Raw genomic sequence first — 72,089 nt, 5'->3', positions numbered from 1 at the left:
TATTGGCTTTTGCGGGATACCTGATACATTGGTTTTGAGAAATAAGTTAATGATGTGGTTGTTACTGACAAGAGGCACATGGCTGAGCTCTTTAATCACCACTTCATTAAGTCAGGATTCCTATTTGACTCAACCATGCCTCCTTGCCCGTCCAACATTTCCTCATCTCCCACCCCTTCTAATGCGACTAACCCCGATGCTTCTCCTTCTTTTTCCCCTGCCCCGCTACAAAGTTTCTCCCTGCAGGCAGTCACTAAGTCCGAGGAGCTAAAGGAGCTCCTGAAACTTGACCCCAAAAACGTTCTGGGTCAGATGGTTTAGACCCTTTCTTCTTTAAGGTTGCTGCCCCTATCATCGCCAAGCCTACCTCCAACCTTTTTAACCTGTCTCTCTTTTCTGGGGAGGTTCCCATTGCTTAGAAGGCAGCCACGGTTAGTCTTTTATTTAAAGGGGGAGATCAAGCTGATCCTAACTGATAGGCCTATTTCTATTTTGCACTGTTTATCAAAAGTGTTGGAAAAACTTGTCAATACTCAACTGACTGGCTTTCTTGATGTCTATAGTATTCTCTCTGGTATGCAATCTGGTTTCCGCTCAAGTTATGGATGTGTCACTGCAACCTTAAATGTCCTCAATGATGTCACCATTGCCCTTGATTCTAAGCAATGTTGTGCTGCTATTTTTATTGACTTGGCCAAAGCTTTTGATACGGTAGACCATTCCATTCTTGTGGGCCGGCTAAGGAGTATTGGTGTCTCGGAGGGGTCTTTGGCCTGGTTTGCTAACTACCTCTCTCAAAGAGTGCAGTGTATAGCGTCAGAAAATCTGCTGCCTCAGCCACTGCCTGGCACCAAGGGAGTACCCCAAGGCTCGATCCTAGGCCCCACGATCTTCTCAATTTACATCAACAACATAGCTCAGGCAGTAGGAAGCTCTCTCATCCATTTATATGCAGATGATACAGTTTTATACTCAGCTGGCCCCTCCTCGGATTTTGTGCTACAACAAAGATTTCTTAGTATCCAACAAGCTTTCTCTACCCTTAACCTTGTTCTGAACACCTCCAAAACAAAGGTCATGTGGTTTGGTAAGAAGAATGCCCCTCTCCCCACAGGTGTGATTACTACCTCTGAGGGTTTAGAGCTTGAGGTAGTCACCTCATATAAGTACTTCGGAGTATTGCTAGACGGTACACTGTCCTTCTCTCAGCACATATCAAAGCTGCAGGCTAAATTTAAACCTAGACTTGGTTTCCTCTATCGTAATCGCTCCTCTTTCACCCCAGCTGCCAAACTAATCCTGATTCAGATGACCATCCTACCCATGCTAGATTACGGAGACATAATTTATAGATCGGCAGGTAAGGGCGCTCTCGAGCGGCTAGATGTTCTTAACCATTTGGCCATCAGATTTGCCGCCAATGCTCCTTATAGGACACATCACTGCACTATATACTCTGTAAACTGGTCATCTCTGTATACCCATCGCAAGACCCACTGGTTGATGATTATTTATAAAACCCTCTTAGGCCTCATTGCCCCCTATCTGAGATATCTACTGCAGCCCTCATCCTCCACATACATCAACCGTTCTGCCAGTGACATTCTGTTAAAGCTCCCCAAAGCACACCTCAGTGGGTCGCTCGTCTTTTCAGTTCACTGCAGCTAGCGACTGGAACGAGCTGCAACAAACACTCAAACTGGACAGTTTTATCTCAATCTCTTCATTCAAAGACTCAATCATGGACACTCTTACTGACAGTTGTGGCTGCTTTGCGTGATGTATTGCTGTCTCTACCTTCTTGCCCTTTGTGCTGTTGTCTGTGCCCAATAATGTTTGTACCATGTTTTGTGTTTCTACCATGTTGTTGTCATGTTGTGTTGCTACCATGCTGGGTTGTCATGTGTTGCTGCCTTGCTATGTTGTTGTCTTAGGTCTCTCTTTATGTAGTGTTGTGTTGTCTCTCTTGTCGTGATGCGTGTTTTGTCCTATATTTATATTTTATATTTTTATTTTTAATATCAGCCCCCATCCCCAACGGAGGCTTTTGCCTTTTGGTAGGCCGTCATTGTAATTAAGAATTTGTTCTCAACTGACTTGCCTAGTTAAATAAAAGGTTACATAAATAAAATACATTAAAGATAGGTGGGCATGGCATACAGGCTGTCGCCACTTTATTAATGCACAATTTGCCTAATGGGATAATGGAAACACTTCAACCACATCATTTCTATTCAACATTCTAGGTTTTTGCAACAACAGCAAAAATGTTTGAAGGTGTAACAGACTGATTGTTGATTAGCAACAAAACCGATGCGTGCACAACTATGGTGCAAAACATACTGGGTTGGCTTCGATTATTGACAACATGTAGGCCTAAATTAGTCTCCAATGTTTATTGCAAACATAAATAAATGTGCACAATGAGCATTTGTTCTCTCTCAAATACATATTTATAGTTGTTGGCTAGCAAATATTAGCCATATTAGCATAAACATGACATCCGTCGAAACACCTGAAAACAAGACGGGGTATCAAGAACAAGTTAAAACTACACTGAACAAAAATATAAACGCAACATTTAAAGTGTTAGTCCTATGTTTCATGAGCTGAAATAAAACATCCCAGAAATGTTCCATACACACAATAGCACAACCCTGTTAGTGGGCATTTCTCCTTTCCCAAGATAATCCATCCACCTGACAGGTATGGCATACCCTTACAAAAATGTACTACTATGGTACTTTCATTGATACCATGGTACTTTCACTTGTACCATGGTATAGTCTTCATCATGGAAATGTACCATGGTTTTAGCCTTGAAGTATTATGGTACTACCATGGTACTGCCATTGTACCTAAATATTACCATGGTATGGCATCATTTATACCATGGTATAGATCTGAATCATGGAAGTGTACCATGCTGTACCAAGGCATTATACATTCTACCATGGTAACACACAATTATGCTAAATGGTACCAAAAACTATCATATGGTACCATCTTTATTAATTGAGCTTTACCATAGTACAATGGCAGTATAATGCATTAAATAAATAAACTCCCCAAGGTCTAAAGAGGTTGGTTGGTATTATATTGATGAATTTATATATCAGTATGGGCAAGTTTCTGATCAAGTCAGAGGCAGGATACTATTGTTGGTCCTAGTTTGTCTGTAACATCAAAGAAAAAGGGAAATAGTTGCTATGAAAAAGGATAATACTTTCTCTATTAATAGTACTGTTTTTTGCTTATGTTTGGTTTCCCTGTGATGCCAACCTGAAATGTGGGAGAAAGTGAGATATAATGTAGCCTAATCTTTGGCATTTAGTAATCATTTACGGTATTTATAGTCATGGGGTGTTGTGCTTATTTCGGCCCGCAGAGGGAGCTGCTCGCTCTAGTGGTTGCATCACACACTCTCAAAGATTTTTTTCAACTAACACCATGCCCAAACCGGCTGCGCGCGTGCGCCATCATGCGCAAATTGATGTTGTCCCCCCCACACCAAGCACGATCACGACACACAGGTTGAAATATCAAAACAAACTCTGAACCAATTATATTAATTTGGGGACAGGTCGAAAGCATTAAAGATTTATGGCAATTTAGCTAGCTAGCTTGCAGTTGCTAGCTAATTTGTCCTATTTAGCTAGCTTGCTGTTGCTAGCTTATTTGTCCTGGGATATAAACGTTGAGTTGTTATTTTACCTGAAATGCACAATGACCTCTACTCCGACAATTAATCCACACATAAAATGGTCAACCAAATTGTTTTTAGTCATCTCTCCTCCTTCCAGGCTTTTTCTTCTTTGGACTTTATATGGCGATTCGCATCTAACTTTCATAGTTACCATGACGACTGACCGAACGAGTTCATCTTTTAATCACCCACGTGGGTATAACCAATGAGGCAATGACACGTGCGTATCTGCTTCTGTAATGGGAGAGGTTGGACTTGGGGAGATGGGAGCGATAGGACTTGCACCGTGTTCAGCGTCACAAATAGAACTGACTTCTATTTTAGCGTTTGGCAATGCAGATGCTCGTTGGCGCTCGCGAGCAGTGTGGGTGCAATAATTGAAGAACATGTATGTTTACATTTATTTTGCAAGCGCACGCGATGCAAGCGGTGTAGTCAGCATGTAACCCCCTGTACTCTCACTCTACAGTGGCTTTTGCTCTAGCCTTCCTAGTCATTGAGTTGTTGAATGAGAGAGCCGACTAAAAACTGAAGAGAGAAGCACCACATATTTTAAACGTTATCATTACGGTGAGCGAGTTATAAAGCATAGGATATGAAACACCATCATTGTTTATAAAAGTATAATACACCTTTTCAATGTCTATGTTCTTGAAGACGTCCTTTTTCAACATACATTTACGACGTCTTTTTGACGTCCGTATAACACGTATTTTCAAAGTCCGGAAAATAAGTATTTTCAATGTCTTCTAACCTTTCATTCAGCACATGAAATGCAAGTGATGTCAATGTCTGGAAAATACATATTTTCAATGTGATTTTGCTTACTGGGTTTCTAATAGCCAAGATATAATGGCTACTACGTAACGGCTACTATGGAAGAATTGACTGATTGCCGTTTTAATGTGCTAACAAGCTTGGGTCCAACATTTAATTTATCAATTTCTCCCCAACATTTGAGCAAATAACTTTGGTATTTTATTAGGATCCCCATTAGCTGTTGCAAAAGCAGCACCTACTCTTCCTGGGGTCCACACAAAACATGAAATAATACAGAATATTAATAGACAAGAACAGCTCAAGGACAGAACTACATAAATGTTTAAACAAATTACAAAAGGCACACGTAGCCTACACACACATACAATCTAGGTCAAATAGGGGAGAGGCATAGTGCCGTGAGGTGTTGCTTGATCTGTTTTTTTTAACCAGGTTTGCTGTTCACTTGAGCAATATGAGATGGAACAGAGTTCCATGCAATAATGGCTCTATATAATACTGTACGCTTTCTTGAATTTGTTCTGGATTTGGGGACTGTGAAAAGACCCCTGGTGGCATGTCTGGTGGGGTAAGTGTGTCAGAGCTCTGTGTAAGTTGACTATGCAAACAATTTGGGATTTTCAACACATGAATGTTTCTTATAAAAAAAAAGAAGTGATGCAGTCAGTCTTTCCTCAACTCTTAGCCAAGAGAGGCTGGCATGCATAGTATTTATATCAGCCCTCTGATTACAATGAAGAGCAAGACGTGCCGTTCTGTTCTGGGCCAGCCGCAGCTTAACTAGGTCTTTCCTTGCAGCACTCGACCACACGACTGGACAATAATCAAGATAAGACAAAACTTGCTTTTTGGAGTGTGGTATCAAAAAAATCAGTATCTCTTTATTAAGGACAGATCTCTCCCCATCTTTATAACCATTGAATCTATATGTTTTGACCATGACAGTTTACAATCTAAGGTAACATCAAGTAATTTAGTCTCCTCAACTTGTTCAGCAGCCAAACCATTCATTACCAGATTCAGCTGAGGTCTAGAACTTAAGGAATGATTTGTACCAAATACAATGCTCTTAGTTTTAGAGATGTTCAGGCCCAGTTTATTAGTGGCCACCCATTCCAAAACAGACTGCAACTCTTTGTTAAAGGTTTCAGTGGTTGCTGATGCGTATATGGTTGAATCATCAGCATCTACAACATTCGCAGAGTACGACCCTGCCTCACACAGGAAGCGACGCAGGTCCTAATCCAGGCACTTGTCATCTCCCGTCTGGATTACTGCAACTCGCTGTTGGCTGGGCTCCCTGCCTGTGCCATTAAACCCCTACAACTCATCCAGAACGCCGCAGCCCGTCTGGTGTTCAACCTTCCCAAGTTCTCTCACGTCACCCCGCTCCTCCGCTCTCTCCACTGGCTTCCAGTTGAAGCTCGCATCCGCTACAAGACCTTGGTGCTTGCCTACGGAGCTGTGAGGGGAACGGCACCTCCATACCTTCAGGCTCTGATCAGGCCCTACACCCAAACAAGGGCACTGCGTTCATCCACCTCTGGCCTGCTGGCCCCCCTACCTCTGAGGAAGCACGGTTCCGGCTCAGCCCAGTCCAAACTGTTCGCTGCTCTGGCACCCCAATGGTAGAACAAGCTCCCTCACGACGCCAGGACAGCGGAGTCAATCACCACCTTCCGGAGACACCTGAAACCCCACCTCTTTAAGGAATACCTGGGATAGGATAAAGTAATCCTTCTAACCCCCCCCCCCCCCCCTTAAAAGATTTAGATGCACTATTGTAAAGTGGTTGTTCCACTGGATATCATAAGGTGAATGCACCAATTTGTAAGTCGCTCTGGATAAGAGCGTCTGCTAAATGACTTAAATGTAAATGTAAATCAGCATACATAGACACACATGCTTTGTTTAATTCCAATGGCAGGTCATTGGTTAAAAAAATAGAAGAGTAGAGGGCCTAGAGGAGAAAAACAAATTAGAGTAGAGAAAGTGATGCATTACCTACTGAGGTAATTTTAACATTACCTCAGTAGCTATGTTTCCTTAAACTTGTCCAGGGATTTTTTTGTCAACATTTAGAAAGTTTGCAAAGATATTAGACACTACCATTGCCTGCCCCGGTGCGTTTCCATTGAACTGTCTTGTGTCGATTAAAAACAGCTGGACGTAATAGACGGGTTAGCTGACAACTTCACGAAAACGATGCACACTCTTCAATGGGGCAGAAGTCCATGTGTTGTGATTCTGGATGGTCAGATAGCTAGCAACAATGACAAGAAGCTGTCATGTGGGGAATCATAGGTGGCTCATTTAAAAACTATACTGAACAAAAATAGAAAAGCAACATTTCAAAGGTTTTTCTGAGTTACAGTTCATATAAGGAAATAAGTCAATTGAAATTAATTCATTAGGCCCTAATCTATGGATTTCACATGAATGGGAATACAGATATGCATTTGTTGGTCACAGACACCAAAAAAACAGAAGGTAGGGGCGTGGATCAGAAAACCAGTCAGTATCTGGTGTGACCACCATTTGCCTCATGCAGCGCGACATCTCCTTCGCATACAGTTGATCAGGCTGTTGATTGTGGCCTGTGGAATGTTGTCCCACTCTTCTTCAATGACTGTGTAAAGTTGCTTAATATTGGTGGGAACTGGAACACGCTGTTGGACACATCAATCCAGAGCATCCCAAACATGCTCATTGAGTATGCAGGCCATGGAAGAACTGGGACATTTTCAGCTTCCAGGAATTGTGTACAAATCCTTGCAACATGGGGCCGTGCATTATCATGCTGAAACATGAGGTGATGGCGGTGGATGAATGGCATGACAATAGGCCTAAGGATTTCGTCACAGTATGTCTGTGCATTCAAATTGCCATCGATAAAATGCAACTGTGTTCGTTGTCCATAGCTTATGCCTTCCAATACCATAACCCACCGCCACCATGCAGTCACTCTGTTCACAATGTTGACATCAGCAAACCGCTCACTGACACAACGCCATATATGCTACCTGCCAGCTGCCCGGTACAGTTGAAACCGGGATTCATCTATGAAGAGCACACTTCTCCACCGTGACAGTGACTATCGAAGGTGAGCATTTGCCCACTGAAGTTGTTTAAGATGCCGAACTGCAGTCAGGTCAAGACCCTGGGGAAGACGACAAGCAGATGAGCTTCCCTGAGACGGTTTTTGACAGTTTGTGCAGAAAGTATTTGGTTGTGCAAACCAGTCACCCGGACTGTTTCATTAGCTGTCCAGGTGGCTGGTGTCGCAGTTGAAGAAGCCGGATGTGTAGGTCCTGGGCTGGTTGGACGTACTGCCAAATTCTCTAAAACAACGTTGGAGTTGGCTTATGGTTGAGAAATGAACATTCAAGAGACCAGAGGTGGCGGAACGAAATTCTCGGGTTGTGATGTAGCATTTGAGCATAGCCTGAAGCTAAAGAGGTGCTGTTCCCCTTCTGCTCCGTTGGCAAGCACAAGGGTCGTGAAGATGATACGAGCTTCGACTGGAAGCCAGTGGAGTGTGCGGAGGAGTGGGGTGACATGTGGGCTGTGGAATTCTAGATAAGTTGCAGGGGTTTGATGGCACGAGCAGGGAGCCCAGCCAACAGAGAGTTGCAGTAGTGTTGACGGGAGATGACAAGTGCCTGGATTAGGACCTGCGCCGCTTCCTGTGTGAGGAAAGGTTGTACTCTACTGATGTTGTAGTGCATGAACCTGCAGGAGCGAGTCACTTATTTGATGTTTGCAGAGAACGACAGGGTGTTGTCCAGGGTCATGACAAGGTTCTTTGCACTCTGGGATGGGGACAATGTGGAGTTGTCAACCATGATGGAGAGGTCTTGGAGCGGGCAGGCCTTTCCCGGGAGGAAGAGCAGCTCTGTTTTGTCGAGGTTGAGCTTAAGGTGGTGGGCCGACATCCAAGCTGAGATATTTGCCAGGCACGCAGAGATCCGTGTCACCACCTGGATGTCAGAAGGAGGGAAGGAGAAGAGTAGTTGAGTGTCATCCGCATAGCAATGATAGGCGAGACCACTGTAACACTGCCCATGTTTTGAATTCTGTTGCTGTACATTTCAAACGTGCTGAACAAATAGTTATATTGACGACATCAGTCCTAGCTTGCTCATTAAAGTCTTAATCGAAATTAGGGATTGCCTCTCATCCGCTTGTGTCCCCTTATGCCATAGTTTATACACCATGTGAGGATATCACAGAGCCGAGTGACATGGAGTAAAGAGAAAAGAGGGAGGGCCTAGAACCTAGCCCTGGGGGACACCAGTAGTGACAGCATGTGGTGCAGACACAGGTCCTCTCCTCGCCACATGGTAGGAGCGACCTGCCATGTAGAATGCAATCCAGGAGTGAACCTGAGACACCCAACCCTGCTGTTCTTTTACACCTGCTACATTACTGCAGACATTGTTATCTGAGCCATCCCATTGGCCAGTGGTAAGCCTATAGTGCACTTGATTTGCTCCCCCCGGGAAGGTCAGAGTTTGTACCCTCAGACCAGTGGCGATTTTAGCATGTAAATCTTGGTGGGGCACACTCCCCAAAAACATTAATTCAGCCTCATTTACTGTCTTTTTAAAAAAAACATAGCTGATATGGCTGCTTAAACAAATGTGGTTTCTACTGACAATTGAGATGTATAAACTATGGCATAATGGGACGACAAGTGGATAAGAGGCAATCCCTAATTTCGATTAAGACATTAATGAGCAAGCTAGGACTGATGTAGTCAATAACTATTTGTTCAGCACTTTTGAAATGTACAGCAACAGAATTCAAAACATGGGCAGTATTACAGTACTCTCCCTGTACACCAAGTCAGAACTGTAGGATAAATAAAGGGGGCATATAATTAGACAATGAAAGCTCTTACAATATTCGATGATTACATTTCTCTTAAACAGGCTATAGGCTACAAGTATGATGGGAAAAGGGACCAAATTATTAGGGTGAAGCACATGGGCTACTAACAGCGTACTACACAACATAGACTTAGTATTACTTTCTTAGCTACAGTATACATATCTCCCTGGCATATTACATCATTTATGCAGCAGCATACGAGACATTTTTGGACTCACCTTGTTGTGCTGTGCTCACTTGAACAGGAAGGTGGCGCGGCGGTCCTTCGTTGGCAAATTTTGTCATTAAACTTTTTTTAATCAAAGTCTGGCATTCTCTAGATTTATCGTGCTTTCAAGACAACTGTGAACACCGAAAGAAACAAGGTTGAATAATGATGACATCAGTGATCTTCAGGTCGGAGAGCTAGAAAGCGGCCCCAGTTACCGATTTGCAATTTCGAGTTGGATGACCATTCAAAGTGTATTTTCCCAGTCGGAGCTAGTTCTTTTCCGAGTTCCCAGTTGTCTTGAACTCACTGAAGTCTGAGAATTTCAAGTTCTGAGTTTCCAGTTGTTTGAGCGTGGCAGAAGTCATGCTGGATTGACAGCATGGCCAATGTTGAATGTTTATCCTTTTAAGCTTTGAAAATAGACCCTTAAATGCAGACTTGGACCACACACCCACTCCACTGAATAGCAGGTAAGTGATTGCTTTGCAATGCTTGCAGTTAGCCACTGATTCCTTCCAAACCATTCATTGTTGTAACGTATGTGATGGGAGTCGGGAAGCAAGTTCAGGGAGTGCATCATTTAATTTAATGAACAAAATAAGAAACACAAACAACGCACAGGCAGGAAACTGAAACCATGACACCTGGGGAAGGAACTAAAGGGAGTGACATATATAGGGCAGGTAATCAAGGAGGTGATGGAGTCCAGGTGAGTCTGATGACGCGCAGGTGTGCATAACGATGGTGACAGGTGTGCACCATAACAAGCAGCCTGGTGACATGGAGGCCGGAGAGGGTGCACACATGACAATTGTTGAATTTGCGATTTTCAACTTGTGTAATGTTTATGTCCAATGGCCAATGAGCGGCGATATGTTTTATCTATAATTTCTCATAAATTATTTCTTTTCACCTGCCCTGAGTGGGTCGCCACTGCTTCAGACATAGGAAATGGTTCAAAATGGGAACTTATCACTTACCCGGCGTGCAGGGTAGCTGAATCGGGTACACATTTTTACTTATATTTATTTAACATTTATTAAACAAGGAAGGGCTCATTGTGATTTGAAATATATTTTCCAAGAGTGTCCTGGCCAAGATAGGCAGCACCAAGTCATTACACAATTACAGACAGACAACATGAAAAACTACAAGTAATCTAGTAAAAACTATTGAAATCACAGGAGTATAGCAAAATCTAAAACAGCAAATTAAAAACATTGACATGTGAAGGAATCAGCCTCAAAATCCTTCATCAATGATTTAAAAAAATATATATATTCTTCCAGTTTAAAAGTATTTTGTAAGGGGTTCCAAGCTGATGGCGCAGAGTACATAAAAGCCCTTTTACCAAATTCAGTTCGTCCTGCGAACGAAGAGAGTACCCACCACATTTTTGAAGAATAAAAATGTCAAAATAAAATGGTAATAAACCCCAAATGGCTTTGTAAATAAAAGTATACCAGTGACTGAGCCTACGAGTGACTAGAAGGCCAGACAACCATGGTATATAAAGTGCTATGGTGCGTAAGGGTTTTACAGTTTATAATAAATATAAAAGCTCCATGGTAAAGGGTGTCAACTGGTCTCAAACACTGAGCGGAAGCATTCCTATATAAAATATCACGTCTAGTATAGGCATAAATGTAGCTGAAACTAGCCTCCTTCTGGCTTCAAAATACATTTTCAACAATTTACAAAAAAATTAAAGCTGAAGTTGGGATTTTATTTTAGGAATAAGGTCTGTTTTTCTTCTCTACCGCCATAAGAGCGAGATTAATAAAACCCCTGATCTAGGAGGATGAGAACAGCCAGAGAGAGTCAGTCCACTTTGGCAGAGCGGAGAGCCTCTGTGACACAGACATTCAAGAATTCAAGCCAATTACTTTCACTTTGTTGTATGCATTTCTTGTACTCATAATGGAGGTTTGACTGTGCTGCATTGGAAAGACAAGAACACTGATGTGTTACAATATGTTCCATCACACTGATCTCTTTACTTGTTTTCAATCGTGGTAGAATGAAGACCAGCCATGGAATGTCAGTTTGGCAGAATGTATGTATCAGCGTGTGTGTGTTTGTGTGTGTGTGTGTTCATTTGTGCACACAAACGCAGGGACGTGTTTTAGTATGTTTTTAAATTCGCCAACAGGCATGTAGATGGGTTAGCTGACAACATCACAAAAATGATGCAGATGCTTCAATGGGGCAGATGTCTGTGTGTTGTTGTGATTCTGGATGGCCAGATAGCTAGCAATAATGACAAGAAACTGCCACGTGGAGAATCATAAGTGGCTCGTTTCAGCTAGTTTTATATTGTTCTTGATACAGTACCATCTCTTGTTTGAGCTTTTGGCTGATTTCATGTTAATGCTAATATGGCTAAAATTCGCTAGCTAGCTAACCAAACTGTAATGATGTATTTGAGACAACAAGTGCTCATTGTCCAAATGCATTTATGTTTTCAATAAACATTGGAGATGAAATATAGTTTACATGTAGCCAACAATCTAAGCCTACCCCGTCTGTTTGACCCCATAGTTGCACACGTGTTGGTTTTGTTGCTAGACAACCAACCCTTTCTATGGCCTAGTGATTATAAGGGTGGTACTGAATTGGTCTTCTATATGATAAAACTCCAAGACTCCAAGTTATAGCTTACACGAATCAATCCACCCACACTGCTGCTATTAAAAGTTTGACACTTCTGGAGATGGAGGGAAGGATTCGAGTTGATAAAGAAAGGGTGGTTTATGTGTATGTTGCTCTGCATTTCCATGACAACAAGCATAAGGGTCATAACCCCGGTCTCCAACTTCGTGCAATAGGCCTACCTCACACACATAGGAGCAACATTCTGCAGTTACATGTTTGAGCTAACGTGAGACACACAGTCTTGCAATAAATGAATTATGCACACACACTGTACCCTGACAGTTAATCATCATAAAGACTCAGTTATGCAAGCAAGCACACACGCACGCTCTCATGCACACACTCACTCACTCACACTCACACACACAGACACACACAGAAAGAGCTGTGAGATTCCTCAGAGCCTGCTGAGTTCGTTGGGGTAGAGTCGTTCTGGTCAATGTCAAGTACAGAGGCTAAGGCTGTTCAGTCTGTGTACTGTGTGCAAGATTGGCTACCCCACATGGTAAACAACACATTACCGCAACATTATATTCAGAATTGACAACATTTGAGACCAAGACACACTACTGTTAACCTTTTAGAAGAGCTCATGCCTTGTGGTGAAGTTGAATGTCTTCATATTATCTTTAAAGGGGTATTCAGCAGTTGCTACATCCATTTTTGGACTTGTAAATGAATGATAATTACCCATTGATTCTTGAAGAATAGAACATATTTAAATGTCCAATGAACTTAGTTCAACTGTCTTACCCCATCAGAAACATCAAATAAGCTTGTTTTACTCCAACACTTTGTAAACCAAAAAAATGTAAACAAACACAATATAGCCTTAAAACATGGTTAAAACTATAATTGTGATATCATGGATGGTCAGTCCTTGCATCCATAGCTTTGTCTATGAATCTGAGAGTTTACATTTCTCCAGCCGCATCCCTCAGCTTTTTACTGAAAAAGGGGCAGGGAAACGCCTTGTTGTTGTTTCTACTGCTGATTGCCACTTTAAAGATACTGTAAGATGATAAGATGGAAATAGTTATAACTCATTCTTTATTGTGCTGATTAATATCAGTAAGATTGACTTTCAGGTTCTCTCTACCAATGACAGAGTGCTGTCAAACGTGTTTTTCCTGTGGCCACCACCCATTGTCTTGGATGAGGGATCTGCATATTGTTAGTGTCTAGGCATGTGTTACAGTGATAAAAGTACTTACCAAACTATAACACTTTACTTGACACCCAGTGCCTTAACACATTATGACATGTTCATAACCATGTCATAATATGTCATAACAGCTGACATAACGTGTCATAACCTGTCATAATATAGTCATAACACTGTCATGACCCATATATTTACAGCTGTTGTGGCATATATTACGTTACTTTATGGTTGGTTATGACTTACATGAGTTTGAGTTAGTTTTTTTTTCCTGCCAAGAAGTTCCCTTTCGTTTGAAAGTTTGTTTCTCACATCCTTTGTCATAAAGTGTATTTTCCCACGAGGGACCAGTACGGAGAAAAAATGTATGAAATGTATGCATTCACTACTGTAAGTCGCTCTGGATAAGAGCGTCTGCTAAATGACTAAAATGTTTTAAAAAATGTACAAAAAAATGTCTACAAGTTATTTAAAATATAGTGAAAAATTACAACTACAACACTGTCATGAAGAATTATGACCATCCTGTGTCACTTTACTTGAACTAAGAAAATACACTTTATGACACTGTCATGAAGCATTATGACCATCCTGTGTCACTTTACTTAGGGTAGCCTAGTGGTTAGAGCGTTGGGCTAGTAACTGAAAGGTTGCAAGTTCGAATCCCCGCGCTGACAAGGTACAAATATGTCGTTCTGCCCCTGAACAAGGCAGTTCCTAGGCCGTCATTGAAAATAAGAATTTGTTCTTAACTGACTTGCCTAGTTAAATAAATGTAACATTTTTTTTGTTACTTGAACTAAGAAAATACACTTCATGACACTGTCAAGAAGCATTATGACCATCCTGTGTCACTTTACTTGAACTAAGAAAATACACTTCATGACAGTGTCAAGAAGCATTATGACCATCCTGTGTCACTTTACTTGAACTAAGAAAATACACTTCATGACACTGTCAAGAAGCATTATGACCATCCTGTGTCACTTTACTTGAACTAAGAAAATACACTTTATGACACTGTCAAGAAGCATTATGCCCATCATAATCATATATGCCAGATAGGCCTATTATGTACCCTTATGTCAGTCATCAGTCAAAAAGAGGGTGTCTTGTCCTGCTCCTGAAAACTGCTCCTGCATTTAACCCAGTCACCAGCAATAGAGCATTGGGGTAGGTGCATGTCTGACATCAATGTGTGCACAATTACAAGGACAATTTTTTGGTAATAATATATATATTTAAAACATAAACATACTGTTGACATGTAGGCTATGGTGTAATGGAATGTTTTGTCTTGTGTGGTAGGTTTTGTGCATTTTGACACTCTTATGTAGGTGTCATAACCAGCCATAAATAGTAGGTTGGTAGGTTTTGTGGGTTTTAACACTCTTATGTAGGTGTCATAACCAGCCATAAAATAACGCAATATATGTCACACAGGTCTAAATATGTGTCATGACAGTGTTATGGCTATATTATAACAGGTTATGTCAGTTGTTATGACAGTTATATCTGTGTCATAACATGTTATGATGCTGGGTATCAAGTAAAGTGTAACCAAACACTATTATAATGAATAATGTTATGAATGCTGTTGCAATGAATGTTGTAATGAATATCTCATTAGAGATGAACTGTCACAATTGTCTGCAACATACATAACTGTTTAAAAAAAATTACCAATATTGGATCGCCTTCGATATGTTTATTAGCCAGGGGGGCTTTCCTTTTCTGATAGTCTCTTACTCCATTAATTTCGTCAATAGTGATCTGTTGGAAAGAAACAGTAAACATTTCAGTGTCAAGACTTCTTCAGTTCGACCTTCAACAACAGACTGAAACACTGAGAGATAATTGGCCTAACCCTCCCACAGAAAACACAGGCATGTACGTGCACACACACACACACACGTTTTGTTCTTCTGTCCTCGTGGGGACATTCAAAATCTTATTTCCCTTAACTCTAACCCATAACCCAAACCCTAAACCTAACTCCTAACCCTAACCACTAACCACTTACCCTAACCCTAATGCTAACCCTAACCCTAATTGTAACCCTAACCCATACACTTAAAATATCCTTTGTATAAACTTAAAATATCCTTTGACATGGACATGTCCCCAAGAGGTAGATTTTTCCTAGTTTTACTATCCTTGTGGGGACTTTTGGGGATTTTAGGTGCCCACAAGGATAGAAGAACCAAACCAAACACACACACCACTTCTCCACCTTGGCTACGAAACGTACATATCATACTAAATGGAGGAAGACAGTTTACGTTTACTATGATACATCTACCCCTGAGTACAGGTTGAGATAGAGGAGGGCCGGGGACGTGGAAAGAAAAAAACTCTAAATTAAAAACGTTTTCTTGGCAAGTAGGTTAATGAAAGGTGTGGTCTGTTTTGTTTTGCCAAAAACGATACTTTTCCGTGTTGCAGATCAAGTCGGTGCTGCCTAGGGACGCTGCTCCGCAGACAGGTGCAAGAGGGATCAACAACCGCTTCACACAGTCCCCTCTGACGGCTTTTGCGCACTGCAGCCACGATTACAAACTCTTCATCCACCATTTTTCTCCAGCGGAGTTTTCTAACTTTTTGGATCTAGAGATGAGTCTATACGGGTCCCAGAGGGGGCTTCATGTCAGCCGCAGTATCGGGTCCAGGCCCGACCTGAGCTGCGGAACTGGACAGTATGCCCAGAGCGAAGTGCACGGTGGTAATGGATATGGACAGGAGTACATGGATGATAATACTTACAGCTACTCAAAGACTTCCATGGGAGGTGGTGGATACGGACAGGGGTAAGAATAGTTTTTTCTTCAGAAGGCCCGTATTGTGCTGAAGGGTACTGGGTTACACAATTTCTTTCACTTGCCCGTATACATTTTAACTAGGCTACAACTCCATTGCCACTGAAGATAAATACAATGGACTATATAACCGTGTCATCTAACACATTATTTCAATCTAGTTCATTATTTTTTTATGTCAAGATCTTGATTTTGTCGGTGGGATAATTATAGGCCTGTGTCGTTGTATATATATAGCCTAGGCTATGGCAGGGGCGAATATTATCTATCTGTGAGTGCCGACCCAGTTAATAATTTATTAGGCATCATTGAGAGGTAATTGTTTCCAAGTTTAACGACCTGCTGTCTCAAACCTTGTGACAACCCCCCCAAAAATACAGAAAATGAACCACACAGCAAATTCTTCAGCGTTAAATCAACACTGACATTTAGTGTTACATTTAACTATGGGCCAGTGTCTAAATGGGTCCACCCTTTTCAGTGTTAAATTAAAACTGTGCTTAAAGCTGACACTGTTACACTTTTTCAGTGTTAAGGAATGAACACTTTTAGGGTTATGCAAATACCACCTCATATAGTATTTTTAACATTAGGAAGTGTATATAGTTTACACCAATGGTGTTATGCTATTAATCATTTTTTTTACAGAAAGTAATCAACATAATACACATTACAGAACTTAATTTAAAAAAAAGAACACTAGGAAGTGTGTATAGTTTGCACCAATGGTGTTGTGCAATTACACCTCATGGTATTTTAACCATTATGCAAATGCAGTGCCTTCAGAAAGTACCCCTTGACTTTTCCCACATAAAAAAACAGACATTTAATATACCTTTGAGCATGGTGAAGTTATTAATTACACTTGGGATGGTGTATCAATACACCTAATCACTACAAAGATACAGGCGTCCTTCCTAACTCAGTTGCCGGAGAGGAAGGAAACCGCTCAGGGATTTCACCATGAGGCCAACTGCATGTAGAGACATGCAGATTTGAATGGCAGTTATAGGAGAAAACTCAGGATGGATCAACAACATTGTAGTTACTCCACAATACTAACCTAAATGACAAAATGAACAGAAGGAAGTCTGTACAGAATATATATTTTTCCAAAACATGCATCTTGTTTGCAATAAGGCACTAAAGTAAAAGTATAAAAAATGTGACAAAGAATGCATTTAAATTAACAGGTGTGCCATGTAAAATGTACATTTCTGGAATTTCTTTCCTTTTTAATGCGTTTGAGGCAATCAGTTGTGTTGTGACAAGGTAGGGGTGGTATACAGCAGATAGCCCTATTTGGTAAAAGACCAAGTCCATATTATAGCAAGAACAGCTCAAATAAGCAAAAAGAAACGACAGTCCATCATTACTTTAAGATATAAAGGTCAGTCTATGCGGAACATTTCAAGAACTTTTAAAGTTTCTTCAAGTGCAGTCGCAAAAACCATCAAGCACTATGATGAAACTGGCTCTCATGAGGGCCACCACAGGAAAGGAAGGCCCAGAGTTACCTCTGCTGCAGAGGATAAGTTCATTAGAGTTACCAGCCTCAGAATATTGCAGCCCAAATAAATGCTTCACAGAGTTCAAGTAACAGACACATCTAAACATCAACTGTTCAGAGGAGACTGCGTGAATCAGGCCTTCATGGTCGAATTGCGGCAAAGAAACCTCTACTAAAGGACACCAATAGGAAGAAGAGACTTGTTTTGGCCAAAATACACGTGCAATGGACATTAGACCCGGTGGAAATCTGTCCTTTGGTCTGATGAGTCCAAACTTGAGATTTTTGGTTCCAACCACCATGTCTTTGTGAGATGCAGTGTAGGGTTCCCACCGTGAAGCATGGAGGAGGAGATGTGATTGTGTGGGGGTGCTTTGTTGGTAACACTGTCGGTGATGTATTTAGAATTCAAGGCTCACTTGAGCAGCATGGCTACCACAACATTTTGCAGCGATACTCCAGCCCATCTAGTTTGGGCTTAGTGGGACTATCATTTGTTTTTCAACAAGACAATGACCCAACGCACCTCCAGGCTGTGTAAGGGCAGATTTACCAAGAAGGAGAGTGATGGCTGCATCAGATGACCTGGCCTCAACAATCACCTGACCACCCAATTGAGATGGTTTGGGATGAGTTGGACCACAGAGTGAAGGAAAAGCAGCCAACAAGTGCTCAGCATGTGGGAACTCCTTCAAGACTGTTGGAAATGCATTCCAGGTGAAGCTGGTTGAGAGAATGAGAACAGTGTCCAAAGCTGTCATCAAGGCAAAGCGTGGCTGCTTTGAAGAATCTCAAATATAAAACATATTTTGATTTGTTTAACACTTTTTTGGTTACTAATTGTTTCCATATGTGTTATTTCATAATTGTGATGTCTTAGTAAAAACAAAGAAAAACCCTTGAACGAGTAGGTGTGTCCAAACATTTCTTTGGTACTGTATGTAAATTAGATACCTTTGTACTTCATTTTGAATAAATGAGCAAACATTTCTAAAAACATGTTTTCACTTTGTCATCATGGGGTACTGTGTGAAAGATGGGTGAGACAAAAATACATGTAACATTTTTTTTTATTCAGGCTGTAACACAACAAAATGTGGAATAAATCACAGGGTATGAATACCTTCTGAAGACAATGTATGTCTGTATCTCTTGACAAGGTCACTTGTGTTGGATTAAGGACATTACAATAATGTTTACGAGTCTTTAGTGCCACATGCTCTTATATAAGCATGTACAAAGACTTCAGAACTAGTAGCAGACATGCTCAAACTTTAATAAACATAACCAAAGAGCACTTCAACTGGTACAACACTTCCACTCACATGTGGCCAAAAACAATTCATTCAAAGCCACATCCCCACCAAGCCACGGCTCCAATATAATTTCCCAGTGTGCCTTGCCTTTTCGAGTGAATTGTTGAGTTACCACCCATGACTGTATTTGTTAGTGACAGAGACATGCTGGTTGAAATCATACATTTTCAGTCCTATGGACTGAATATTCACCCATGAAAGAAATAAACATGTTATATAATGTTAGAACTAATGCATAAATATTGCATGTCAAATTGGCTAGCAAGCTAATAGCAGATCACGTCAATATGGCTAGTTAACGGGCTATGATCATAAACAGCATGCAGTTACTTGCTGTATAACTCTAATGACAGAGCTAAATGTGGAATAATCGGTTATGTGTTTCTGACTATACTCTTCAAGAGGTGATGATATTAAAACCAAGTAGTTGTCAATGGTTTTAGTGGACCTGGGGGTCGTCTCCTTGTTCCCCCAGCAGCAAAATTGAACGCTCTGAACCGTATTGTGACATTTTATTGATATCAACCTATACAATTCTATAGTCTACAGTATAGAGGTTATGGTTATAGTTGAATATGTCTGCGACTACACAGGCAGCCCAATTCTGATATTTTTTCCCACCAATTGGTCTTTTTGACAATCACATCAGATCTTTTCACATCAGATCTTTTTCAGAGCTGATCTGATTGGTCAAAATACCAATTAGTGGGGACAAGAAGATCAAAATTGGGCTCCCTGTGTAAATGCAGCCTCTGTGTTGTTGTGTTGCAAATGGCATAGGGAAAATGTCCCCACATTTCCCCTTTGTCTATCCCTGCACTCATGCTCAATTCACCCAGGGCATAGCGGCATCATCCTCGGATAACTAAAGACTTGCTAATTGCTACACTAAGATAATAACTCATTACAGTAAACCTTTGGGATCATTGATGTACCGGTACATAGCAGAAAGTGTAATTGATGATGGGGATATTGATGATGATGCTGATTACAATGTTGTTGTTTGATGATGAAGATGATAATGATAATGATGTTTATATTATCGATGATGTTGACATATATACCGATAACAATAACGATAATCATGAAACTACTTTAAATGCCAAGTTAAAAGTGACAGTTAACAAAGTTTTGGTTTTAAAAACACTTAAAAACTCAAGGCAGGGCAGGGGAATGCAACAGAAACGGCGATAGTTGATATGCGTCTACCTCTGACTTAAACTGCTCCAGGCTAACCCCTGTTACATGCAGGTCCTAGGCCTCAGATAGCCTGTAACGCAACGCAACCACACAACTTGTTTGCAAAATATTATTTGATAGACTGGTACCCTAACATTGACCGGTTGGATTACAGTAAGATGTTGATTATAACCCTCCCCTCCATGTCTCCTACAGACAGTTCCCCCTCAGTGGCCTCCACCAGAAGGCCTACATCCTGCAGGGCCAGTGTCAGGACTACCTGAGGGAAGCAGAACACTACCTACAGGCTGTAAGTCACTACCCACCGTAGATATATAACAACAGTGTTCTATTTAGTTCTGTACTTCATGTCCTGTCTGCTTTGAGATACTGGCTTTGGTCATGATGTTAGTCTAAGTACAGTTAGTCTCATGTCTGGCAACGGTAAATGTAATCAGACACTCTGATTAAGACATGTACTGCACCTGTAGACTGAGGTATGAAAGCTAAGATTACTATACCAATCCTGCAACCAAGCCCCCCCCTGACTTGCTTTTGTGGAATTGTGGTGTGTTAGTACAAGTAGGTCTATGCATTTAATCAGCAGAAGAACATGACTGTTAGGTTTCTTAAAGGGATACTGCGCGATTTTCAACTTAGGCGTTTACCTAGTTACCCAGAATCAGATGAACTCAATGATGCCATTTGCATGTCTCTACGTGCAGTGTGAAAGAAGTTACAGGTAGTTTTGTGAGCTAAAGCTAACGAGAGCTAGCAAAATGACTGGAAGTCTACCGGTACAGCGAGTATGACCAAAGTCTCGCACTATCCCTTTAAATGTCGGGTTTATTATATTCAAGTAATGAGATGATCCATAGCAGGTCATTAGACTGGACACACTCACTCTGATGATGAGTCTTCACAGCTGTGTGTCTGCGGTTGGCTAAGGCATTTGTGAAACATGCTCTGTCAGGTGTGACTTCGCCCTTCCGCTTCATGTGCGCAGAAGATCTTAAAACAGCTTTTAATTCCTTTCAGCCTGTCAAGCCACGTCTTATCAGAATCATGTCAGATTATATTTCGCATCTGTCTCTGCCATATTTGGCACGTTCAGCATGTTCGTGCAGGCGTCATCGACTCAGCATGTGTGCGTTCTGGTCACAGAATGTACTCTTTTAACTATTAAAGTACACTACTGTGCCAACAGTCAATTAGCCTGCAGATAGAAGCAATCCGGACAGAAAGATTATGCATTGCATCCTCATGATCTATACATTATGGTCCTATCTTTAACTGGGTCTTGAACTGAAGGATTTACCTGACTGAATATAGTCTACCGTATTCTCGTTTGAGAAACCAAGAACGGCAAGTTGAGGCTAGACTGAACATAATGTGCAAAGCCATAATGTGTGTCTGACATTTCCCTGTGTGTCCTGCAGGGCGGCGATTCTGGGCGCGGCACAGCGGAGGCAGATCACTACATGGCCATGGCCAGAGAGACCATAGGGCAGCTGAAGGCATGTGCTCTGGACCTCAGACAGATGGGACAACCCAACGACAGCGTGGTCCGAAGGTTAGACACGCTATGAGATGACCACCACTACCGCATACAGATAAACCAATATCCATTCTCCTTGTTTCTCTCTCTATTCCCCGTTCCCTCTCACTGTTTCAGGTCAGATATGCGAACAGATGACTAATATTGCTCCGCACAATATACCTCTCCTTCACTTCTCTCTCTTTCCCTTTTTCCTCTACACTGTTAGGGTTACGCAGGTGTTCACGTGTTTCTTTTATTATTTATGTCATCTTATTTTACCAGGTAAGTTGACTGAGGACAAATGATATTTTACAGCAAAGACCTGGGGAAGAGTTTCAGGAAGAGTTTAACATTGACATTCGCTCCCCCTTCTCTCCCCCCTCCCCCCTCCATAGTGTGGAGATGTGTAGGGACCAGTTGACGGGAGTCCACATGGCCATAAACGGGACCATGCAGAGGCGGCGCCGGGGGAGCCGGGGGAGCCGGGGGAGTGGCGCTTGGGAGGAAGCTGGGCGGAGCGTTAACGAGGCCATGGCCTGGATTGGACACCAGAAGGTAAGGAGAACCACACCCTACAGGACAGATGTGTAATGCCCGTGTAGGAAGGCATATGCTACGGGATTGCATAATATTATTGCTGCCACCTGTTCCCCTTCAGAAGAACTGCATGCAGTCATATGTGTAATGCCAGTGCAGGAATACATATGGTACATATGAGTTACATACGATTGCACAACGTCAATGTTGTATACCTGCAACCTGCCAGGAAGATGTAATACATTTATTTTTAGTATTTTTCAATGCTCTATATGGACATTAACATGTTGCACTTACCGGTAGACATATTTTTTAATGTGAGACAAAAATGGTTCTGACAACGTGTTGGAAAAACACCCCAGGTTCATTTTGTATTAAAGTCATCATTTTGAAACACTTGACTCTTTGACACTTTGGGAATTTTCTCCATTCCCCCACACATACAGTGGCAAGAAAAAGTATGTGAACCCTTTGTAATTACCTGGACTTCTGCATAAATTGGTCAAAAAATTTGATCTGATCGTCATTTAAGTCACAACAATAGACAAACACAGTCTGCTTAAACTAATAAAACACAAACAATTATACGTTTTCATGTCTTTATTGAACACACCGTGTAAACATTCACAGTGCAGGGTGGAAAAAGTATGTGAACCATTGGATTTAATAACTGGGTGACCCTCCTTTGGCAGCAATAACCTCAACCAAATGTTTTCTGTAGTTGCGGATCAGACCTGCCCAATGGTCAGGAGGAATTTTGGACCATTCTTTTTTTTAAAACTGTTTCAGTTCAGCAATATTCTTGGGATGTCTGGTGTGAACCGCTCTCTTGAGGTCTTGCCACAGCATCTCAATCGGGTTGAGGTCAGGACTCTGACTGGGCCACTCCAGAAGGCATATTTTCTTCTGTTGCAGCCATTCTGTTGTTGATTTACTTCTGTGTTTTAGATCGTTGTCCTGTTGCATCACCCAACTTCTGTTGAGCTTCAATTGGCAGACAGATAGCCTAACATTCTTATGCAAAATGTCTTGATAAACTTGGAAATTCATTTTTCCGTTGATGATAGCAAGCTGTCCAGGCCCTAAGGCAGCAAAGCAGCCCCAAACCATGATGCTCCCTCCACTGTACTTTACAGTTGGGAGGAAGTTTTGGTGTTGGTGTGCTGTGCCTTTTTTTTTCTCCACACATAGTGTTGTGTGTTCCTTCCAAACAACTCAACTGTAGTTTCATCTGTCCACAGAATATTTTGCCAGTAATGCTGTGGGACATCCGGCTGCTCTTTTGCGAACTTCAGACGTGCAGCAATTTCTTTTTGGGACAGTAGTGGCTTCTTCCGTGGTATCCTCCCATGAACACCATTCTTGTTTAGTGATTTACGTATCGTCGACTCGTCAACAGAGATGTTAGCATGTTCCAGAGATTTCTGTAAGTCTTTAGCTGACACTCTAGGATTCTTCTTAACCTCAATGAGCATTCTGCTATGTGCTCTTGCAGTCATCTTTGCAGGACGGCCACTCCTGGGGAGAGTAGCAACAGTGCTGAACTTTCTCCATTTACAGAAAATTTGTCTTACCGTGGACTGATGAACATTAAGGCTTTTAGATATACTTTTGTAACCCTTTCCAGCTTTATGCAAGTCGACAATTCTTAATCTTGGGTCTTCCGAGATCTTTTTTGTTTGAGGCATGGTTCACATCAGGCAATGCTTCTTGTGAATAGCAAACTCAAATTTTGTGAGTGTTTTTTATAGGACAGGGCAGCTCTAACCAACATCTACAATCTCGTCTCACTGATTGGACTCCAGGTTAGCTGACTCCTGGCTACAATTAGCTTTTGGAGAAGTCATTAGCCTAGGGGCTCACATACTTTTTCCAACCTACACTGTGAATGTTTAAATTATGTATTCAATATAGACAAGAAAAATACAATCATTTGTGAATTATTAGTTTAAGCAGACTGTGTTTGTCTATTGTTGTGGCTTAGATGAAGATCAGATCAAATTTTATGACCAATTTATGCAGAAATCCAGATCATTCCAAAGGGTTCACATAATTTTTCTTCCCACTGTACATTAATTGGTTAGTCCTGAAGGGCAGGTGTGTGTCTGAGAGGTCAGTGCAGATAACACACTGACACTCAAACTTCATTTAGATCTGAATTCACCTGAAATGGCACACACACAATCACACGCAGTACTGTAATAGTCTTAAAGTAACCTTAACCCTCCTACTGCAATGTACAGTTATCACAACCACAGGTGATATATGTCATCCTTGCTATTGAACACCTTCCACTGCCAGCTTTTTGAAACTGGAGAACGAACAGAAAGGATAGAGCAGGTTGTGTTGGCGGTTATGCCTGCTTTGTCACTTGTACACACATGCAGAAGTCACGGTCGAGGCTAGACGTAGTGTAACTGTATGTTAAGCATTGTACCAAGTTGAATACTGTGTACACGCACACTCATATTATGCAACCCCCTCTGCTCAAACCAATGTGAAAGCTAGGCTATGTTCTGGTCTTAGTGGCTCAGACTCCCTGTCTATTGGGGAATTCCTGACATACCATATTTTCTTCTTGGTTGGTTTTTAGTGTTAGGCTTACAGAGGGTAATCGTTTACCGTACTTCACACTACTAGCGTGGGAGCCTGTTCTAGCATGGGAGCCTTCTCCCGATGGTTGAGCTGTGTGTGTGTTGTGGTTGAGGGTGTATTTGTGTTGTGGTTAAGGTGTGTGTGTGTGTGTGTGTGTGTGTGTGTGTGTGTGTGTGTGTGTGTGTGTGTGTGTGTGTGTGTGTGTGTGTGTGTGTGTGTGTGTGTGTGTGTGTGTGTGTGTGTTGTGGTTAAGATGTGTATTTGTGTTATGGTTAAGGTGTGTGTTGTGGTTGTGAAGTTACAATGTATTTGACATGTAGTTATAACGTATTTGACATGTAGTTATAACATATTTGACATGTAGTTATAATGTATTTGAGATGTAGTTATAATGCATTTGAGATGTAGTTATAACGTATTTGACATGTAGTTATAATGTATTTGAGATGTAGTTGTAATGTTAGTTGTAATGTATTTGACATGTAGTTATAATGTATTTGACATGTAGTTATAATGTATTTGACATGTAGTTATAATGTTTTTGACATGTAGTTATAATGTATTTGAGATGTAGTTATAATGGGATCGTAATGTGTTTGTATTCCAGCATCTGATAGAGACCTCTCAGTGGGGAGATAACTCTGCAGACATTGAGCAGCAGCTGATCAGCCACAGGAAGTTCCACAGCTCGATACAGAGAAGCCCCGAGGTGGACAAGGCCAAGGTTGAACTGGTGGGTACGCACATACACACACACACACACCTGTCACAAACACAGACACAGTTACTTTCACACTGTCTCTCATACACATTCTATTTCTGGGAGTGTGTTTGTGTGTGATTCTGAATGAGTGTGTGTGATTGTCTCTCAGTGTTTGTGTGTTCTTCCCTACAGATTAAGAAAGGAGACAAGGCCAACCAGTATGCTCTGGATCAGGAATGGGACACGCTGCAGGTGACAGAGGCTCTGGGGAAAACACACATACACACCCCTGCATTATTGTATAATACGTTTGTTGTACCATTATATTATCTTAGGTTTGTGTTGTACATGTTTGTTTTCATTTGTCTGTCTATGTTAGTCATGCCACAATGGATTTGTGACTTTATTGATTGTCCCTAACTATTGATGAGTCTCACCATGTTTCTCGCTCTGTCAGAAAATGTCTCATGGTCGTAGCAGCCAGCTGAGGGAGATGCAGCAGATCATTGAGGCGATCAGTAGACAGATCATGTGGGTGAACGTGAGAGAGGAGGAGGAGCTGGTGTTTGACTGGGGGGACAAGAACATCGACCTCTACATCCCCAAGAAGCAGGAGAGCTACTCGGTAAGGACTGGGTCAAGGGTTAAAGGTCAAGGGTCAAAGGGGGGAAGTGTCACAGTGGGAGGGCGGAGAGGCTAATTGATGATTCCCATAGAGGCCATACAGGCTGGCTGCATCCCAAATCGAACCCGATTCCCTATATAGTGCACTACTTTTGACCAGGGCCCTGCACTAATGTAGGGAATATGGTGACATTTGGGACCCAAACTAGCTGTAATTGTTCCTGATCATTGGTAATGTTTATTAAACTGTTGAGGACAGACGTTCCGCTAGCGGAACCCCGTTCCGCCTGCGGAACCCCTAGCCAACAGCCAATGGCATCGCACGGCGCGAAATACAAAATCAACTAAAATACCACAATTCAATTTTCTCAAACAATCAACTATTTTACACAATTTTAAAGATAAGACTCTCGTTAATCTAACCACATTGTCCAATTTCAAAAAGGCTGTACAGCGAAAGCAAAACATTAGATTATGTTAGGAGAGTACATAGACACAAATAATCACACAGCCATTTTCCAAGCAAGCATATTTGTCACATAAACCCAAACCACAGCTAAATGCAGCATTAAACTTTGATGATCTTCATCAGAGGACACTCCTCGGACATTATGTTATACAATACATGCATGTTTTGTTCAATCAAGTTCATATTTATATCAAAAAACAGCTTTTTACATTAGCATGTGATGTTCAGAACTAGCATACCCACCGAAACATCCGGTGATTTTACTAAATTACTCATGATAAATGTTGACAAAATACATAACAACTATTTTAAGAATTATAGATACAGAACTCCTTTATGCAATCGCTATGTCCGATTTTAAAATAGCTTTTTCGGAGAAAGCACATTTTGCAATATTCTGAGTACAAAGCTCGGCCATCACAGGCTAGCTAATTTGACACCCACCAAGTTTGGGGCTCACTAAGCTCAGAATTACTATTAGAAAAATTGGATTACCTTTGCTGTTCTTCGTCAGAATGCACTCCCAGGACTTCTACTTCAACAACAAATGTTGTTTTGGTTCCAAATAATCCATAGTTATATCCAAATAGTTCCATTTTGTTTGTGCGTTCAGGTCACTATCCGAAGGGTGACGCGCGAGCGCATTTCGTGACAAAAAAATTCAAAATATTCCATTACCGTACTTAGAAGCATGTCAAACACTGTTTAAAATCAATTTTTATGCTATTTTTCTCGTAAAATAGCGATAATATTCCAACCGGGCAACGTTGTATTCATTCAAAGGCTGAAAGAAAAAAATGGAGAAGTCTCGTGACCGCGCATCTACAGTCTCACTGTCCCCAGGCTGACCACTCACAAACAGAGCTGCTGTACTTTGCGCAGAGACAGCAGACACCCCATTCCACTTTCTGGCGGCGTTAGAGAGCCAATGGAAGCCTTAGAAAGTGTCACGTTACAGCACAGATGCTGTAATGTCGATAGAGATGCAACAGAAGGACAACAAATTGTCAGACAGGGCACTTCCTGTATGGAATCTTCTCAGGTTTTGGCCTGCCATATGAGTTCTGTTATACTCACAGACACCATTCAAACAGTTTTAGAAACTTTAGAGTGTTTTCTATCCAAATAATTATATGCATATTCTAGTTTCTGGGCAGGAGTTGTAACCAGATTAAATCGGGTTTGTTTTTTATCCGGCCGTGAAAATACTGCCCCCTATCCCAAAGAAGTTAATCTCTAGTCCCGTGACTGGCACGTCTAGTGTATTGTGTGTCTGTATATCATTATGTGATGTTAATCTGTTTTGCATTATGTACCCTAGGGAAGTATAATGCCAATTGCCAAACCTCTGACACTTGTGCAATGAAACCACATATCATTCTTCAGTCCCAATGGGTCCCCAGGGCCTAACAGTCATTCTATCTCTCCAGTTTTGCCATAACTGTGTTGTCTGTAAACTGTTGTTTTTCTCTGTCAGAAACTGATGAGTGCCCTGGAGGAGAAGGAGAAGGACCTGAATAAACTGAAGCTGAAAGTGGACAGCCTTCTGAAGAACCCCCACCCTGCCTCTGACAAGATCGAGGTTAGGAGATGTCTGTCTAGAAGAATATCTATTTGATTATTTGGATCGCCATTAGCTGCTACAGTCGCAAACCCTACTCTTCCTAGGGCCCATGATATCTAGCAATGTCTAGCAATCTAATTTGCTGTGATGGTTATTTTGATATGAGTTCTCATCTTCCTTTCAATCCCCCTTTTATTCGTTCTTTAATCCCTCTATCCTTCTTCTTTTTTTTCACAGGCCTACATGGACACTCTGCAGACCCAGTGGAGCTGGCTCCTCCAGATCACCAAGTGTATACATGTCCACCTGAAGGAGAATGCTGCCTACAGCGAGTTCTTCAAGGAGGCCAATGAGATGTACGATAAGCTGCAGCAGGCGCATGAGAACATCCGTAAGAAGTTCACCAGCGACAGAAACACGCCCCTTGAAAACTTGCTGGAACTACTCAAAGGCCTGGAGGTAAGACATGTAAATCTTTGAAGGTACCACAGATATACTGTACAAGGTTATATCTCAAACACCCAATTCCACATATAGTGCACTACGTTTGACTGTACACTCTTGGAAAAAAGGGTTCCAAAAGGGTTCTTTGGCTGTCCCCATAAGATAACCATTTTTGGTTCCAGGTAGAACCATTTTTGATTCCAGGTAGAACCATTTTTGGGTTCCCTCTGTAGAAAGGGTTCTACATGGAACCCAAAGGGGTTCTTTCTGGAACAAAAGGTTCTACCTGCAACCAAAAAGGGTTCTTCAAAGAGTTCTCCAATGGGGACAACTAAAGAACCCTTTAAGGTTCTATATATCACATATTTCTTCTAAGAGTGTAGTCACTCCGGTGAAGAACTAGTTCACTACGTGTGGAATAGGAAGTAATTTGTGAAGATACCCCAAATAGAATTGCTCCCCCTTTCCTCTGATAGGGATATTGACCTCTGACCCTTAACCTCCAACAGAAAGAGAAGGAGCGGATCATGGAGAATAAGAGGCAGGTGCAGCACCTGGTCAACAAGTCCAAGAGCATCGTGAGGCTCAGACAACGTAACCCTGAAGAGGAAAAGAGCAGTATTCCTGTTATGGTACAGGCCCTGTGTGACTTCAAACAAGACCAGGTCCGAGACATGTATTAACACACACAAGCTCTCTCTCTCTCTCTCTCTCTCTCTCTCTCTCTCTCTCTCTCTCTCTCTCTCTCTCTCTCTCTTACATGCATGCACACGCACACACACACACACTCCTGTCTAACATTGTGCATGTCCCTCTATAGAAGGTGATTCTGAAAGGCAACGAGGGCATACTGAAAGACAACTCCCAGCGCAGTAAGTGGCAGGTGACAGGACCAGGAGGACTGGACATGCTGGTGCCCTCTGTCTGTCTGCTGGTGCCACCACCCAACTCCCTTGGCATCAACCTGGCCAACAAGTAAGAACACACACATGCAGGCACACACACACACACACACACACACACACAATGTGAGAATCAAATCACCATCGGTGTTGTGTGGTCCATCAGGAATGAGCAGTACTATGAGGCCATCCTGTCTGTGTGGAATCAGCTCTACATCAACATCAAGAGTCTCATCTCCTGGCAGTACTATGTCCAGGACCTCACACGTATCAACTCACTCACCATCACCATGGTAAGTCTATAAGTCACTGCGTGAACCACTATCATTGTCACTACCATAATCTCCGTAAACACATCCTTGTAACTACTTAGAAGACCACGACTAGCTAAAATGTCAGGGTTGCGCTTTGCTATACAGCCCACTATTTACTTATGCTAGGATTCCAAAAATCACATAAAAATGGTAATAACAGAATATATAACCTAAATAAGTATGACCTTCGTCATACTTAATAATTGGGGAAAAAACGAGAACGAGAACTTCATTATTGTGTCCTTTCAGTTGTCCCGTATGCGTCCCGAGGAGTACCGCAGCATCCTGAAGAGTCTGGAGACACACTACTCAGAGTTCACCCACTGTTGCCATGGCTCCGAGATGTTCAAGGACGAGGACAAGAGGAGCATCGAGAGCCAGTACACTGGAGCCCAGGCTCACTACGACCACCTGCTGGTCCAGCTACCTGCTTACAGTGAGAAGATATACACCTCTCTACTCTGAGTGCATGTCAATAACCTAAATTGGATCTGTACCTCACAGTAAATGACACCAGCATTTCATCTCTCTGTCCCTAGCTGCACAACACACCGCCAACGAGGAGAAGATCAAAGCAGAGGAGGGAGCCAGGATACTGGCGGCCAAGAAAGAGGAGGCCAAGGTAGTGGCGACTAAGCAAGATCATGTGAAGAAGGTAGTGGTTAAGAAGAAGGTGGCGTCGGTGACATCACAGAGCCTGACGGAGCTGCACGAGCTCAGACTGAGACTGGAGGGGGCAGAGGCGGGGCTTACTCAGCATATCCACATCTGTCTGGCAGAGGATGGAGCACATGACTGTGGCCTGAGGATCACACAGCTAGAGGTACACACACACACACAAACACACAGAGAGTATACATAGGAGTGTACTTTACTAGGAGTACTACTGGGTATGTAGGTTTGGGTTTGTGCATGTGACTAAATGTGTGTGTTTTCCCCAGTCTATACAGCGGGACGTGGACTCTATCCGCGAGGAGTACCTGCGTCTAAAGGAGCGTGTTCTGAAGGAACTGGAGAACATGACTGACTCTGACAAAGCCACGTTCCTGCACAGCCAACTCGGCCTCATCAACGAGAGACTGGGCAGTCTGGACGAGTGCTCCGCAGCATACCTACAGAGGTAACCATTATACTGTAGTGTATGAGCATACACCCACAGCCTGAAAGAGTTCTCTTGCAGCATACCCGTAGTGGTACTCTATATACAGACAAACTCTTCCAAACACTTACCAGTCATTGCTCAAGTGTAACTCATTTGTTTTGACAAATTCTCTCTCTCCATCTCTCTCTCATTCTTTGCGTCTCTCTCCCCCTTCTTCTCTCTCTCTTCTCTGTCCTCCCCCCTCTCTTCCTCCCAGGCTGCGGGCTCTAAGGGCCCTCCTGCAAAGTGTGTCCAGGGCTGAGGACATCATTAAGGTCCATGAGGCCAGACTGACAGAGAAGGAGACCACATCCTTGAATCCTGCAGAGGTGGGGGACTACAGGTCCACTCTGAAGGTAACAGTTACTGTATGACACACAAGCCCAAAGAATGTGGGAATGGCAGTGTCTGTCACATCAATTATTCAGCCTGTCAGTTAGCTGTGTGTGGTACTTCTAGGATAAAATGGTCTGTTTGTAAAATTAGGGCCCAATAAAATCCGTGATGTGGAAAACGAGGACGGAATCCAGACATTAAAACGGAATTCAACAATCAAATTATTTTTTATTGATGTAGCCGTAAGCGATGAAGCTAATGACAACCGTCTTCTGGTAGATGGAAAGGCTTTCCAAAAAATTATCTCAATTAAATGTTAAATCCAAAGTAGTCTATCTGGCAGAATGATATCATCATTATTTTCGTCAATCCAGTGGTTATTTGTTTAGCAAACTCTGCAATCACATGTGTGCTACAGAAACACTGCTAACCAAGCAAGTCTCTTGCTGGTGTGCACTTGAATTAAAGGGTATCTACACCCAAAAAAGAGCATTTCTTAGATTTTTCCCACACCTCAAAAGTGCTCTCCTGATGTGGTCTAAGCACTGTTGTGGACTTAGAACATCCAATTTTGTTGTTTTTCTGTAAAAAAAAATGTGATTACTTGTTGTATTTTTTTTATTAGATGAGTTTATTAGTCACATGCACAGGGTCGCAGATGTAATCTCAGGCTTAAGTGAAATGTTTATGCTCTGAGCTCCAACAGTGCAGATCAAAAAAGAAGAAGTGATGAGTCAATAAAAAATTATAATAATAATATACTGTTTACACATTTACAATTGTAGCAATGATAAATGTCCATTGGGGATGGGAGCAGGGTAAGTGTCCATTTTGAGAGTGAAAACCTGGAAAAACAAAATTGAGAACAGAATTTGGGAAAAAATAATATTGATTTTATAGGGCCCTAGTAAATGTTTTGAAGTCAGTGAGTTTTGTGGTTATTTGGGTTCTCGGGTATGTACTCTAAAAGGGACAGTTAACTTTCAGATTCAAATCTAAGCTGTTCTGTTGTGTGTGTGTGTGTGTGTGTGTGTGTGTGTGTGTGTGTGTGTGTGTGTGTGTGTGTGTGTGTGTGTGTGTGTGTGTGTGTGTGTGTGTGTGTGTGTGTGTGTGTGTGTGTGTGTGTGTGTGTGTGTGTGTGTGTGTAGAGTATGAGGGCGGAGCTGGAGGGGAAGAGGGCCGTCCTGGTCTCCATGGAGACGGAGCTGGGGAAGGCGGTCCACTGGAATGGCCAGGTGGGCGGTGCCTTCCACAGGTGTGACGTGGACCTGTCCAGATACAGTGAACAGGTCAACCAGCTGTCTGACCGCTGGAGACGCATCCAGAGCCAGATAGACTCTAGGTATGGACCTATCTTTAACTTATCTATCTACACCTTTTCGGTTCCTTATCTCATTCTCACTACAATAGACATATCCTACATGACCAAAATTATGTGGACACCTGGTTGTCGAACATCTCATTCCAAAATCATGGTCATTAATATGGAGTTGGTCCCCCCTTTGCCGCTATAACAGCCTCCACTCTTCTGGGAAGGCTTTTCACCAGATGTTTGAACATTGCTGCGGGGACTTTCTTCCATTTAGCCACACAAGCATTAGTGAGGTCAGGCACTGATTTTGGGGGATTAGGCCTGGTTCGCGGTCAGCGTTCCAATTCATCCCAAAGGTTTTCGATGGGCTTGAAGTCAGGGCTCTGGGCAGGCCAGTCAAGTTCTTCCACACCGATCTCGACAAACCATTTCTGTATGGACCTCGCTTTGTGCACGGGGGCATTGTCATGCTGAAACAGGAAAGGACCTTCCCCAAACTCTTGCCACAAAGTTGGAAGCACAGAATCCTTTAGAATGTCATTGTATGCTGTAGCATTGATATTTCCCTTCACTGGAACTAAGGGGCATAGCCCGAACCATGAAAAACAGCCCCAGACCATTATTCGTCCTTCACCTAACTTAACAGTTGGCACAATGCATTGGGGAAGGTAGCGTTCTCCTGGCATCCGCCAAACCCAGATTCGTCCATTGTACTGCCAGATGGTGAAGCGGGATTCATCACTCCAGAGAATGCGTTTCCACTGCTCCAGAGTCCAATGGCGGCGAGCTTTACACCACTCCAGCCAACACTTGGCATTGCGCATGGTGACCTTAGGCTTGTGTGCGGCTGCTCAGCCATGGAAACCCATTTCATGAAGCTCTTGACGAACAGTTTATTGTGCTAACGTTGCTTCCAGAGGCAGTTTGGAACTCGGTCGTGAGTGTTGCAACCGAGGACAGGTGATTTTTACACACTTCAGCACTTCAAGGTCCCGTTCTGTGATCTTGTGTAGCCTACCACTTCGCGGCTGAGCCTTTGTTGCTCCTAGACGTTTCCACTTCACAATAACAGTACTAACAGCACCGGGGCAGCTTTAGCAGGGCAGAAATGTTACGAACTGACTTGTTGGAAAGGTGTCATCCTATGACGGTGCCACGTTAAAAGTCCCTCAGCTCTTCAGTAAGGCCATTCTACTGCCAATGTTTTCCTATGTAGATTGCATGGCTGCGAATCCAGTCATTTGAAGGGGTGTCCACATACTTTTGTAAATATAGTGTATGTCTCACTCCCTAGCTTGATCTGTTTTGTTGTGTGTCGTCCCTCTGATTCTTGTTTACAGACTTCCTGTTCTCCACACCAATACAACTTTTTGATCCACCCTTCCTTTACATTTCGATTACTTAAAAAAACATACTTTTAAATAATCTATTTACAAAAACTGTATCTTGCTTCCCCTCTCTCTCAGACTGAGGGACCTGGAGGGGTACCTCCATCTGCTCCAGCAGTACACAACCACTAGCTCAGTCCTCAGTGAGTGGATCGGTGCTACTCGTCAGAAACATGACGCGCTGCAGGCCACCAAGATAGACAGCATCACAGCCCTGAACGAACACCTCAACCAGCAGAAGGTCAATCAATCAAAAAAAGAAAATAAACAGTCCAGTTGTTCAATGTCTATTGGAGTCAATTTAACCCAACATATGAATCTATGTGTCTGTCTAGGTGCTGAACTCTGAGATCAAGGGGAAGAGGGAGAGTGTGGTGAGTGTTCTTGGAGACACTGACGCCTGCGTCAACTCCATCAAGGTACAGACCATTTCTGACTCATTATGTCTAACAGTACTCGTCTGTCCTAACATTTCTGTGATGTAATAAAATGTGTTTGCGTTGTACATTTGTTTTAATGTGACTGTATGTCTTTAGGACTATGAGCTGGAGTTGGCCTCATACAGCGCTGGTCTAGAGACTCTACTAAACATCCATATGAAGAGGACCATGCTACAATCTCCTTCTACTAAACTCACTGAGGAGGTAACAGCAATCACAACATCCAGTCAACAAAGATACTTTAAAATGTGTGTCTAAACTCAGCAAAAAAAGAAGCATCCTCTCACTGTCAACTGTGTTTATTTTCAGCAAACTTAGCATAAATATTTGAATGAACATAACAAGATTCAACAACTGAGACATAAACTGAACAAGTTCCACAGACATGTGACTAACAGAAATGGAATAATGTGTCCCTGAACAAAGGGGGGGTCAAAATCAAAAGTAACTTAAGTAAGTAATTAAGTACTGCAGTGCATCTCCTCCTCATGGACTGCACCAGATTTTCCAGTTCTTGCTGTGAGATGTTACCCCACTCTTCCACCAAGGCATCTGCAAGTTCCCGGACATTTCTGGGGGACTTACAGATGCCCTAGCACTCACCCTCCAATCCAAAAGGGCCCAGACTCTTCGCTGGCCATGGCAGAACACTGACATTCCTGTCTTGCAGGAAATCACGCACAGAACGAGCAGTATGGCTGGTGGCATTGTCATGCTGGAGGGTCATGTCAGGATGAGCCTGCAGGAAGGGTACCACATGAGGGAGGAGGATGTCTTCCCTGTAATGCACAGCATTGAGATTGCCTGCAATGACAACAAGCTCAGTCCGATAATGCTGTGACACACCGCCCCAGACCATGACGGACCCTCCACTTCCAAATCAATCCCGCTCCAGGGTACAGGCCTCGGTGTAACACTCATTCCTTCGACGATAAACACGAATCCGACCATCATGCCTGGTGAGACGAAACCGTGACTCGTCAGTGAAGAGCACTTTTTGCCAGTCCTGTCTGGTCCAGCGACGGTGGGTTTGTGCCCATAGGCAACGTTGTTGCTGGTGATGTCTGGTGAGGACCTGCCTTACAACAGTCCTACAAGCCCTCAATCCAGCCTCTCTCAGCCTATTGCGGAAAGTCTGAGCACTGATGGAGGGATTGTGCATTCCTGGTGTAACTCGGGCAGTTGTTGTTGCTATCCTGTACCTGTCCCGCAGGTGTGATGTTCGAATGTACCGATCCTGTGCAGGTGTTGATACACGTGGCCTGCCACTGCGAGGACAATCAGCTGTCCATCCTGTCTCCCTGTATCGCTGTCTTAGGCGTCTCACAGTACGGACATTATAATTTATTGCCCTGGCATGCGTTATTGCCTTGCAGCATGCCTAAGGCGGGTTCACGCAGATGAGCAGCGACCCTGGGCATCATTCTTTTGTTGTTTTTCAGAGTCAGTAGAAAGGCCTCTTTAGTGTCCTAAGTTTTCATAACTGCGACCTTAATTGCTTACCGTCTGTAAGCTGTTAGTGTCTTAATGACCGTTCCACAGGTGCATGTTCATTAATTGTTTAAGGTTCATTGAACAAGCATGGGAAACAGTGTTTAAACCCTTTACAATGAAGATCTGTGAAGTTATTTGGATTTTTTCGAATTATCTTTCAAAGACAGGGTCCTGAAAAAGGGACATTTTTTTTTTGCTGAGTTTATTTCTCTGTTACACAACCACACACAACCCACTCAGTATCTACAGTGACTTCAAAAAGTATTCACACCCCTTGACTTTTTCCACAATCAAATCAAATCAAACTTTATTTGTCACATGCGCCGAATATGACAAGTGTAGACCTTACTGTGAAATGCTCACTTACAAGCCCTTAACCAACAGTGCAGTTCAAGAAGAGTTAAGAAAATATTTACCAAATAAACGAAGAAAAAAAATAGTGACACAATAACAAGGCTATATACAGGGGGTACCGGTACCGAGTCAGTGTGCGGGGTACAGGTTAGTTGAGGTAATTTGTACATGTAGGTAGTGGTGAAGTGAATATGCATAGATAATAAACAGCGAGTAGCAGCAGTGTACAAAACAACTGGGTGGGGGAGGGGGGTCAATGTAATAGTCCGGTGGCCATTTGATTAATTGTTCAGCAGTCTAATGGCTTGGGAGTAGAAGCTGTTAAGGAGCCTTTTGGTCCCAGACTTGGCGGTCCGGTATTGCTTGCCGTGCGGTAGCAGAGAAAACAGTCTATGACTTGGGTGACTGAAGTCTCTGACAATTTTATGGGCTTTCCTCTGACACAGCCTATTATATAGGTCCTGGATGGCAGGAAGCTTGGCCCCAGTGATGTACTGGGCCGTACGCACTACCCTCTGTAGCGCCTTACGGTCAGATGCCGAGCTGTTGCCATACTAGGTGGTGATGCAACCAGTGTCATCTTGGTAAGCAACTCCAGTGTATATTTGGCCTTGTGTTTTAGGTAATTGTCCTGCTGAAAGGGGAATTTGTCTCCCAGTGTCTGTTGGAAAGCAGACTGAACTGATTTTGCCTGTGTTTAGTTCTATTCAGTTTATTTTTATCCCAAAAAAATCCTTAGTCCTTGCCAATGGCAAGCATACCCATGACATGATGTAGCTACTACCATGCTTGAAAATATGAAGAGTGGTACTCAGTGATGTGTTGTGTTGGATTTGCCCCAAACATAACCCTTTGAAAAAAAACAATTCCACTTCGACAGAATGGGGTATTGTGTGTAGGGTGTCAACTAAAAATCTTCCCAGAGTGAAATAGTGACGTCATGTAGTAAAATTTCCACAGTGTGAAAATGTTCCCAGTTCAATAATTGCACGTGCGTCTCTTTATGTGGATGGCTGAGCTTGTGCGGATGTTTCTCTCACACCCTCCCTCGCCCTTGATTTAGCTATCTCACTAACTAACGAACAAATATATATGCACTGTCAATCGAAAAAGTAGTGCCCAAATCTTTGCATTTGCAAAAAATCCCTTCTCACATCAACCCTCGGCACTTTGATGCACAAATCTGTGTATTTATATGCTGACCTTATGCCTCAACAAGCTTCTGATTGGTCAGTGTCAATACTCCTGGCCAACATTGATTGGCAGATGTGTGAAGCATATGCGCTTGCCCACAGAATCGTTTTTTTGAGGTCGAGAGAGGGTGTGAGAGGAATTCATCCGCACGAGCTCAGCCATCCACATAAAGAGATGCATGTACAATCACTGAACCGGGAAAATGTTCACGCTGGGAGAAATTTTTCAGCATGACATCACAATCAGAACACGATTGGGAACGATTTCACGCTGGGAAGGATTTTTTTTAGATTACAGTGACACAAAATCTCAATCTAATCCATTTGAAGTTCAAGGGGTGTGAATACGTTCTGAAGGCACTGTATGTCTCTGTCTCTTAGTGGTTTGTGTTATTGTGTGTCTCTGTTATTTAACTGTGCATTGTTGACTTTCTTTCCCAGACTACGTTGCTGCAGACCCGTTACATAGAGCTGCTCACCCTGTCTGGTGACTACAACAAATACCTGGGAGAACTACACAATAACATGGAGACGCTCAAGGTACTGAGAGGAACCACACGGAACTGGAGATTCAATCTGTTCCGCTGTGTTTTTACAACAATGAGCTTTTAGACCGCATGTGTCAAACAGAAAGCCTGCGGGCCAAATCCGTCCCGTGACACAGGTCTTATCCGGCCCGCACAATGATTTATGTTGTCAATTCATTTTGGCCCGCTTCCATAATGCCCGCGACGCGCTGCACTACTAAGTCACAGCAACCACTGCCAACGTCCTGCATGCCAAATGGCATTGCCATACACACCCCCCTCCTCCCAAACCCACACACACACCTACACACAAGCCAGCCAGTGCACTGTATCATATCATCACTACTGGCACTGATCGAGTCTTCTACCGGACCGAAAGTTTAAAGGTGTTGTAGGCTAAATGACCATGCCAAGATTCGGTTCCGATGGGTCATTGCTGTAGCCTACAGAATATGTCATGTTGGTTGTCAAAAAGTTATAAGATAAAGGATTCACATGCGGGTATAAATTACTACTAAAGGACAATAGGACTCACAAGCCAGTATAAATGAGTCTACAGTTGAGTGATCTACTTCATGAAATTACAGCCTGATGTGCTCCCATTGGTGAATTCAAGGTCAATTGTGCTGCTTTAGTGTGTCCCGTTTACCGCGCGCAGCGGAGGCAACATTACAGCAATGTTTGAGCAGTAGCCTTGGCTGGCTACTCAACTACAAGACATTTTGAGTGGTCATACAGCAATACTGCATTCAACTGCACCATTGCGCCATGTTGTGCAAAAAAAAAATTCAAATGAAGTTTAAACGTTGACTTCCGGTGACGCAAATTAGGAAATGGCTGCCTAGTTTTTCATACTGCACATCGCTTGGGTATTTCCCCCCCCTAAATTCAAGTATTTACTCTGAGCATTATAATAACTTACACAAAATGGAAAAGGGGAAAATAGGAAAAGGTCACGGAGCTACAACAACAGCCCGTAACAAGACAGCAGAAGATATAATCGTCGATGAACCCGAGATGGCTAATGCTAGCGCAAATAAGATAGCAGCAGCAAAAGAACCCTCATTTCGCGACGTGATAAAGGAGGAATCGCGCGAGGTGCTCACAGGCTTACGAGAGGAACTTCGCGAAGATGTACGAAAATAACTAAATGAGTTCAAGAAGGACATTAACGAGAAACTTGAAGAAAACAAATTAGAACTTCACAGCATATCTACAAGAATGGGGGACGCAGAACAGCGCGTTGGGGAAACGGACACATGGAACTCCGCAGTCAAGGAAATACTTGAACAGTCACTGAAAGGCCAACACGCACTACAGGCAAAAGTGGCAGAACTCGAAGGTTTTTCACGTCGAAAAAACATTAGACTTTATAACGTAGTAGAGGGCGCAGAAAAAGACTCTATGCCCAAATTCATGGAGGGTCTATTCAAAGACATACTTGAAGACGACACTGACCTGGGAATCGAGAGAGCACACCGAGCTCTGGCCTCAAACCCCCCCAGCGGCGCCCCACCAAGATCCATAATAGTACGGTTCTTTAAATTCTCAGTCAAAGAGAAAGTCTTACATGCAACTTGGAAAAGGCCTGTTAACTTCCAAGGCCTAACGAGTGTTCTTTGATCATGACTACGCGGGAGAGATACTGAAAAGAAGGAAAGAATACACTCCAATTAAGAAAGCACTTAAAGAGAAGGGTATTCGCTTCCAAACACCATTCCCGGCAAAAATGTGGGTATTTCTGGAAAATGGCCCAGTTACATACGAGCATGCAGACGAGGCGACTGAGAACCTGAAGTCGAGGGGCATCCCAGTGGAGTATACCGCCAGGAGAAAGGCGACATCACCGGCGGAAAGACTTGAGCAGGCTCTCCCATGGATCGTTGTCGACCAGCAGAGTCATGGAGAGGAGGGAAACCACCTCGGCGAGAGGACGTTCACATCCGAGAAAGACTCAGGCATTTCCAACGGGAAGATGGAAGACACTGAATCGGATTTAACAGAATGAATAGTTACCGCGAGCTGTTAAGATGTTGGGTTGTTACGGTTGACATCGCAATAGGTAAAATATCTCCCCTATTTTCCCCCAATGCTGAACAAGGGTGAGTAGCCAAAAGTATGTGTTCTTTATGAACACACTAAGTAGCATCACGTTAATAACATATATTAACAAAGTATTAATGACACATTGACAACGGGGTGACAGAAGGGCATTTCAAGGGGAGGATTCATGATATGCACGCATGACCGATATAGTTTTCACTTGTTATTAACCGATGTGTATAAGCGACGAAATAGGCGCCCTTATTATTTTCGGTTCCAACAGGTCTTGTTTGTGACTACGTCACGCATTTTCATATCTGAGCGAGGGGCCCCTCCTGCGGACAGGCTCATCCCCTCAAACCCCAGAGGCAAGAGACAGTCTGACATGGGAGTCTAAATACCAAAGTATTTTCCCACTTTGGTTTACTTTATTATCGTTCTTGATTTTTCGTTCATTTTTAGGCTCATGATAAGGTGCACAGTTTTTATTTTATTTATATTGATGCATCATCGGGAATGTAAGTCTCAATGCAAACGGACTGGGGAGTGTCATCAAGGGAAGTAAGGTAATAGCAAAGATGAAACGGGAGAGAGTTGACATACTATTCTGGCAGGAAACTCACTTATCCACACCTGAACACGAGAAACTCAAGAAAATGGGATATAGGAATACTTTTTTTCTTCTTACAAAATGGTTAGAAGTGGAGTTGCAATCTTGATCCCAAATTCAGTTAATTTTGAGTTTATGTCAGAAATAAAAGACAATGAGGGTAGATTTATACTTGTTAAATGTAAACTGGATAACAAGGAAGTTACATTATTTAATATATACGCACCCCCAGGGAGTGACATGGTCTTCTACTGGAAGGTGTTTGATTTAATTGCCACAGAATCCTCTGGCACTCTTATCTGTGGAGGGGATTTTAACACAATTTTAAATTCAAAATTGGAGCACAAATCAAAATAGGAAAATGAGTCTAGTTGCTAAAAAGATCAATAGGACATTGCAGGATCTAGGAGTGCTCGATGTATGGCGTGACACCCACAAGACCGATAAGGAATATACTTTTTACTCAGCCCGCCACACTGAATACTCCAGGTTAGACTACTTTTTCATGTACAATGCAGATAGACACAGGCTTAAGGATTGTAGGATCGGGCAGAACGACTTATTAGATCATAATGGAGTTTACCTTACTCTACACCTTGATAGCAAACCAATAAATACTATATGGAGACTTAATACAAGCATGCTGAATGATCCAGCATTCAAGGAATCAATAGACAGAATTGAATATCTATCTGGAGAACGATAACGAGGAAGTATCTCCTGCTACATTGTGGGATACAGCTAAGGCGGTTATTAGAGGAAAGATCATAGCCACATCATCTCAAGAAAAAGATTAAAGCACAGAAACTGATGAAATTACAGGAAACCCTAAGAAACTTAGAAATATCTCATAGTCAATACAAAGACCCTCTTATATTACGAGAGATTCAAAAGGTAAAACAGGAAATTGACCAGATTTACAGAGAAGAAGTAGAGAAAAAGCTCAGGTTCCTGAAACAACGATATTATGAAGCAGGCTCAAAGGCAACCAAATTACTAGCATGGAGACTCAGGAAACAACAAGCACAGAATACCATTTTCAAAATAAAAGACCCCAAAACAAAGAGGATTACATGCAAATTAGATGAAATACAGTATGCATTTGAATCATATTACACAAATCTGTACAAGCAACCAGAGAAGGCAGATGCACAGACAATAGAGCATTTTTTGAACTCACTTGATCTCCCCTCAATAGGGACAGAGCAAAATGATAGACTAGCTTTAGAAATATCCACCGAATAAATTAATAAAGCAATATCTCAACTAAAAGTAAACAAGTCTCCAGGCACTGATGGCTTCCCTTCAGAATGGTCCAAGACCTTCAGAGAACAACTAACACCTCTACTTAAGGCCTGTTTTAACTGGACTCTGCGGGAGGGGGGTCTCCCACCGTCATGGAGAGAGGCCATCATATCTGTAATCCCAAAAGAGGGTAAAGATAAGAAGGAATGCACTTCATATAGACCTATCGCAATTCTTAACACGGATTATAAACTATATGCATCAATAATAGCCAAAAGAATGGAGAACATAATCCCAGAATTGATTGACGGAGATCAAACTGGTTTCATACAAAATAGGCAGACACAGGACAATATAAGGAGAACACTACATGTCATTGACCACATTACTCAGAAAAAGACAAGTGCAATATTAATCAGTCTAGATGCAGAAAAGCATTTGATTCAGTGCGATGGGATTACCTATTCCAAGTTATGGAAAGATTTGGTTTCAACAAAGAAGTGATACAGTCAGTTTTGGGAAATAAGGACATGGTAATAGAAATATACAGTAGACAAAATCAGTGGATTCATTTCTCTCTGAAGACATGGTATAGGGTAGTTAAGCAAAATAAATTAGACAGAGAGATCAAACTGCTGAGTTGGCCCGCATACGACCCCAGCTTCATCCCTGCAACACAGGACAGCATATTTAAACAATGGACGCAGAAAGGCATCACATCATTCAGTACAATTATAAGGAATGGGGACCAAGATAACTTCCAGGGCCTAAGTAAAAAACATGGCTTGGATAAACAAGACTTTTACAGATACCTACAAGTTCGACACTATTTGTTAAGGGAGATAAAAGTGACTGACCCTCGAGCACCTCCAAAATTAATCCAAGTATTCACTAACGCATACAACTTGGGGAGTAACAAAAAAACTATTTCAAATCTCTACATGGGTATTCAACCCTTAAAGAAACATTCTACAAACTATATTAAAAAGAAATGGGAAGAGGAACGTAACATTGAAATAACTAATGAAACATGGTTGGACATATTAGAGACTCAACAAAGCTCCACCAACTCAAGGTCATGGAGAGAATTCTGTTGGAAGAATGTTATACGTTTCTTCATAACACCTAAACTGAAATCAAAACAGACTGGCTCCCTACACCCTTGTTGGAGAGAATGCGGCCTATTGAGGGTGGATCACTCTCATATCTTTTGGACTTGCCCCACAATCGAAACTTACTGGGGAGAAATAAGATCTAACATTGGAAAAATAATGGGATTTGACATAGAACAAACATTCATTTCTTTGTACTTGGTTGAAATACCTGATAACTTACACAATAGAGAAAAGTACCTCTTGAAGGTCCTACTGGCAGCCAGTAAAAAGGCTATCACTAGGAAATGGCTACAAAAAGACCCTCCCACAGTGACACAATGGATAGACATTGTAAAAGAAATACACCACATGGAGCCTATGACCTTTGCTTTAAGAACACAAGAGGAGAGAGGTCAGGAATACTGGTAAAAAGGGGTTTCGTACTTGAAAAAGGTCTAATTCAAAGATGTCAATGTAACTAATATGATGACGGTATGACGTGCACTGTAACTGACAGATCTTTTTTGTTGTTCTTTTATTTTACTTTATTTGTACTTTGTGTTCCTACAATAAAAACAAAGTATAAAAAAAGTTTAAATGTTTAAATGTATCTCTTTTGTTTTAATATGTTAAAAATGCTATAATACAAGATCCTATGTACAGTCATGGCCAAAACTATTGGCACCCTTGCACTTTTTTCTAATAATGCACAATTTCTTCAAGAAAACTGTTGAATATTTTGGTATCCACAACTGTATGTATTTGGTTTGCAGTTGACCATCACAAAAAAATCGGAATAATTTACTAAATGTTAGCTTATTCCACAAAGAAATCCTAAAATGGCCTGGGCAATATTATTGGCACCTTCAAGAAGTAGTTAGAAATAATTAGATTTCAAGCAGGGGATTCTTTACTTTGGATTTGAACTCACCTGGGTTGAGTTGCAGGTGCCTCCAATATAAAAATCACTCATTCAACCAGTTTGAATAGAGAAAAGGACTCATTCTCCTGTTTTGTGTCACTGTGTGTACTGCAATGAGAATGGAGAAAAGAAAGCAAAACAGAATTATCTAAGGAGGTCAGACACAAGATTGTAGCCAAGCATGGACAATCTCAAGGCTACAAGTCCATCTCCAGAGACCTTGATGTTCCTGTTTCCACCGTACGTAATGTTTTCAAGACGTTTAAGGCCCATGCCACTGTAGCCAACCACCCTGGACGTGGCCGCAAGAGAACTTGATGGAAGATTGCAGCGAAGGATTGTTTGAATGGTGGAGAAAGCACGTCGATCAACTGCCACACAGATTCAAGCTGACCTTCAGACACAAGGTTCGACAGTTTCAACTTGCACCATCCGTCGCCAACTCAATGAAAGGCAGTTATATGGTAGGGGACCCAGGAGGACCCCACTGCTGAGTAAGAGACATAGTAAGCCCGATTTGCCAAAACACACCTGAACATGCCAAAATCCTCCTGGAAGAGTGTGCTGTGGACAGATGAGACCAAATTAGAGCTTTTTGGTAAAGCACACCATCTCTATGTTTACAGAAAACAAAATGAAGCCTTCAAAGAAAATAACATCTTCCCTACAGTCAAACATGGAGGAGGTTCTGTGATGTTTTGGGGTTGCTTTGCTGCCCTTGGAATTGGGTGCCTTGAACGTGCGCATGGCGTCATGAAATCAGGAGAATACCAAGGCATTTTAGAGCGTAATGTCGGACCCAATTTCATAAAACTGGGTCTCCATTGAACGTCATGGGTCTTCCAGCAGGACAATGACCCCAAACACACTTCAAAAAGCACCCAGGAATGGTTCAAGGTAAATCACTGGACTGTTCTGAAGTGGCCAGCAATGAGTCCAGATCTAAATCTCATTGAAAACTTGTGGAGAGAACTGAAAACAGCAGTTCGGGGAAGGCACCCTTAAAATCTGAGAGAACTGGAGCAGTTTGCACAAGAAGAATGGGCCAAACTGCCAGTATAGAGGTGCAGGAAGCTCATTGAAGGCTATAGGAAGCAGTTGATTGCAATTATTTTGACCAAAGGATGTGCTACCAAATATTAAGTCTAGGGTGTCAGTAATTTTATCAATACCATTTCAGTTTATTTTCTGATTTAAATGGATATATTAAGTTCTGTAAAAAAAAAAAGGTTCCGTAAATTATCAGTGAAATAAAGAACTGTGGAGACCAAATATTCTGGTCAATTTCAACATATTTTTGGGGAAAATTATGAGTTACTTGAAAAAAGTGCAAGGGTGCCACGATGGTACATAAGTGGACATTATGAAGGGCCATATTTTGTGTCGCAGATGTTTTTTTTGTTGTAAAAACAAACATAATAGGCTATGTCTGGCCCGCAAATTTGTTGTGTTTTTTCAATATGGCCCTTGTGCTGATTGAGTTTGACACCCCTGTTTTAGACCTTGTAGTAGGGGTTTCATTATAGTTTCAAGTTTATTTGCCAAGTTGCAATTAATACATTGGAAATATTATTATCCACTCTACCTGACCCTAATCCTTCCTTCCTCCACCTGTAGATGCGTAACACCAGGATCGACCTGTTGGAGGAGGAGCTACGGCTGCTCAAAGAGGACATTGAGGACCACAACGCTAAGAACAGTTCTCTGGAGGAGGCGTTAGTCCGCTACCGGCTGGAGCTGTCCCAGTCGCAGGAGCAGCTCCTCTCTGTGGAGGAGGTGAAGAGGAGCACGGCCCTGCAGTGCAGTGCCACCCAGGACTCCCTTGCCTCCACCCACAGCCAACTGAAGGAGCTGCAGGAGCAGGTGACCCGCCTCACCTCCCTCAACGAGGAGGAGAAGAGGAAGAGGAGGATGGCGGATGAGCGCTACGGGGAGCAGCAAGATGAGCACGAGCAGGTGCTGAGGAGAAGGCAGAAGGAGTTGGAGCAGGCCAACTGGGCAAAGATGGAGGTGGAGAAGAGCGTGGGGGACCGGGAGAGGGAGGCAGAGCGGTTAAAGAAGCAGCTGGAGGAGGAGGTGCAACGCTTCAAAGAGCTGGAGCAAGAGCTGTCTAAGGTAAGGAGACAATGCAGTGTGGAGATCAGTAACCTAAAGCTCAGCTACGAGTCCCAGATCACCATCTGCAGGACGGACATCCAGCACCTGTCTTCCCAGAGGGAGGAGGTGGACCAGGGCATCAAGTTGCAGTGTGACCGGCTAGAGGCTGATAGGAGGGACCAGGAGGACCAGCTCAGGAGGCTGAACGTGTCTCTGAGACAGGCCGAGGAGCAGAGGAAGACAGCGGAGGAGGAGGCCCATTCTCAGAGATCTGTGGTCACAGAGGAGGCGCGGAGGAGAAGGGAGCTGGAGGCGCAGGTGGAGATATTAGTCAGGCAGAGAGGGGAGGACAGTAGTCAGTATAGAGAGGAGGTGTCAGAGCTCACCAAGGCCCTGCAGGACAGTAGCGGCCAGCTGGTCCTCCTCACACACAGCCTGGACGAGGAGCAGAGGAGGAGGAGAGCATTGGAGGAGGAGAGGACCAGGATGGAGCTGCTCCTGGGGGAGATTCAGGGTAAGCAGACCTCCCCCTCCCAGGCCGTGACCCGGCTGAGGGAGGTGGAGGAGGAGCTGGTTAGTATCTGTACAGAGTTTAAGAAGGTGAGCGGTGAGAAGAACAAGGCAGAGGAGAGTGTAGCCAGGTTACAGGGACGTGTCAAGGAACTGCAGGCTACTCTTGAAAGGCTAGATGGGGAGGTGGAGGCTTTGAGGAGAACCAGCCAGGAGGAGGTGATCAAGAGGAGGCACGTGGAGACAGAGCTCCAGAAAACCAACCACACCATGCGGGAGTACACCAGCACCATCGCCACCCTGCGTCGCAGTCAGGAGGAAGCCAAAACTGTGGGGAGGAGGGGAGAAGAGGAGCACAGGAAACTCCAGGAGGAACTAGAGAGGAGGTTGAAGGAGTTCAAAGCCTCCACGGAGTGTCTGGCGTCTCTGAGCTCCGAGCTGAAGTCACTCCAACAGCATCTCTTCCAGGAGCAGGCCAAGGTCCGCGAGGCTAATCTCCGTAACGAAACACTCTACAAGACCATCGAGGAGAAGAGCCGAGTGATCAATGAGAGCGCGATAGAACACAAGCGTCTCCAGACCCTGACCCAGACCCTGACCAAAGAGCGAATGCGGCTCGAGGAGGAGTTGAGGGGGGTGAAACATGAGAGGGAGGAGCTGCTGAGGACCAGACAGGGGGCTGATGACCAGCTGGTGGCCCAGATCACTGGCCTGGAGCTGCAGCTGAAGAGCAGCTTGAGAAACAGCCTGGATACCCAGAGCCTGGTGGCAGAGCTCTCTTCGGAGAGGGAGAAACTCAGGATGGAGATAGAGCAACTCCAGAGTCAGGTCTTTGAGGTACTTGTCTTGAACCTCAGAGGTTCATGTCAGACTGTTTTGTGTTTCTCCAAATCAGACTATACTGATTTAGTTAGTTGGTGGAATAGCTTTAGCTGGCTGCAGACAATCGTTTATCTTGCATGCTGGCAAACCTCATGTAGATGCCTGCCTTTGCTTGTTTATTGTGAAACACATACAAGGCATGCATCCTTGTATGTGTTGAGATTTGCATCTTCAATTGTGAGATTGAAGAAAAAAAACGAATGCAAATGCAATCTGTGTATCCTATATGGTTGCCCTCACCATACTGCTGTCACACACCCCTGCCCACAACGAGATACTTCCTCTGTTGATTTACCAATCATCATGCTTTTTTGCCTTTGCTTGTTTTGTCTCCAATGATCCACAGTGTCTACATCATCGCTTATCTTGTCCTCTGGTCTTAATTTAGTCTCTGTCTTTGTAATTATTGTTGTGTTCATGTATCTAGTAATATTAGTAGATAGCTTCTCCTTTGTCTAGTCTAGTAAACTGGTAATCAGTCCTAGTCAACAGTATCTGTCTATTTCCTTTGAATGTACAGGAAACCAATTGCACTTTTTGTATCTGTGTGAATTGTTTCCATGTTGGGGAATTCTGGTAATCTATTCCTTTAGTCATATAATTTTAATTGACCAATGATAACTGCTTATTGTCAATGTGTGGGTAAGTTATTGGAGCTGTGTTTTGTTTTTCAATAACAGAGCATGCTGTTCTTATTGTAAATGCCAAATCACATAATTCTGTGAAATGTTTTAACAAAATAATTCATTATTATTCTAAAACTAATCTCTCAACTAATATTTTGCAGGTGGACATTTATTTTCATGAATCTTGTCCTGGAGGCAGAACTGAGCGATTTCCGCTTAGATAGGCCAGCTGCAAAATCAAAATTGGCTGTATTGTAAATATTTATGAGAACAAAGTTAATTCAAGGTTAGGGGAACCATTAGACATTCGGGTTAGCAGTGTGGTTAAGGTTAGGTTTTTTTAAAACTGTGCCAGTTAGTGACCACCCTGCAGAGCTGCCTCAAGAACAAGATTCATGACGAAAAACGCTAACCTGCTAATATTCTGCCCCTTTGTCTGGCTATCTGTATATCTCTCCTTCACCCCTCTGTCCCTCTCTCTCCTTCTCTTCCTCTCTCTCTCCCTTGACCCTTCTCCCCCTGCCCCCCCCCCCATCTCTCCCCATTCAGACATCCTGTCTGATTCAGTCCACCCAGACCCAGTACAACGAGATAGTGATGGAGAGAGATGCTCTACTGTTGAAGCTAAAGCAGACAAACCAGGACAGAGCTCGCTCTCAGAAGCTAGAGGAAGAGCTGAACCACATGAAAGTCTCTCTTGAGTCCGAGTTACGCATCAAGCTGTGCCTGCAGGAGGAGAACGAGAAGGTGTGTATTGTGAATTTCACTTTGCTGTCTAGAGTCAATCTTATATATGTATTTGAAATTTTATTAATTCCTTCATTCCTTCATTTATCCATCCATCCATTGATTCATTCATTTATTATTCATATTAAATGAATTTGTATTATTATCATATTTATTATTATTTATATTCATCCATCAATTAATACATTTATTCATCCATCCAGATCAAGAAGGACTTCCTGTACTGGAAGGGCCAGTACGAGTCCAAGGAGGGCGAGGTGAGGCAGTTTAACTCAGAGAAGGAGAAGCTGGAGCGGGAGAGGAGCTCTCTGAAGACTGAGATAGAGCGGTTGATGAGAGAGCAGAGGGCGGTGGAGGAGCGTTATAAGAGCAGGCTGCTGATCACCCAGACCCAGTTCTCTGAACTCACCTCCGTCAGAGACTCCCTGGAGGCAGAGTTGAGGAAACTCAGGGAGCGGCCCTACGCCTTCGCCAAGCACACCCAGACGGACGAGAGCGGAAAGAAAGACCTGGACCCCGCCACGCTGGTCTTCGATGGTGTCCGCAAAATGGTGACGGCCAAGCAGCTGCTGGACTGTGGGGTCATCAACAAAGTGACTTACGAACAGCTCCTGAATGGTCAGAAGACCGTCCGCGAGGTGTCTGTGGACTTCAAACTCAATCTTAAGGGGACTGGGAGTATCTCTGGTGTGGCTGTGGGACCTCAAGGTAAAATGTCCCTCACAGAGGCCAAGAGAGACAACATCCTCTCTGAAGACAGCGCCATCTTGCTGCTAGAGGCCCAAGCTGCCACAGGCCACATAGTGGATCCCAGAACCAACGAGAAGATGACGGTGCAGGAGGCGTGCAAGAGAGGAGTGGTATACGAGGAGGACAGAGAGAGGCTGCTGATTGCTGAGGCTGCATGTCTGGGGTACCGTGACCCCAACACCACCAAGCTCCTGTCAGCAGGCCAGGCTATGAGGAAGGGCCTGATCGATAGAGACACAGCTCTACGGATGCTCCAGGCACAAGAATCAGTAGGGGGAATCATAGACCCTGTCCTCAGTGTCTTCCTCCCTAAAGATGCAGCCATGGACCGGGACCTGATCGACGAGGATCTGTACCGGGCCTTGAACCAACGACCTGAGTGTTACTTGGACCCAGACACCCAGATGGGGGCCAGCTACGTAACCCTGAAGAGGAGATGCAAGGCCGAACCCACCACAGGTCTCCTGATCCTCCCCGCTCCAGAGAAGCCCATGATAGTGAAGGGTCTCAGGGGAGAGGTGTCTGTCACAGACCTGATGAATGCTAACCTCTTGGAGAAATCTGACATGGACCAACTGAAGGAAGGCAAACTGACCAGCCAGGACATCGAGGACCGGTTGAGGTCGTACCTCTGTGGCTCCACCTGTATTGCGGGGGTCTTCAACGAGGCAAACGACAAGACCTTGTCCATCTACCAGGCCATGAAGGAAGGGTTACTGAAGCCCGGCACCACCCTGGAGCTCCTCGAAGCCCAGGCCGCCTCCGGATTCATGATCGACCCCGTCAACAACCTCTGTCTGACCGTGGCCGATGCCTACAAGAGGGGCCTGGCTGGGCCGGAGTTCAAAGACAAACTGTTGTCTGCAGAGAGGGCCGTCACCGGGTATAAAGACCCAGGCACAGACAAGATCATCTCCCTGTTCCAGGCCATGGAGAAGGGGCTGATCGAGAAGGGACATGGGATCCGTCTACTGGAGGCTCAGATTGCCAGCGGGGGTATCATCGACCCCAGACACGGCCACCGCATCGAGGTGGTGACTGCCTATAAGAAGGGCTACTTCAGCAAGGAAATGAACCAGATCCTGACAGACGAAGGGGACGAATCCAAGGGCTTCTTCGATCCAAACAACCAGGACAACCTAACTTATCTCCAGCTAAAGAAACGCTGCATCATAGACCAGAAGACTGGCCTGGTTCTCCTCTCCATCAAGAAGAAGAAGGAACCGCCTCAGCCCACCACCCAGAAGAGCACTCTAAGGAAGAGGAGGGTGGTGATTGTAGACCCAGACACCAATAAGGAGATGTCGGTGAAGGAAGCATATGACAAGGGGCTGATCGACTACGAAATATTCCTGGAGCTGTCGCAGCAAGAGTGTGAGTGGGAGGAAATCACTATCACCACCCAGGATGGATCCAAGAGATTGGTCATCTTCGACAGAAAGACGGAGATCCAGTATGACATCAGAGAGCTGCTGGAGAAGAATGTGATCAACCAATCATTGTACGACCAGTATAGATCGCAGATGATTACTCTCACACAGTTTGCTGACATCGTCACCAGCCAGACCAAAGCAAACAGATCCTCTGCCTCGTCTTCCTCCTCCTCATCAACATCATCATCCAAAGCCAGAGCAGCAGCAACATCAGCAGCAGCATACTCATCCCTGCTGTCTTCATCAACCACCTACTCACCACAGATCACTTCAACATCATCTACTTCCATCAAGGCTGAGAAGACGAGCTCCATCATTGGCAGCTCTACCATTGGACCTTCCTCCATTGGAACCTCCATTGGTGACTGCTCCACCATCACTAGATCCACCACCAGCAGCTCATTTACCCAGCCCGATGGCCCTTCCTCTCCCAGCTCTCTGAACCATATCGCCAGTATCTCTGTCTCCCTGGCTTGCCCTGCTGAAGCTGTGGTCTTGGATGGGGAGCAGAGTCCTGTGGGTGCCATCTTTGACATGGAGGCCCTGGAGAAGATCTCCATCTCCGAGGCTCACAAACGTGGGCTGGTGGACAGCATTTCTGCCCAGAGACTACTGGAGGCCCAGGCTTGCACCGGAGGCATTGTAAACCCTTCCGATGGACGGCGCCTGTCCATCCAGGAGGCCTCCATCCAGGGGATCATCGAGAACGACATGGCTACCAGGCTGAAGCCCGCCCAGAAGGCCTACATTGGGTTTGAAGACATCAAGTGTAAGCACAAGATGTCCGCTGCTGAGGCCATGAGGGAGAAGTGGCTTCCCTATGAGGCGGGCCACCGCTTCCTGGAGTTCCAGTTTGTTACTGGAGGCCTGTATGACCCAGAGCTGGGCCGCAGGAGGACCATCAAGGAGGCTCTCAAAGAGGGCTGGTTGGATGGAAGAGGGGCCCAGAAGCTCCAGGACATGAGGCACCATGCCAAGAACCTGACCTGCCCCAAGACCAAGCTGAAGATCTCTTATAAAGAGGCGATGGATAACTGCTTGGTGGAGGAGAATACAGGAGTCAAGATGCTCCAGGCTGCCTCTGCCTCCTCCAGAGGGATCAGTAGTCCGTACAACTTATCCGCTCCCGGGTCCACATCGGGCTCCAGGACCGGGTCGAGGGCGGGCTCTCGGAGAGGCAGTGTGGACCTGGGATCATCTGGCTCCTCCAGACGATACAGCATCGTCAGCAGCACCACCTACAGCCGCACCTCCTTCAGTTCCAGCTCCATGTCATAGGGTGATGGAGAAGAGGGAAAAATAGGGATAACTATTAATTAGTTACATTAACTTAGTCTTTGTCTTAACCTCTGCATACTTTTAGTTTTTTTTTACATATTGCCTTTTGCTTTACTTATGTAAGGAAGCCCTGCTTATTGGTCAGTTAGAAATGTCTCTGTCCTAAATAAAGAGGTCCCATCAAATGTTTTATCTTCTGTTTAAAGTGGCTGCAGACTGATAACAATTAAAACAAACATTCTTGGGTGTTTGAATGGAAGAAAAATACTTTATGTAAATTGTATTTGTTCTCTCTGACAGCATGATATGACCACTTTGCTGCCAGACTATATTTTTTCAAAACTGTTGTACTACAGTATACATTTATAATTTTGATAACAATAATGTAACAAATTTACAAATGTATAAAAAGTTGGATGGGAGAGGGTTAATGTCTTATGTGTGTTTTGGGGAACATTAATAGGTGTGAGGTACAGTACTGTTTCTTGCATGGTATGTGAGGAGGTGTCATAATAACATTGCTTAGTGTTTATACTGTTAGCGTAGTATGGGGCTGTCTTCTTTCAACACAATGTAACTATTTTTCTATTTCTCAAAATAAAATGTTACATCCTTGCTCTTTGGTTTCTGTGTGAAATAGCCTATATGGTCAGTAAAATTATGTCATGATTTTTGTATGAATACATAAAAAATACCACACTAAGCCTAAAATAGGCCAGTGTCCTTAGAGCATCGAGACATGTATTCATAGTCATAAATATTGTGTGAAATAAATACAGAAATCATCAATGATCATTTAGAATGTGCCAGATGGCCCTCACATAAAGCCTAAACTAATCTGCAGGTCAGAGAGAACGGTTTCTAGATCTGGTTTAGAGAATATAACTACATAACATAACATAATCAAATCATGAATAGTTTATTCTTCCAATGTTAAACTATACAAGTGAGCCAAACTATACTGAACAAAAATATAAACACAACATGCAACAATTTCAAAGATTTTAATGAGTTACAGTTCATTTAAGGAAATCAGCCAATTTAAATCAATTCATTAGGCCCTAATCTATGGATTTCACATGACTGGACTGGGAATACAGATATGCATCTGTTAGTCACAGATACCTTAAAAAAGAGATAGGAGCGTGGATCAGAAAACCAGTCAGTATCTGGTGTGACCACCATTTGCATCATGCAGCGCAACATCTCCTTTACATGGAGTTGATCAGGCTGTTGATTGTGGCCTGTGGAATGTTGTCCCACTCCTCTTCAACGGCTGTGGGAAGTTTCTGGATATTTGCAAGATCTGGAACAGGCTGTCGTACACGTCAATCCAGAGCATGCCAAACTTGCTCAATGGGTGACATGTCTAGTGAGCATGGTGAGCCACGGAAGAACTGGGACATTTTCAACTTCCAGAATTTGTGTACAGTACCTTGCAAGATGGGGCCGTGCATTATCATGCTGAAACATGAGGTGTTGACGGCGGTTGAATGGCACGACAATGGGCCTCGGGATCTCTTCATGGTATCTCTGTGCATTCAAATTGCTATTGATAAAATGCAATTGTGTTCATTGTCCATAGCTTATGCCTGCCCACACCATAACCCCACTGCCACCATGCGGCACTCTGTTCACAACGTTCAAATCAGCAAACCGCTCACCCACACACCGCCATACACATGGTCTGCGGTCGTGAGGCTGGTTGGACATACGGCCAAATTCTCTAAAACGACGTTGGAAGTGGCTTATGGTAGAGAAATGAACATTCAATTATCTGGCAACAGCTCTGGTGGATATTCCTGCAGTCAGCATGCCAATTGAACGCTCCCTCAAAGCTTGTGTTGTGTGACAAAACGGCACATTTTAGAGTGACTTTTATTTTCCCTAGCACAAGGTGCACCTTTGTAATGATCATGCTGTTTAATCATTATCTTGATATGCCACGTCTGTCAGGTGGAAAGATTATATTGGCAAAGGAGAAATGTTCACTAACATGGATGGTAACAAATTTGTGCACAAAATTTGAGAGAAATACAGGTTTTGTGCGTATGGAAAATGTCTGGGATATTTTATTTTAGCTCATGAAACATGGGATCAACACTTTACATGTAGCGTTTATATTTTTGTTCAGTGTAGAATGGCAGTAGACCGTAGTGTAGGCCGTCATTGTAAATAACAATGTGTTCTTAACTGACTTGCCTAGTTAAATAAAGGTTAAATAAAATAAATAAAAGTAAACATTGAATGTTTGTTACCCAGCTACAGTACACCCTCTATTGGCAGATATCTGTAACTACAGCAAATAATTTAATGTTCATTGCCATCTGCTGGTTGCACGTGCTGTCGATGAGGAAATGGTCAACATGTTATGAATGGATCAATAGGCTGCGTTTCACTTTCTCATTGCTGTGCATGTGATTTGTGTTATTCAAACATCTTTGGTATTGCTAGCTTGGGTTTCATTGCTTGCATAGTGACGTTGATATACGCATATGAGAAGAAGATGTACCAATAGTGGTTACAGTATCTAGCTAGAGATAGCTAGCTGGTTGCAGACAGTCGTGTAGGTCGCGCCCGGCTTCAGAGCTCCTTCCACGGTGACTGCAAGCTGAAAAGGGCGTGGATGCGGTGAGGCCCACGGGTACAACAAGGTAGGAGGCAAAATAAGCTTTACATAAAGCACATTTTAACAGTGAACTGTACTTCTGTTACGTTATTCATCCAACAGTTTAATGGTTTTCAGTAAAGTGTAATTTTAACACTGTCACAGAAAATACTAGAAACTCAAGTTTAGGGCTATCATGGATCCTTGGGACGTCCATACCCTAAGCCTAACTGTAACCTCTAACCTTAACTATAAACCTTACCTAAAACGAACCTTAACCCATAAAGGTCCCGCACAGTCATCCTATTTCCCAAGTAAAAATAGCCTTTGAATGACCAACACATCACCCATAATATTTTTAAGCTATTAAAATGCTCAGAATTGAAGAAATTGTATACTTTCTTACATCTTTAACTATCAGGAAGCCGTAAGAAATGCTGAGTGGAGTGGCAGCTTATATTCATGAGATCGCCTTGACTGACAGTTATTGGAATTGCCCATGTGGTCGTTTCCAGGTACCAAGATTAAACAATAGGCCACATGTCACTGATGACAAGTGAAACAATGGGCCACATGTCATCCAGATCCTAATTGGCATGACTCAACCCATTTTCTCTGAAAAATGCTCTCTCTCATGGTCAACAGAGCTAATCATGCACTGTTGGATAGCAGACAAACAGCAGAAAAACACAATTGCATTTCAATTGTTTTGTAATTACACTGAACAAATAACAAGATAATCACTGCTGCTACTCGCTGTTTATTATCTATTATCTATACATAGTCACTTTACCCCAACCTACATGTATAGTACCAGTCAAAAGTTTGGAAACCTACACATTCCAGGGTTTTTCTTTCATTTTACTATTTTCTACATTGTAGAATAATAGTGAAGACATCAACTTTTGACTGGTACTGTACATTATTACCTCAACTAACCTGTACCACTGCACATTGACTCAGTACCTATAGCCTCGTTACTGTTATTTTATTGTTGGTCTTTTATTTTTTTTTACTTTATTCAGTAAATATTTTTCTTAACTGCATTGTTGGTTAAGGGCTTGTAAGTAAGCGTTGCATGGTAAGGTAACAGTAAAATAACAGTAACGAGGTACTGAGTCAATGTGCGGTGGTACAGGTTAGTTGAGGTTGTATTTGGCGCATGTGACAAATAACATTTGATTTGAAATATAAACGCAACAATTTCAAAGATTTTACTGGGTGACAGTTCATATAAGGAAGTCAGTCAAATGAAATGAATTCATTAGGCCCTAATCTATGGATTTCACATGACTGGGAATACAGATATGCATCTATGTTGTTAGTGTATGCAGCATGATGGACTGACTGGTTTACATGTGTATGATGTGAGAATGAAGGTGTGTGTAATTATTGTAATGGAAGGTGATGCCGAAGAAAAATGGCCATCCTGCATGGACAATAAAGTTGTATTCTATCTGCTGGTCTCAGATACAGTACCTTAAAAGAAAGGTAGGCGTGTTGATCAGAAAACCAGTCTGTATCTGGTGTGACCACCATTTGCCTCATGCGGTGCTGCAAATCTATTGTTGCATAGAGTTCATCAGGCTGTTGATTGTGGACTGTGAAATGTTGTCCCCCTCCTCTTCCATGGCTGTGCGAAGTTGCTGGATTTTGGCAGGAACTGGAACACGCTGTTTTACAATCCAGAGCTGCCCAAACATGCGGTGATGGCGGCGGATGAATGGCACGACATGATCTCGTCACGGTATCTCTGCATTAAAATTGCCATTGATAGAATGTAATTGTGTTCATTGTCTGTAGCTTATGCCTGCCCATACCATGACAGTTTGTGCAGAAATTCTTCGGTTTTGCAAACCAGCTGTCTGGGTGGCTGGTCTCAGACAATCCTGCATGTGAAGAAGCCGCATGTGGAGGTCTTGGGTGGTGTGGTTACATGTGGTCTGCGGTTGTGATGCCGATTGGACTTACTGCCAAATTCTCTAAAACAACGTTAGAAGTGGCATATGGTAGAGAAATGAACATTCAATTGTCTGGCAACAGCTCTGGTGGACATTCCTGCAGTCAGCATGCCAGTTGCACACTCCCTCAACTTGAGACATCTGTGGCATTGTGTTGTGTGACAAAACTGCATCATTTAGTGTCCTTGTATTGTCCCCAGCACAAGAAGCACCTGTGTAATGATCATGCTGTTTAATCAGCTTCTTGATATGCCACACTTGTCAGGTGGATGGATTATCTTGGCAAAGGAGAAATGCTTACTAACAGGGATGTAAACAAATGTGTGCACAAAATTTGAGAGAAATAAGATTTTTGTGCATATGGAACATTTCTGGGATTTTTTTTATTTCAGCACATGATACATGAGACCAACACTTTACATTTGCGTTTTATATTTTTGTTCAGTGTATAGAATTATAGAATACAGTTGACTGATAGACTTCTTCGCAATATTTTGTAAAGCAGAAGTCACCTTAGAAGCTTAGACATACAGTGCCTTCGGAAAGTATTCAGACCCCTTGACCTTTTCCACATTTTTTGTTACGTTACAGCCTTTTTCTAAAATGGATTAAATAAAAAATATTCAGCAATTTACACACAGTACTCCATAATGTCAAAGCAAAAACAGATTTTTAGAATTTCTTGCAAATGTATATAAAAAAAACATACCTTATTTACAAAATTATTCAGACCCTTTGCTATGAGACTCGAAATTGAGCTCAGGTGCATCCTGTTTCCATTGATCATCCTTGAGATGTTTATACAACTTGATTGGACTCCACGCCACATTTTTGCCCATTCTTCAAGACAAAAGTGCTCCAGCTCCTTCAAGTTGGATGGGTTCCGCTGATGTACAGCAATCTTTAAGTCATACCACAGATTCTCAATTGGATTGAGGTCTGGGCTTTGACTAGGCCATTCAAAGACATTTAAATATTTCCTCCTAAACCACTTGTGTTTGAAACAAGTCATTCTTTTCATTTAACTTCACCAATTCGGACTATTTTACAGGTTGCAACAAAATAGGAAAAATGCCAAGGGGGTGAGTACTTTTGCAAGGCACTGTACAGATCTGGGGAAGGGTACCAACACATGTCTCCAGCATTGAAGGTCCCCAAGAACACAGTGGCCTCCATCATTCTTAAATGGAAGAAGTTTGGAACCACCAAGACTCTTGCTAGAGCTAGCTGCCCGGCCAAACTAAGCAATCGGGGGGGGGGGGGGGAGGGCCTTGGTTAGGGAGGTGACCGAGAACCCGATGGTCACTCTGACAGAGCTCTAGGGTTCCTCTGTGGAGATGGGAGAACCTTCCAGAAGGAAACCATCTTTACAGCACTCCACCAATCAGGCCTTTATGGTAGAGTGGCCAGACGGAAGTCGCTCCTCAGTAAAAGGCATACGACAGCACGCTTGGAGTTTGCCAAAAGGCACCAAAAGACTCTCAGACCATGAGAAACAAGATTCGCTGGTCTGATGAAACCAAGATTGAACTCTTTGTCCTGAATGCCAAGCGTCATGTCTAGAGGAAACCTGTCACCATCCCTATGGTGAAGCATGGTGGTGGCATCATCATGCTGTGGGATGTGTTTCAGTGGCAGGGACTGGCAGACTAGTCAGGATTGAGGGAAAGATGAACGGCGCAAAGTAGAGAGAGATCCTTGATGAAAACCTGCTCCAGAGCGCTCAGGACCTCAGTCTGGGGCGAAGGTTCACCTTCCAACAGGACAATGGACCTTAGCACACAGCCAATAATAAAACGCAACTTCCAAATATAATATAATTTGCGAATGACCTGTCCTTTAGACTATTTGTATGAACATTTTCATTAATAAATAACAAAACAGCTTTTTTTTCTAATATCATCTAGGCCTCTCTAATTTAATTTAGCCTAGGCGTGAACATTTGAATTAGGCCTAATAAATAATAAAGCAAGGCTGTCTACAAACACCAGGGCAGGCCGGTCATGGCTAGAAGGGTTCCAGCTTTTGTCAAATTGATGTCAGATTTCCCTTTTCGTAGCTGATTAGGAGAAGTTACGCCACAGGTTAGGAGAATTAGCTAAAATGCAACAAAAAAAATATCTACTTTTGATGTTGATTTGACAAAAGCTGGATCCCGTCTAGCCATCACCCGGCCTGCACTCCCCACTCCCCATCCCGCTGCGATTCAGCATCACAGCAGTGGAAAATTATAAAACTGATATTGGACAATCAAATTCGATATGTACACTACCATTCAAAAGTTTGGGGTCACTTAGAAATGTCCTTGTTTTGAAAGAAAATCTTATTTTTTTTGTCCATTTTAAAATAATGTCAAATTGATCAGAAATACATTGTTAATGTTGTAAATGAAATATCTACATAGGCGTACAGAGGCCCATTATCAGCAACCATCACTCCTGTGTTCCTATGGCACGTTGTGTTAGCTAATCCAAGTTTATAATTTTAAAAGGCAAATTGATCATTAGAAAACCCTTTTGCAATTATGTTAGCACAGCTGAAAACTGTTGTTCTGGTTAAAGAAGCAATACAACTGGCCTTCTTTAGACTAGTTGAGTATCTGGAGAATCAGCATTTGTGGGTTTGATTACAGGCTCAAAATGTCCAGAAACAAAGAACTTTCTTCTGAAACTCGTCAGTCTATTCTTGTTCTGAGAAATGAAGGCTATTCCATGCGAGAAATTACCAAGAAACTGAAGATCTTGTACTAAGCTGTGTACTACTCCCTTCACAGAACAGCGCAAACTGGCTCTAACCAAAATAAAAAGAGGAGTGGGAGGCCCCGGTGCACAACTGAGCAAGAGGACAAGTACAGTACAGTGTCTAGTTTGAGAAACAGACACCTCACAAATCCTCAACTGGCAGCTTCATTAAATAGTACCCGCAAAACATCAGTCTCAACGTCAACAGTGAAGAGGCGACTTCGGGATGCTGGCCTTCTAGGCAGAGTTGCAAAGAAAAAGCCATATCTCAGACTGGCCAATAAAAAGAACATTTTCAGATGGGCAAAAGAACACAGACACTGGACAGAGGAAGATTGGAAAAAAGTGTTATGGACAGACGAATCTAAAGTTTGAGGTGTTTGGATCACAAAGAAGAACATTCGCGAGACGCAGAACAAAAATAAAATATGCTGCAGGAGTGCTTGACTCCATCTGTCAAGCATAATGGAGGCAATGTGATGGTCTGGGGGTGCTTTGGTGGTGGTAAAGTGGGAGATTTGTACAGGGATCTTGAAGAAGGAAGGCTATCACTCCATTTTGCAACGCCATGTCTGTGGACGGTGGTTAATTGGAGCCAGTTTCCTCCTACAACAGGACACTGACCCAAAAGCACAGCTCCAAACTATGCAAGACCTATTTAGGGAAGAAGCAGGCAGCTGGTATTCTGTCTATAATGGAGTGGGCAGCCGGATCTCAACCCTATTGAGCTGTTGTGGGAGCAGCTTGACCGTATGGTACGTAAGAAGTGCCCATCAAGCCAATCCAACTTGTGGGAGGTGCTTCAGGAAGCATGGGGTGAAATCTCTTTTGGCAACTAGAATGCCAAAGGTCTGCAAGGCTGTAATTGCTGCAAATGGAGGATTCTTTGAAGGACACTATTTAACCTGTTATGGCTAGGGGGCAGTATTTTCACGGCTGGATAAAAAACGTACCCGATTTAATCTGATTATTAGTCCTGCCCAGAAACTGGAATATGCATATAATTATTAGCTTTGGAGAGAAAACACTCCAAAGTTTCTGAAACTGTTTGAATGGTGTCTGTGAGTATAACAGAACTCCTATGGCAGGCAAAAACCTGAGATGCTTCTGTTCAGGAAGTACCCTGTCTGAACATTTCTTGCCCTTCTTTATTATCTCTATCGTTTACAAAGGATCTCTGCTCTTACGTGACAATTCACACGTCTCCAATGAGGTCTCATAGCCCGGGAAAAACAGGAATGACGTAATTCAAAGCCCTGGCTGAAGCACAGGAAGGCAAAAGCTAAGTGGTCACTCAATGGTCTAAGCCTTAGGCGCGTGACACGCCCCGCCCCCGGCTTTCGGTTTTTTCCTCAGTTTACAGACAGGCAGATTCCCGGTCGGAATATTATCGCTTCTCTACGAGATAAATTGCATAAATATTGGTTTTAAACAGCGGTTGACATGCTTCGAAGTACGGTAATGGAATATTTAGAATTTTTTTGTCATATTTTGCGTCATGCTCGTGGCCGAGATTTAGCGTTGGGATAGTGTCTAGAACGCACGAACAAAACGTCGCTGTTTGGATATAACGATGGATTATTTGGGACCAAACCTACATTTGTTATTGAAGTAGAAGTCCTGGCAGTGTATTCTGATGAAGAACAAGCAAGGTAAGAACATTTTTCTTATAGGAAATGTGATTTTGGTGAAGGCTAAACTTGCAGGGTGTCTAAATAGCTAGCCCTGTAACGCCGGGCTATGTACTTACATTATTGCAAAATGTGCTTCATCCGAAAAGCTATTTTAAAATCGGACATATCGAGTGCATAGAGGAGTTCTGTATCTATAATTCTTAAAATAATTGTTATGCTTTTTGTGAACGTTTATCGTGAGTAATTTAGTAAAATCACCGGAAGTGTTCGGTGGGAATGCTAGTTCTGAACGTCACATGCTAATGTAAAAAGCTGTTTTTTGATATAAATATGAACTTGATTGAACAGACATGCATGTATTGTATAACACAATGTCCTAGGTGTGTCATCTGATGAAGATCATCAAAGGTTAGTGCTGCATTTAGATATGGTTTGGGTTTATGTGACATGATATGCTAGCTTGAAAAATGGCTGTGTGATTATTTCTGGCTGGGTACTCTGCTGACATAATCTAATGTTTTGCTTTCGCTGTAAAGCCTTTTTGAAATCGGACAGTTTTGTTAGATAAAGGAGAGTCTTGTCTTTAAATAGCTGTAAAATAGTCATATGTTTGAAAAGTGTAAGTTTTCGGATTTAGAGGAGTTTGAATTTCGCGCCCCGCCCATCATTGGATATTGGAGCAATCGTTCCGCTAGCGGAACGTGTAGATGTAAGAGGTTTTAAATGAAAATAATTATGTATAACCTTGTCAACGTCTTGACTATATTTCCTATTTATTTTGCAACTAATTTCATGTATGTTTTCATGGAAACATGGACATTTCTAAGTGATCCCAAACTTTTGAACGGTAGTGTAAATAAACAATGTTCATTGAGATAAATCTTATGCTCCTGTGAAACGAGGCCTGCGACATATTTTTATAAAAGTACTTGTTTCCAAAGCTCAAATTATATCTCATTTCCAAGTTCACTGAATAAGCTCAACTGAAATGCACCAATTACGCATGATACAAATCATTACTCTATTCTAGTCTATCAATCCATTCCAAATGTTTATACTATACATATCACGGGCGGCATATGTTGATGTTGTCTAGGGCGGCAGCAGAACTGCTAGGACCGGGCCTAACAAACACAATTTGCCTCTAATTTACTTGCGTTTGCGGCAGATCTTGGCCTGCTCAAAGTGAGCCCCTGCTCTTGGGAAGTCAAAACTGTCCAACTCATTGGGGCAGCTTGCGTGCGCATCAGCTTCGTTACTTTGTCCTGAAGAAGGCACATCTTGAGTCTGTCTTTACCCTGTTTTGGAGAAAGATTCCCCTCTCGGCAAGCACACTGGAAACCGGGATAATTAACACAATCTTTTGCCCAGTCGGGAAGTACATTTAGCTGAAGACCCTTATGATGACCTTGCGTCTTTTGCGTGAGTATAAATAAACATACTCCCCCGACACTAGTTTCCAAGCAGCTTGTGGATTTATTAGCCTATGAAGTATATTTGCCTTTGATGTTGGAACACTTTTATTTCCATCAATGAATAAAAAGCATTATTTTGCAATGGATTTTTTTTGTGGAGGGGGGGTGACAATTTGGCCATCAATTTTATTTATTGGCTTTTCTTTTTTTCTTTTTTTTTAAGCCGACATTTACCGGTTAACAGAAACCCTGCCTTCCTGGTAGTCCTCTGGCCCTGTGGCCTTGTGAATGTTAACCTGTTTAAAGGTCTTACTCACATCGGCTATGGAGAGCCTGATCACACAGTTGTCCAGAACAACTTGTGCTCTCATGCATGGTTCAGTGTTGCTTGCTTGAAAGCGAGCATAGAAGGCATTTAGCTCGTCTGGTAGGCTCATGTCACTGGGCAGCTTGCGGCTGGGTTTCCCTTTGTAATCTGCCTTTAGCTCAGTGAGGATGTTGCCCTTAATCGATGGCTTCTGGTTGGGATATGTGTACGGTCACTGTGGGGACGACGCTGTCGATGCACTGATCAGATTTGCCAAATGGAGGGCGATGGAGAGCTTTGTATGCGTTTCTGTGTGGATTGGGAGGACAGCAGTAAATCCTTGGTAATGCCTGCCTCCTAAAGCCAAGTGTTTGACATGAGGGGAGGGGACCAGTACGTGCATGCATGCATGCATACATACATACATACAGTTGAAGTCAAAAATGTACATACACCTTAGCCAAATATATTTAAACTTTTTCACAATTCCTAACATATAATCCTAGTAAAAATTCCCTGTCTCAGGTCAGTTAGGATCACCACTTTTATTTTAAGAATGTGAAATGTCAGAATAATAGTATAGAGAATGATTTATTTCAGCTCTTATTTCTTTCATCACATTCCCAGTGGGTCAGAAGTTTACATACACTCAATTAGTATTTGGTAGCATTGCCTTTAAATTGTTTAACTTGGGTCAAACGTTTTGGGTAGCCTTCCACAAGCTTCCCACAATATGTTGGGTGAATTTTGGCCCATTCCTCCTGACAAAGCTGGTGTAACTGAGTCAGGTTTGTAGGCCTCCTTGCTCGCACACGCTTTTTCAGTTCTGCCCACAAATTTTCTATAGGATTGAGGTCAGGGCTTTGTGATGGCCACTCCAATACCTTGACTTTGTTGTCCTTAAGCCATTTTGCCACAACTTTGGAAGTATGCTTGGGGTCATTGTCCATTTGGAAGACCCGTTTGCGACCAAGCTTTAACTTCCTGACTGATGTCTTGAGATGTTGCTTCAATATATCCACATCATTTTCCTACCTCATGATGCCATCTATTTTGTGAAGTGCACCAGTCCCTCCTGCAGCAAAGCACCCCCCCACAACATGATGCTGCCACCCCCCGTGCTTCAAGGTTGGGATGGTGTTCTTCGGCTTGCAAGCCTCCCCTTTTTCCTCCAAACATACCGATGGTCATTATGGCCAAACAGTTCTATTTTTGTTTCATCAGACCAGAGGACATTTCTCCAAAAAGTATGATCTTTGTCCCCATGTGCAGTTGCAAACCGTAGTCTGGCTTTTTATGGCGGTTTTGGAGCAGTGGCTTCTTCCTTAATGAGCGGCCTTTCAGGTTATGTTGATATTGGACTTGTTTTACTGTGGATATAGATACTTTTGTACCTGTTTCCTCCAGCATCTTCACAAGGTCCTTTGCTGTTGTTCTGGGATTGATTTGCACTTTTTCGCACCAAAGTACATTCATCTCTAGTAGACAGAACGCTTCTCCTTCCTGAGTGGTATGACGTCGTCGTGGTCCCATGGTGTTTATACTTGCGTACTATTGTTTGTACAGATGAACGTGGTACCTTCAGGCATTTGGAAATTGCTCCCAAGGATGAACCAGACTTGTGGAGGTCTACAATTCCTTTCTGAGGTCCTGGCTGTTTTCTTTAGATTTTCCCATGATGTCAAGCAAAGAGTCACTGAGTTTGAAGGTAGGCCTTTAAATACATCCACAGGTACACCTTCAATTGACTCAAATGATGTCAATTAGCCTATCAGAATCTTCTAAAGCCATGACATAATTTTCTGGAATTTTACAAGCTGTTTAAAGGCACAGTCAACTTAGTGTATGTTAACTTCTGACCCACTGGAATTGTGATACAGTGACTTATAAGTGAAATAATCTGTCTGTAAACAATTGGAAAAATAACTTGTCATGCACAAAGTAGATGTCCTAACCGACTTACCAAAACTATAGTTTGTTAACAAGAAATTTGTGGAGTGGTTGAAACACTTAAGTTGGAGTCATTAAAACTCGTTTATGTAAACTTCCGACTTCAACTGTATATAGACTAGTTGAGTATCTGGAGCATCAGCATTTGTGGGTTCGAATACAGGCTCAAAATGGCCAGAAACTAAGAACTTTCTTCTGAAACTTGTCAGTCTATTCTTGTTCGGAGAAATAGAAATATATATATATCTCATGGAATGCAATGTAATCGGCCATAGTCAGCGTCCAAATATGCCGATTACCAAATCTTATGAAAACTTTTAAATCGGCCCTAATTAATCGGCCATGCCAATTAATGTATTTCAGTGTATTTATGATTAATTTGATATTTTAATGGACAAAAAATGTGCTTTTCTTTCAAAAACAAGGACATTTCTATGTGACCCCAAACTTTTGAACGGAAGTGTGTATGTGTGTGTGTTGTTTCTCCCCAATTGGTAGTTAATCTTCTTCCCTCACTGCAACTCCCGTACGGACTCAGGAGAGGCGAAGGTCGAGAGCCATGCGTCCCCCGAAACACGACCCTGCGAAGCCGCACTGCTTCTTTACACTGCTCGCATAACCCGGAAGCCAGCCGCACCAATGTGTCGGAGGAAACACTGTACAACTGGCGACCAAAGTCAGCGTGCAGGCGCCACATTGAGGCGCTAGAGGCGACACTGGGCCAATTGTGCATCCCCTCATGGGTCTCAAGGTCACGGCTGGCTGTGACATAGCCTGATATCGAACCCGGGTCTGTAGTGACACCTCAAGCACAGCGATGCAGGGCCTTAGACCGTTGCGCCACTCGGGAGGCCCTGGACAGCAATTTTATGATCAAATTTGATCAATATACTAGCTACAGCCATTTCTCATACTTGGGTCACCCAACTTTGAACTGGTTTCATCCAAATATCACTCAATTTGACTGAAAAGCATGATTTTCACTGTTCGGGACCTTTAAACGTTCTGTGAACAGAAGTGATAATGTCTTTCTTTTCTGGGAACGTAAATATTTAGGTTGCAGGGAGGTTCTGACAACATTTTAGTTCCCTGAAAGTTATTTAATTACCTTCAATAGCCTATAATTTCTCTTCTCGGAGCGTTAATAAAACCTCCCAGGAGAACTTTCAGGGAACCAGAGTAAAATGTTCTCAGAACCTTGCTGCAACCTAAAAATTAAGAGGGGTTGTCTCACAATCTATATCTCTTTTCAATGTAGATCATGTAGTGTTTTCTCAGTGTTCTATTATAATCTAGCTAACCTGCCATGGAATTCCATAGTAATGTTATGGTGAATCACTTTAAAATGTATACCAAACAAAAAGCCAGTGATTTCAAAGTTTAACAAACCATAGAACTATTTGCACAAGGACTACTTTGAACATTTTCCAAAAACACATTTACAGGAAGAACTGTGCGGATACAAAGTTTGGTAACAGAATATAATAGTGAGACTTTACCAGAATTCTGTTACTAAACTTTGCATCTGCAATAAATGTTTTTATATTTTTGATTTACTGTGTAAATTGTTCAAGGAGTTGTATGGTTTGTTAAACCTTTTGAAATCAATGGTTTTTGTTTGGTATACATTTTTAAGTGAAAAATCTGAGTCTTAGCGTAATTCCATTATTGTGGAGTTGCCCTTCCCTGTGGCTCAGTTGGTAGAGCATGGTGTTTGCAACGCCAGCATGGTGTGTGCAACGCCAGGGTTGTGGGTTCGATTCCCACGGGGGGCCAGTACAACAACAAAAAAAAGTTAAAAAGAAGGGTAAAAATTCATGAAATGAAAATGTATGAAATGTATGCATTCACTACTGTAAGTCGCTCTGGATAAGAGCGTCTGCTAAATGACTAAAATGTGAATGTAACTCCAGTGTGCGTAGAGATGATAGAGTTAGGCTAAGTATCTTTAGCGATCTAAGCCTGCCAGTGCCTGACAAAGCGTGCTGTGGTTTTGATGTAATTTTCAGGAGACACTATCATTTAATTACCCTTCTTTAAAACTGTGCTTTTCCAGGTGACAGTATGGCTGAGGACCCTCAGAGGAACTTCCGTTCTGCCTATTATGAGAAGGTGGGCTTCAGGGGGGTGGAGGAGAAGAAATCACTGGAGATATTACTGAAGGACAACCCACTGGGTATGTACATTACAGTACTACTACTGTTACAACAGGTACATCATTGTTATTATCACTGCTGCTCTGCTTCTACCTCCAAGTCTGTTCATATGCGTTTTTTGTGTTCCTTCGTCAGACGTGGAGAAGCTGAGCACTTTCAGTCAGAGATTCCCTCTGCCCTCAATGTACAGGATCCATGTATGGAAAGTGCTGTTGGGTAAGTCTTTTAACACAGACTACCCACAGGATTCAGAGCATATTTTCCATACCAGCACACCTCTCAGCCCATAGAATACCCTATTTCTCACCAGACACACATACTAGACAGATCCATCTGACAGACCAAACCACTGCCGTGACTTGCGTGACTTGCTGATGTGACCCACCCTGTGTCTGTCTCTAGGTATCCTTCCTCCCCACAGTGACTCCCACTCCCTGGTGGGAGGGTACAGGCGGGAACAGTACCAGGATGTGTTGGAGGCCCTGAAGGTGATGAGGTTTGTCCACATGGCCACTCCCCAGACGCAGGTGTACCTACGCATGTTCCAGCTGGAGAGCCAAGTGCTGCCCAGACGCTCTGATACCTCAGCCCCGGTAAGAGGAGAGAGAATAAGAGGGGCCTTTAAAAAAAAAAAAAAAAACATTTTAAAGGTCCAATACAGCCGTTTTTTTTTTTTATCGCGATATCAAATCATGAATCGTGAATAATGAGAAAGTCGTGCATCTGTAACTATCATACCCCCCCCAAAAATGGTAACCTCCCCCTGTTATTGTAATGGTGAGAGGTTAGCATGTCTTTGGGGTATGATATTTGTGCGTCTAACTTTCTCACGATTCATTTAGGATTATCCGTAATCGTGGTAGCATCCACATTCATGTAGAAGTATTTAGAAACGTATTCCATTCTTATTTACTTTAAAAGTGACTCCAAAATGACACAATGCATTATTTACCATTTAATTCATATTGGGCACAATATCATCTGCAACACAACCAAAACAAAGAGCAAATGCATCTAACAAATTTGTGGAGTCACAAGCTTGATGTAGTCATTGCGTGCCAAATAATTACCTTTTTACTACTTTAATACACATGTAAGTTAATTTGTCCCAATACGTTTGCTCCGCTTAAATGGAGGGACATTGTACAAAAAGTGTGGTAATTTGTAAACGGTTCACCCAAAATGGGTAAACATACCCTCAAATGAAAGCTGACGGTCTGCACTTTAACCTCCTAGTCATTGTTTGATTTCAAATCCAAACTCTTAGAGTATAGAGCCAAAATAACAAAACATGCTTCACTGTCCCAATACTTATGGAGGGCGCTGAATATAAACCACAGGAAAATCATGTTTTTAACTGCACTGGGCCATTCTTTGCATATTCTAAAGTAAACAGAACGTAAACAGTTGGAGAGGGAAGATTAAATGAAATCAGACCCTTGTTCTGAACGTGCAACTTACCTCTGCTAGTATCCCTATACATTGTAAATATTGTATTGGAGCTGACCCTGTATCCAGCTTGCTTACTTCTCGTATTCTTCTTATTTTTATTACTTGCGTGTTTTTGTCCTACCTTTAGGTTATTTTTTAGTACTACATTGACATTGATTACTCCGTTGTTGGGTTTAAAGCTTGCAAGAAAGTAATTTCACTACTTGTGCATGTGACATTAATACTTGACACTTGCCTGGTCCTACTCAGGAACTTAATTTCACTTTATTCTTTGTTCTCAGTAGAATCAGTATGATAGGCTATTTATGTGTGAGACTGACTGGTGTGTGTCTGTTTCAGGACGAGGAGGATGAGGACTTCCTGTCCATAGCTCGAGCCATGGAGGAGATCGTAGAAGACCCTATGGATTGTTATTGGCTGATCAAGAGCTTTGTCAACCAGTTCAACAATAAGTTTGGAGACTCCATTCCCCACCTGGTGAGCAGTGGATTGGAGGGTGGGTAAGGGGATGAAAGGGGTGGTCTGGACTACACTTGTTGTGTGGTGTTGCCTTGCTCATTGTTGTTGTTGTTGTCGTTACTGCTACTGTTGTTGTTGTTTTGATTAGTCAAATATCCAACATAAAAATGTACATGTAGCAGATGTGTACACTGCATCTATCTCTCAACACATCTTAAACCCCCCCCCCCCCCCCCCCCCCCCCCATCTGTGTCCGGTTGGTTTAGCCCAAGAGTCTGGAGCACTACCTGAGTGTGGAGGAGCCCCGGCTACTGAACCATCTGAAGAATACTGGGGCCCTCGCCATGCTGCCATACAGCCTGTGGTTCAGACGCTGCTTTGCTGGCTGCCTGCCTGAGTCCAGCCTGCAGAGGTTAGGCACACTGAGGCTTGTTTCTCTCAACAACCCAGCCACACAGGCGTGAGAGGTGTAATCTTTGCATCAACAAACCACATTTGTTACATGAAGCACTTTGCTGTTCTGTGAGTGGCGTGGGCCTGGGACTTGGTTAGAGAAGTCATGTACCATGTTAGCTATGAAGCTTTCAGGAAACTCATCGCTCTTCGCTCTATGCTGGCATTCTGACTCATGTCATGTGTTCTTGCTCTTTCAGGGTGTGGGACAAGGTGATCAGCGGGTCCTGTAAGATCCTGGTCTTCGTTGCCATGGAGATCCTTCTCAGCTACAAGATCGTGGTGATGGGGACCAGCAGACCGGAGGGAGTGGTCAGCATCCTGAGCAATGTGAGTGACATCATCATCATAGGATCCGCTGGAGGTTTGAGACCTTTCTCTCCTTTTTGTCTACCAATCACATTGATTTGTTTTTCTCCTCTACTACCAGATGCCCCAGGAGAACACTGATGCAATAGTGACTAAGGCCATTGATCTGTGGCACAAGTACTGTGGCACCCCCATGCACTCTGTATAGGATCACAGGTCTCCTGCCAGACCCTCTTGATGGGGTCATTGACATTGGGATACGCTTGGACTCAAATCAATCATGTTTATTTGTCACATACTTCGTAAAACAACAGATGTAGACTAGCAGTGGAATGGTTTCTTACGGGCCCTTCCAAACAATGCAGAGAGAAAAAGCATAGAGAAATAATATAAAAGTAATAAAAACATGGCTGTATACACACACGGTGCCAGTACCAAGTAGATGTGCAGGGGTACAAGGTAATTGAGGTAGATATGTTCATATAACTAGGAATAAAGTGACTAGACAACATTATAGATAATAAACAGTAGCAGCAGTGTATGTGAAGGGGTGCTTGGTATAGCGGTCCTGGATGGCAGGGAGCTCAGCCCCAGTGATGTACTGAGCTGTGCGCACTACCCTCTGTAGAGCCTTGCGCTTGAATGTCAAGAAGTTGACATACCAAGCGGTGATGCAGCCAGTCAAGATGCTCTCAGTGGTGTAGCTGTAGAACTTTTTGAGGATCTGAGGGCCCATGCCAAATATGTTCAGCCTCCATGCCATGTCTTTTCAACCTCTGACTGGAAGTGCCCCTGAGGAACCACCGTGTTGAGGGTAAGTGTGGCGGATGTGTTGATGCCTACCATCAGCACCTGGGAGCAGCCTGTCAGGAAATCCAGGATCCGGTTGCAAAGGGAGGTGTTCAGTCCCAGGGTCCTTAGCTTAGTGTTGAGCTTGGAGAGCACTATGATGTTGAACGCTGAGCTGTTGTCAACGAACAACATTCTCAGATAGCTGTTCCGTTTGTCCATGTGGGAAAGGGCAGTACCCCGTTGCAGAAAATGGCAGATTTGGGTAATGTTAAACTCCTAAATTGGAAACGCAATGGCTGTACAGTAACATGACGTCAGAGCTCTGGCTCTGCGCTTCACAGCGCTGAATGGGTTTTGACTGACAGCCATTCTGAACTTGAGCACCTCGCACGACAAGAAGTTGCCCCCATCCCTCCTGCTAATTGGACAACTTTTGAGGGAAATGCTGTAAATTAAGAGGATTCTATGTATACTGCAAATAAATATAAACGCAACATGAAACAATTTAAAATATTTTACTGAGTTACAGTTCATTTAAGGAAATCAGTCAATTGAAATAAATATATTAGGCTCTAATCTATGGGTTTCACATGACTGGGCAGGGGTGCAGTCATGGGTGGGCCTGGTTGAGAAATTAACATTCAATTCTCTGGCAACAGCTCTGGTGGACATTCCTGCAGTCAGCATGCCAATTGCACGCTCCCTCAACACTTGAGACATCTGTGGCATTGTGTTGTGTGACAAAACTGCACATTTTAGTGTGACCTTTATTGTCCTCAGCACAAGTTGCACCTGTGTAATGATCATGCTGCTTAATCAGCTTCTTGATATGCCACACCTGTCAAGTGGCTGGATTATCTTGGCAAAGAGAAATGCTCACTAGCAGGGATGTAAACAAATGTGTGCCCAAAATTGAGGAGAAATAAGCTTTTCGTGCATATGGAAAATTTTGGGGATCTTTTAATTCCGCTTATCAAACATGGGACCAACACTTTACATGTTGCGTTTTTATATTTTTGTTCAGTATATTTTGAAAGATGAGACTTTTGAGGATTTATAATAAATACCAAATTGATGTCATACAAGCAATCCAAACACCCTTGAGTCCAAAATGTGCAGTTCACATTTCCTTGTCATAAAACTTGTCTCATACGGTGTCAAAGTTTATGATCACTATGTTTTATGTACTGTTACAAGATGACACGCCGTCATACCCTGGGTTGTTCTGAACAGAATGATCCTCGGTTTCTCTATTGTGAAGGACATTTTGCCACGGCGCACGCACCTGAATGCACTCACGACTCCTTTCAATGCTCACCAAAAGTATGATCTGTTTCCCTGAATTGCATTGCGAAAGCCTTTTTATAATGTCTTTGTCTAACACTGTAATATCGTATTTTATAACTTTTCTAGTCATGTTGACAATGGAACAGGCTTTGAAATGATGCCCACCTGACCCAGATTGCGATTTCTAATTGACCATTTTGGATTGCGTGAGTAACAGTTATTG

The 72,089-nt window shown here is 42.9% G+C and overlaps 2 protein-coding genes across 3 annotated transcripts; both read left to right on the top strand.

The window, feature by feature from the left end:
- The first annotated feature begins 15,687 nt into the window (after positions 1–15,687).
- LOC115192284 (desmoplakin) lies at positions 15,688–52,957 on the top strand. 2 transcript variants are annotated; one of them, XM_029750599.1, is made up of 24 exons: positions 15,688–16,214; positions 20,445–20,538; positions 21,668–21,801; positions 22,164–22,323; positions 25,508–25,633; positions 25,796–25,855; positions 26,061–26,228; positions 28,174–28,278; positions 28,498–28,719; positions 29,214–29,369; positions 29,525–29,679; positions 29,773–29,899; positions 30,170–30,356; positions 30,460–30,743; positions 30,862–31,040; positions 31,279–31,417; positions 32,546–32,739; positions 34,176–34,338; positions 34,433–34,516; positions 34,634–34,741; positions 38,020–38,118; positions 45,637–47,463; positions 48,684–48,881; positions 49,085–52,957. In XM_029750599.1, exons 1-24 carry the CDS (start codon positions 16,021–16,023, stop codon positions 52,340–52,342), a joined length of 8,421 nt encoding a protein of 2,806 aa, XP_029606459.1. In that variant the 5' UTR covers positions 15,688–16,020; the 3' UTR covers positions 52,343–52,957. The 2 variants fall into 2 exon arrangements, with proteins under 2 accessions (XP_029606459.1, XP_029606460.1); XM_029750600.1 differs by having other exon boundaries at positions 15,715–16,214; positions 45,637–46,134.
- Positions 52,958–54,678: 1,721 nt separating this feature from the next.
- tbc1d7 (TBC1 domain family, member 7) lies at positions 54,679–70,208 on the top strand. The gene is made up of 8 exons (XM_029750598.1): positions 54,679–54,996; positions 67,015–67,134; positions 67,250–67,330; positions 67,517–67,707; positions 68,906–69,043; positions 69,292–69,437; positions 69,679–69,808; positions 69,909–70,208. The coding sequence occupies exons 2-8, from the start codon at positions 67,023–67,025 to the stop codon at positions 69,993–69,995; spliced, it is 885 nt and encodes a 294-aa protein (XP_029606458.1). The 5' UTR covers positions 54,679–54,996; positions 67,015–67,022; the 3' UTR covers positions 69,996–70,208.
- Positions 70,209–72,089: the final 1,881 nt, after the last annotated feature.

Source organism: Salmo trutta, chromosome 4 (assembly GCF_901001165.1).
Source record: "Salmo trutta chromosome 4, fSalTru1.1, whole genome shotgun sequence".
In the NCBI taxonomy this organism is placed as follows: Eukaryota; Metazoa; Chordata; class Actinopteri; order Salmoniformes; family Salmonidae; genus Salmo; species Salmo trutta.
Note: the sequence above shows the minus strand (reverse complement) of the source record. Positions and strands in the feature narration are given on the sequence as shown.

Bases quoted from the DNA above. Each gene is read 5' to 3' on its own strand.
- LOC115192284 (XM_029750599.1), top strand. From the start codon at position 16,021: ATGAGTCTATACGGGTCCCAGAGGGGGCTTCATGTCAGCCGCAGTATC. The intron at 21,802-22,163 runs GTTAGACACGCT...CCCCCTCCATAG, and splicing joins AACGACAGCGTGGTCCGAAG to TGTGGAGATGTGTAGGGACC. The intron at 25,634-25,795 runs GTGGGTACGCAC...TCTTCCCTACAG, and splicing joins ACAAGGCCAAGGTTGAACTG to ATTAAGAAAGGAGACAAGGC.
- tbc1d7 (XM_029750598.1), top strand. From the start codon at position 67,023: ATGGCTGAGGACCCTCAGAGGAACTTCCGTTCTGCCTATTATGAGAAG. The intron at 67,135-67,249 runs GTATGTACATTA...TTCCTTCGTCAG, and splicing joins ACTGAAGGACAACCCACTGG to ACGTGGAGAAGCTGAGCACT. The intron at 69,044-69,291 runs GTGAGCAGTGGA...CGGTTGGTTTAG, and splicing joins GAGACTCCATTCCCCACCTG to CCCAAGAGTCTGGAGCACTA.